At 46.8% G+C, this 68048-nt stretch overlaps 4 protein-coding genes across 8 annotated transcripts in view; 1 reads left to right on the forward strand and 3 right to left on the reverse strand.

The window, feature by feature from the left end:
- The window catches only part of Psmd3 (proteasome 26S subunit, non-ATPase 3), a 17735-nt gene extending 5595 nt beyond the window's left edge, over nt 1-12140 (reverse strand). Inside the window, exons 1-6 of the mRNA XM_076870618.1 lie at nt 11750-12140; nt 8331-8521; nt 5613-5750; nt 3437-3573; nt 2114-2304; nt 1870-1973 (exon numbers count right to left, since the gene is read on the reverse strand). Coding sequence (XP_076726733.1) covers nt 1870-1973; nt 2114-2304; nt 3437-3573; nt 5613-5750; nt 8331-8521; nt 11750-11969 — 981 coding nt within the window. The 5' untranslated portion in view covers nt 11970-12140. The remainder of the gene's footprint in view (nt 1-1869; nt 1974-2113; nt 2305-3436; nt 3574-5612; nt 5751-8330; nt 8522-11749) is intronic.
- A 3525-nt stretch (nt 12141-15665) lies between these two features.
- On the reverse strand, nt 15666-25242 carry LOC143410153 (gasdermin-A). Of its 2 annotated transcripts, XM_076870868.1 has the most exons (11): nt 25029-25242; nt 24655-24835; nt 21843-22008; nt 20891-20987; nt 20367-20414; nt 19976-20002; nt 19437-19457; nt 18665-18819; nt 17689-17803; nt 16429-16502; nt 15666-15908 (listed from the first exon to the last, which is right to left on the reverse strand). In XM_076870868.1, the coding sequence occupies exons 1-11, from the start codon at nt 25240-25242 to the stop codon at nt 15666-15668; spliced, it is 1341 nt and encodes a 446-aa protein (XP_076726983.1). The 2 variants fall into 2 exon arrangements, with proteins under 2 accessions (XP_076726983.1, XP_076726984.1); XM_076870869.1 differs by lacking the exons at nt 19437-19457; nt 19976-20002 and having other exon boundaries at nt 18665-18863; nt 20363-20414.
- A 14967-nt stretch (nt 25243-40209) lies between these two features.
- On the reverse strand, nt 40210-50151 carry Lrrc3c (leucine rich repeat containing 3C). 2 transcript variants are annotated; one of them, XM_076870872.1, is made up of 3 exons: nt 50097-50151; nt 41861-41900; nt 40210-41516 (listed from the first exon to the last, which is right to left on the reverse strand). In XM_076870872.1, the coding sequence occupies exon 3, from the start codon at nt 41477-41479 to the stop codon at nt 40715-40717; it is 765 nt and encodes a 254-aa protein (XP_076726987.1). In that variant the 5' UTR covers nt 41480-41516; nt 41861-41900; nt 50097-50151; the 3' UTR covers nt 40210-40714. The 2 variants fall into 2 exon arrangements, with proteins under 2 accessions (XP_076726987.1, XP_076726986.1); XM_076870871.1 differs by lacking the exon at nt 50097-50151 and adding an exon at nt 45282-45579.
- A 3939-nt stretch (nt 50152-54090) lies between these two features.
- On the forward strand, nt 54091-60746 carry Ormdl3 (ORMDL sphingolipid biosynthesis regulator 3). Of its 3 annotated transcripts, none has more exons than XM_076870399.2 (4): nt 54091-54216; nt 57776-57974; nt 58715-58866; nt 59241-60746. In XM_076870399.2, exons 2-4 carry the CDS (start codon nt 57801-57803, stop codon nt 59374-59376), a joined length of 462 nt encoding a protein of 153 aa, XP_076726514.1. In that variant the 5' UTR covers nt 54091-54216; nt 57776-57800; the 3' UTR covers nt 59377-60746. The 3 variants fall into 3 exon arrangements, with proteins under 3 accessions (XP_076726514.1, XP_076726516.1, XP_076966664.1); XM_076870401.2 differs by having other exon boundaries at nt 54110-54216; nt 57781-57974; XM_077110549.1 differs by lacking the exon at nt 54091-54216 and adding an exon at nt 54562-54718.
- The last annotated feature ends 7302 nt before the right edge of the window (nt 60747-68048 follow it).

A 68048-nucleotide genomic window follows, 5' to 3' on the forward strand; every position in this document is an offset into this window, starting at 1 on the left:
TTAAGACAGGATCTCACAAAGGTGCTTAGGGCCTCAAAAAGTTGCTGAGGCTGGCTTCAAACTTGTGATACTTCTGCCTCAGCCTTCCAAGTAGCTGGGATTATAGGTATGTGTCACCATGCTCAGTGAAGATAATAAATTTGGGTGTTTTCAGCAGGGGCGGTGGGGGGAGAGGTAAGGAGAGACATCAGGTTTTGAGAGAAGGCAGTTGTGTCAACAGATGCTAAATGGCCTTCCTCTATCCCTGAAGGACATGAGCCAGAGCCACGCACCTACTCATAGTGTGGTCCATGTACCAGCAGCACTGGCATCATCTGAGAGCCTATTAGAAATGCCCGCCTTCAATATGAACCCCAGGCACTTCCCATGCAGTAAACTGGGGTCTAGGGGTAAAGGGAAGGGCAGAGGGAAGCAGGCTCTCGCACAAACATACAGACATCCCCTTTCATCTTCCCAGGCTTTCTCACATTGGCCAAAGATCTCACTCTAGCTCTCTGCTCCTTCCTGCCACTTGGCTCCACCACAGGACAAATGGAAACTTTATGCCTAGTTTGAAAATATTGCTTTGCCCCAAAAAGCCTTTCCCCTGGCACCAGACATTCTGTGTGTTCCTTATTTGTATTTTGTTGTTGTTATGGTTTATTTTCAGTACTAGGAATGGACCCAGAGTCTTAAGCATGCTAGGTAAGTACTCTACCACTGCGCTACGTTTTATTTTTAAAATTTTTTTAATATTTTATTTTTTAGTTTTCCGCGGACACAACATCTTTGTTTGTATGTGGTGCTGAGGATCGAACTTGGGCCGCACGCATGCCAGGCGAGCGCGCTACTGCTTGAGCCACATCCCCAGCCCCTTATTTTTTATTTTAACACAGGGTTTCAGTGAGTTGCTAAGGCTGGCTCAAACCTGCAATCCTCCTGCCATAGTTTCACAAGCTGCTGGGATAACAGGCATGCACCCAGCTTCTTAAAAGACACTTTAGTGTGATTTAGGTTTTAAGTAATCTAATCATTTGCTCACATGCCAATGTGTCTGGAAAATCATTTCTTTCTATGAAAATTCTATCCATCTTCCAAAAATCAGTTCAAATTTAAACTTTTTGATCTCTTTAATTATTAGACCAAAAATAAATTTGTCTTTCTCTGCCTTTATGAAGAGATACAAAAGGAATCTCCATTATACTGACCCAATAATTAAACGTATCCACCCTGTTCTCTGTTGGGCACTGAGGGTGGTATATGTCCTGGCAGAAGGCAGAAGCAGAGGTCTTCAGCAGGGGAAAACAAAGTCCAAATCTGAGCTACTGCTTTCTGAGACCTTATTCAGGCCTGCAAGCCTGAATCAACATTCTTTATTTCTTCATTTTGAAGAAATAAAGAATGTTGATTCCTTAAGAATGCCATTTCCTGTCCATCACAATGCCTAATACCAAAGTCAAAGCTCAAAACTTCCTTGCCACAGCTCTTAAGTGGCCAAGGTTTATCTCCACCTGAGCCCATCAGCTTCAAGAAAATTTCTGGGTTCCCTGGCCACAGACAGCACTGATCTCAGATGTGCGCTGAAGGACCAGATAAAATAGAGCCTGGGGCTTATCAACACAATCCATGCCCACACCTAGAATAACTGACAGGAGTGCTTGGGAATCAAGAATATTCTAAAACCTATCTCCCGAGGAGAATATTCTGAACACAAGCTGCTGAAGGCATGTTTACTGTGCTTTGAAAAATAATAGCCATAAATAGACAGCTGAAGCAACCTCTGGGATGACAAAGATTAAGGAAGCCTTTCTTGGCACCCTGGACATCAAAGCAAATTGAAGTGGTATCAGATGAATTAGAGGTGAAGGAATGATGGCAACTGCTACTTACTGTCTGTTTAAAGCCGACAGCTGTGTGCTGAGGGGCCTTGCGAAGGGCATTGGTCATCGTTCTCCGGGCCTCTGAGTACTCCAGCTGAATGGCTTTGATTCGTCCTGGAGTGGAGGAAAGAAGAATGGTCATGAGAGTGGTGCCATCACCAGAGAGCACACGGACCAACCCTTAGAAAGTTTGCATTAAGTGAGCCTGAGACCTCTTCAGATTTGTCGTCAGGCCCCTCTACCCCTCTACTCACCTGTGTAGTAGAGGTACCTGGCCCACTCATTGTTGTTGGCCTGCTCAGGAAATACGGACTTGGACACCAGCTTTTCAGCCTGGTCATACAAGCTGTAGTGTAGGTAATTCCGCAGCAGGAGGTTCAGTAGGGTGGCCTGCCCATCTGCATCATGCCGGAGGGTGGCTGTCCGGAGTCGGGCATGCAAGAAGCTTCAAGAAAGAAAGGATGTCAAAGGCCTCAAGCCACAACTCTCTGAACTGTCTTTGACTCTGCATTCTCTCTTGATTCCTAAAATTGTGATACAAACTGCTTTTCTGGGTACTCACTGAATATTCAACTCTAGACTGGCAGCTGTGTGAAGTGCCATGCTAGCTGCACAAAAAGAATAAAACCCTGCTCTTAGGGAACCTCATGGAGAGACAATGCTCATGGCACTACGTAGCATGACAGATGGTGGTGGCAGTGGTATGGGCTGAGAAGAAATCAGAGTAAGTGCAATGGGGACTGCAGGAAGCAAGGATGTGATTGTGATTTCAAATAGCTTGATCACTGCGGAACTCACTGGGAAGGTTACAATTAAGTGGAGGCTTGAAGAAGGCAGGGAGGAAAGCCTTCTTGGCAGAGGGGAGAGCCAGTGCAAAGGCTGAGGAAGAGTACGCCTGGCCTGCTCAAGGAAGAGCAGGAGACTAATGGGGTTGAGGGTACCGAGTGTGCTGGGCAGAGCAGAAAGAGGTGAAGTCAAGGAGGTGGTAAGGGATAGGACATGTCAGCCTTATGAGCTAATGGGAGGATTTTGGTTTCTCTTTGAGAGAAATGGGGAGCCACTGTAGGTTTTGAGTAGAAGGGGAAAATATTTTCCAGTTTTTCCTTTCATTCCTAACCTACTTCTCAGTCCTCCCTTGATGTGGGGGTGAAAAAAAAGAGTCAGAGGACAGTTCCTTCCTTCCCCACCTTTTTGGTATTCAGAATTGAATTCAGGGGTGTTTACCACTGAGGTACAACCACAGCCCTTTTTATTTTTTGAGACAGGGTCTCACTAAGTTGCTGAGGGCCTCACTGAATTGCTGAGGCTAACATTAAACTTTCGATCCTTTTACCTCAGCCTCTTGAGTCGCTGGGACTACAGGCACATGCCATCACACCCCGTGGGAAGACAGTTCTTAACAGTCCAGTGTTATCTCCATTCCTTTGTCCAAGATCACCCCTCCATACTCAGGGCATATAAACTGTTGTTCCCACTACCTGCTGGGTACTTTATACCCACCAGCTCATTGCTCTCTGCATGCCCATAGTTCCATAGTGATGATGAAGGGCTGCCAAGGGGGACCTGGCCATCTGTACCTGCGTACCACATCCAGCTTGTCCAGGAACTCATAGACCCTGGCATGATAATAGTAACACTTTGCAGCTACAAGGTCCAAGGCCCGGCGGTTCTGAGTACTTATCTTCTGCATGAGGTCATCAGAGATTTTCTGTGCCTGAGGAAGAAGCCAAAAGAATCAAGTGGCAGTTCTTCAAAAGGTTAAACATGGAGCTATCATATGAGCCAGTTGATTCCTCTCTTAGAGAACTCGAAGCATGTCCACAGAACAGCCTGTACAGAAATGTTTATAACCATACTATTCATAATAACAAAGCGGAAACAACCCAATGTTCCTTGGTGACTGAAGAATGGATCAACAAAATGTGGTATATTCATATAATGGAATATTATTAAGTCGTATAAAGGAATGAAGAACTGATTGATGCACACTAGGTATGGATAAATCTATAAAACCTTATGCTAAGTGAAAGAAGCCAGATGCAAAGGCTTCTTTGCATATATTGTGATTCAGAGTAGGAAAATTTTCAATAGATACAGAAAGCAGATTAGTGGTTACTGGGGACTGGGGTGAGGGGAGGATGGGGAATACCTGCTAACAGGTATGGTGTTTCTGGGGTGAAAAAAGTATCCTGGAACTAGTGTTGACCACTGTGCAACCTTGTGAATATAATAAAAACCACTGAGCTGTACACATCAAAGGGGTGAATTTGATCTCAATAACAAACAAACAAAACAGGGATGAGGAAAGAAATATACAAAATAAGGAGTTGAAGAGTAACACCTTTCATTTCTTTTTTTTTTTAAACAAGGGGATCTACTATTTTTTTTAATATTTATTTATTTTTTAGTTTTCGGAGGACACAACATCTTTATTTGTATGTGGTGCTGAGGATCGAACCCGAGCCGCATGCTTGCCAGGCGAGCGCACTACTGCTTGAGCCACATTCCCAGCCCCCACCTTTCATTTCTTAAGCAGCCTTCTGTGAAAGTGGCTATGACTGAGGAGGAAGCTGGCCCTAGCTGGGGTGGTGGTGGTAGAAGTGTGGTACAGATTGAATGTTCTTTACTAGAAATGCTTGGGACCAGAAGTATCTTGGATTTAGGATTCTTTTAGATTTTGGAATATTTGCATATACATAATGAGATATCTTGGGGATGCAACCTAAATCTAAACATGGAATTTACTCATGTTTCATAGGCATCTTACACACCTAGGGTATTTTATACAGTACTTTTTGTGCATATCTGTTGACTAAGACCTGTCATATAAGGTCAGGGGTGGTATTTTCCTTTTATAGCACCATGTTGGTGCTCCAAAAATTTCAGATTTTGAAGCATCTGGATTAAGGATGCTTAACCTATATCCAAAATGGAGTTCTTTAGTCCCATAAAAACAGCTGGCATTTATTAAAATACTATGAAAGTTTACTTCGTGCAGAAGTGTTTAAAAACTTTTTAAACTGGGCTGGGGATGTGGCTCAAGTGGTAGCGCGCTCGCCTGGCATGCGTGCGGCCCGGGTTCGATCCTCAGCACCACATACAGACAAAATGTTGTGTCCGCCAAATACTAAAAAAATAAATATTAAAATTCTCTCTCTCTCCCTCTCTCTCATTCTCTCTCACTCTTTCTTTAAAAAAAAAAAAAAAAAAAAAAAAAAAAAAAAAACTTTTTAAACAAGTTTTTTTTTTTTTTTTGGTGGTGCTGGAGATTGAATCCAAGGACTTGTGCACGCTAGGCAAGCACTCTACCAACTGAGCTACATCCCCAGCCTCTAAGCATGTTATTTAAAGCAATACTAGTGACAATTTTGTAAAGTGCACAGTTATTCTCATTTTTACATATAGCTAGGAGAAATTAAATTTGCCTAAGATACAGTTAGGATTGGAACCCAGATCTTTGTCTTCAAGCCTCCTCTCTTCCCAAAAGAATCCATTATACTGGTATCAAACCAAAGACAGGGATAGAATGACCATGGCCAGCCCTTTCCCATGGTGCCCAGAAAGAAGTAGAAGGGGGATCTCCCTGGTTTTGAGGTCAAACACATACCCACTTGGAAAAGAGTGTGCAGGATGGTTCTTAAGGGGAAAAAAAAACAAAACAGTGATCATCTCCATTTCTTCACCTGGAACAATCTTCCCCACAAACCCCTCACACTGCTTGGGTTCACTACATTCTCCCAGTATCCTGGATACCTCTTTGTAGCGTTTGCTGTTCATCAGGAAGATGACCATGAGGAGTTGGAGATAGGCTTCCACTTCAGGCAGGAGAGGGGCTGATGCGGCTTTTCCTGTGCGGGGCCGGAACTGTAAATCAGCTTCTGTGTCCATGGGCTGGGAGAGGAGAAAGTTACCATGGAAGAGCTCAATCAGATCAATCAACTGAGAATTTATTGAGCACCTACAATGTGTTTCAATGTTTCCTGAATACCTTTTATGTTCCAAGATTTTGCTAGGCATTAGAGATTAAAAATAAAATAAAAAAGACAGTTTTTCCACTGCATGTGGTACACCTGTAATCCCAGCTCGGGAGGCTGAGGCAGGAGGATCGAGAGTTCAAAGCCAGCCTCAGCAATGGCAAGGTGCTAAGCAACTCAGTGAGACCCTGTCTCTAAATAAAATATAAAATAGGGCTAAGGATGTGGCTCAGTGGTTGAGTGCCCCCAAGTTCAATTCCCAGAACCAGGAAAAAAACAAAGACAGTTTTTCCTGAGGGAGCCAAGGAGGCTGGCTATATGATAAATACAAAAAAGAGGTAGAGGGGGCTGGGGTTGTGGCTCAGTGGTAAAGTGCTTGCCTAGCATTTGTCAGGCACTGGGTTCGATCCCCCTGGCACCACATAAAGATTAAAACCAAATAACATAAAGGTATTGTGTCCATCTACAAGTAAAAAAAAAAAAAAGCCTTCTGTTTTTTTAAAAAATAAAGGGGGTAGAGAAGTATCATAGGCTTCTTTTCTGAATACAATGGGACCATAAAGAACAATGTGAGGGGCTAGGGATGTGGCTCAAGCGGTAGCACACTCACCTGTCATGCACAGGGCGCTGGGTTCGATCCTCAGCACCACATAAAATAAAAGATGTTGTGTCCACCGAAAAATAAATATTAAAAAACTCTCTCTCTCTCTTTAAAAAAAAAAGAGAACAATGTGAGGAATCCTCAAAGAGACTCTAATCTAAGTAGAGATTAAAATACTATAGGGGCTGGGGATGTGGCTCAAGCAGTAGCGCGCTCACCTGGCATGCATGGGGTGCTGGGTTTGATCCTCAGCACCACATAAAAATAAAATAAAGATGCTGTGTCCACCGATAACTAAAAAATAAGATATTAAAAATTCTCTCTCCCTCTCTCTCTCTCCTTCTCTCTTAAAAAAAAAAAAAAATTCAAAATAAATAAATAAATAAAACACTACACCTGGAACCATTGTAAATCCTACCAGACAGGGCTTAATGAGTGATATAATTCTAAAGATGAACTCAAGAATAATGATATAAGCGGAGAATAATGAATCATGCCTGTAATCCCAACTACTCAGGAGGCTGAGGCAGGAGAATGCAAGATCAAAGCCAATCTGGGCAACTTAGGGAGACTGTCTCAAAAAAATAAAAAGGGCTGGGCAAGCAGTTCTAGGGAGCCTCTTATTAAAGGGCAGCATATACAATCACTTCTTTTGCCCTTATACAGTTAAGCAAAATTTATAGATTCAATACACTCATTTTCAGACATAACCATGAGATAAGGAAAAATACAGACAGATAAAGGATACTAGAAAGCGGAGAAAGAAAAAAACAAAAACAAAGCAAAAAACAAAAAACAAAAACCAAAAAAAACCAAAAACCAGTATTCAAAAAGAGTTGGGGTATAGCTCAGTGGTAGAGGGCCCCTGGGTTCAATCCCCAGTATGGCAAGGAGGGAAAAAGAGGCAAAATGAGACTAAGAAAAAGTTGTGGTTTTTTTTAGAGAGGGAACAAAGGAAATAAAGTTGACATATATATGTAATACTTATTTTTGATCTAGTCACTGACACTGGAAGACATAATGTGTTAAGTCAGCCCCAAAATTAATCACGTGGTGACTTTAGAGATGTGAAGGTTAAAACCATCTAAAGTGGGGGTGGGGAGGGTGTGCTTTCCTCCTTTCCCAGGTAATAAACTCTTCATTGTTCTGCCTCCAGGGATTTTCACATCTATAGACTGTTGAGTGCACAGGATTTTAGGGAGATGCCAGTGGCTGGAAAGTCTGAGAGGTTTGGGAAGGCTAAGATCTGGACTGTACCATGAATGAAGAGGGAATTCCATAAGTACAAAGGAGATGTCTCTCCTGCCATGGAGAACACAGCCACTCATAAACAGACCTCATCAGCATCCATGATATGCCAGGCTCTGTTTTAAGAGCTTTCTGTACTAGCTCCACCCTACCTCTAATCTGTTCATCACATCTAACAAATGAAGAAGATAAGGTACAGGGAGATTAAGTCACCATCCAAGTCCCATAGGTACTAAATAGTTTGGATTTCAATTCAAATATGAGTTTAACTGTTAGGGCTGTTTATTAAGGGCAGGTAGGACAACAGATACCCTTTGTACACTCTTTAAACTAAGGGAACATGTAATCTGTATTATTCATGCACCCTTTACACAGTGGCCCTCTACCACTGAGCTATACCTCAACTCTTTTTAAATACTGATTTTTTTTTTTTTGCTTTTTTTTTTTCCTAAATCAGGGATTCCCTGATTTAGAAGAATAACAGCATACAAGAGAAGGATAGATCCCTTGCTATTGGGCAAGTAAGTGTTAAATATGCTGCTCTGGTTTCACTCCTGATGCCACAAAAGGTTGTAAGAGAGGTCTTCAATTCTATCCTGGAGGTCTGAGGCCATGTCCATACCTTTTAAGCTCAACTGACCCACTCACCTCTTCTAGGAAGGATAGTAAGAAGTCTCGAGTGGCATTATTAGAGGTGAAGAAGCCATGCACAGCTTTATACAGAACATAGTGGTTGAGGCGGCGTGATGTGGAAGGTAGCATCCTCAGGGCCCGCAGGACAAATCTTGGCTCCTTGCCTGAAACAGCCTTCTCCAGCTGTTTCACATGCTCTTTGATGTCTGTAAAAGAGAAGAAAAAGATGTTACTTCCAACTCCTCTTATTCTATCACCACTCTGGGCAAGCAGTTCTAGGGAGCTTCTAGGGCAGAATATGCAATCACTTCTTTTGCCCTAATATGGTTAAGCAATATTTATAGATTTATACACTCTTTTTCAGAAACCAAGAGACAAGGAAAAGCCTTTTGAATAATTGTGTAAACAACAAAAAAAAATATTACCAGAAAATGTAACCAAAGATTCATATTTTTTTCCTATAAAAAGCTTGTATAGGGCTGGGGATGTGGCTCAAGTGGTAGCGCGCTCGCCTTGTATGCGTGCGGCCCGGGTTCGATCCTCAGCACCACGTACAAACAAAGATGTTGTGTTCGCCAAGTACTAAAAAATAAATATTAAAAAAATTCTCTCTCTCCCTCTTTCTTTAAAAAAAAAAAAGCTTGTATAAATAGTTTAGAGAAACTCTACTGCCATAATTCAAAATAAAAATGGTCATAAACCAGAAGAGGAAAGGCAATTAGCAAACAGTCACACAAAATATATTTGGCTAGTATTTGAATAATTGCAAATGTTAATATTACCAAATTAGCAATATTTAAAAAATGAAAACACATTGTAGCATAAAAAATATTTCCTGCTGGGCTGGGGTTGTGGCTTAGTGGAAGAGTGCTTGCCTAGCACATGTGAGGCACTGGGTTCAATCCTCAGCACCACATAAAAATAAAGATATTGTGTCCATATACAACTAAAAAAAAATATTTCTGCGAGTATAATGTAAATCAGCAGTTTTTCTAGACAGTATCAAAAACTTTACTTGGGCATGTAGATTCTGGGAACGTATACTTAAAAAAATAAAATTTTTTTTCCCCCCAATACTGGGGATCAGACGCAGGACCATGCTCATGTACCCAGCACAAGAAATAATTATAAGAATAGATTTAAAAACTTGGGCACATTGGGGCTGGGATTGTGGCTCAGTGGTAGCAAGCTTGCCTGGCATGCATAAGGCACTGGGTTCGATTCTCAGCACCACATATAAATAAAATAAAGGTCCATGAACAACTTTAAAATATTAAAAAAAAATAAAAAAATAAAAAAAAAAAATAAAAACTTGGGCACACAAGGCATGGTGATGCATACCCAGTGGCTTGGAAGGCTAAGGCAGGAGGATCTTAGTTCAAAGCCAGCCTCAGCAAATTAGCAAGACCCTGTCTCAAAATAGAAAAGGGCTGAGGATGTGGCTCAGTGGTTAAGCATTCCTGGGTTCAATTCCTGGTACCAAAACAAAACCAAAAACACCTGGACACAAAGAGGAACAATGTAAAGCTATTTATAAAAGAATGAAACTAAAAATACTTTTATTTTATTTCTTTGGGTCTGGGAATTGAACTTAAGGCCTTGTGCAGGCTAAGCAAGCACTTTACCACTAAGCTATACCTTCAAACCCTACAAATATTTCAGATGTGCAATGTGGCAGTTTTTAGTCACCTTTGAATATTCAGTAATTAGCACAGGGTATATGGAACACATTATTGATATACTAACATTTAATAGGTTCTATCCCTTTCACGTATACAAATGAGGAAACTAATTCTAGAGCTTGTACTCTTAACCAATATACTAGGTATTTGATATGTGTTTCTGGAATAAATTGAATGTTATCTTTATAGATGTTAAATGAAAAAAGAAAAAAGTAGAAAATTATTTGTACTTAGTTACATCTTGACCCAAATTGTATATCTCAATTATGGGAGACTAGATCAAAAATTCATAGGAAAAAAAAAGATAACTATGGTTGGATTTTTTTCCCCTATTAATTTAGACTTTTTATATTTCCCAAAATTGATGAACAAAAACTACTTTAAAACAAGAAAATCAAAGTGTTGCCAGGCACAGTGGTGCAGGACTGTAATCCCAGCAGCTTGGGAGGCTGAGGCAGGAGGATCTTGAGTTCAAAGCCAATCTCAGCAAAAGCCAGGTCCTTAGCAACTAAGTGAGATCCTGTCTCTAAGTAAAATACAAAATAGGGCTGGGGATGTGGCTCAATAGTCAAGTGTCCCTAGTTCAATCCCTGGTACTCCCTACCCTCCCCCAAAAAAAGAAAATGAAAGTGTTTATAACATATGTAGGGCTGGGGCTGTAGCTCAGTGGTAGAGTGCTTGCCTAACATGCACGAGGCACTAGGTTTGATCCTCAGCACCACATAAAAATAAACAAACAAAATAAAGGCATTCTGTCCATCTACAACTACAAAAAAAAAAAAAAAAAAAGGAAAAAAATAAACACATATCTATTATCCCATAGGTAATGCTGAATGGCACCTTTGCTACTAGCTATCGTTTTAGATAAAAGGACCTTCTACGATCTTGTTGCCCAACTTCAGAGCAGGAGCTGATGCAGTCAACACTATCAAATCCTCAAAAGCATCACCCAGGAGCATAGCTTTACTTATCTCAATGCTTTAAAGTAGTTTCTCATGCAGTTAAATAAGTAGTCTGGTCCCACTTGATCCAGAAGCCAGAAAATAGAATCAGGGTCACATGGGAAGTCTCTCTCTACCCACTCCAAATGTGCACAGGATGTTCTACATGGGAAATGCAAAACTGATGCTTAGAGGAAAAAGAGAATGGGAAACGGCACCCAGGAGGAAAGAAATGGGTCCTGGACAGAATGGTACTGGTATATAGTAGTTGAGGTCAAAGTGATAATTAGGAACTCAAAAACGCCAAAAGTTCAAATAAAGTTGAAAGTGTGTATGTGTTTAAACACTTAGGATATAAAAAGGGAGTAATGATCTGAAAGGAGAGGAGATCATTTGGGCACTTCAACTATAGACATAAGTAAACAATAAAATAGGTTTAAATGGCGCTGTTAGGGAAGTTTACTAAGGGCAGGTAGGACAACAGAAACCCTTTGTACACTCTTTAAACTAAGGAAACATGTTATCTGTATTATTCATGCACCTTTTACACAAGTTTACACATGCACACACAATGGATTCTAAAGAGGTAAGTCATGTGGCGGGGGTGCAAGAATCATTTGGATAGGATGTAAATGGAGTAGGTCAGAAGAGTGTCAGGGTAGTGGGGGCAGGCACTCCAGACCCCAGGCCCAATGACAGAACCCAAGGAATCGAGGGTGGTGGAGGCTGCGCTGGTGTTCCAGGGAGAATCCGCATCACTCGGGTCGCTGTCACCCTTGATTTGGTATTTCCCCGACCCGGGCTCCCGTACCCTCCAAGGTGACGGTGTCCAGTTCTCGCTGGGAGTGTTCAGCCGCTGCCGCCACCGTCTTGCCGTCGGCCTCTCCGGTTGACCCGCTACCCGTCGCTGCCTCTTCTTTCATCTCCACATCTTGGGGGGCCGGGGGCTGTGGTGGTTCTTGCTCCCCTCCACCGGGCGGCGGCTTCGCCTTGTCCGCGCCACGGCGCCGCGCCGAGCCCTCCTGTTTCATGGCGCTCGGAGTCGCGGCCTAGTCCGGGGACCGAGGCCGGGGCCTCGCGTGAATCCTGGTACCAGGGATCAGGAACAGAGCCGGGCCTGTACACAAGCGCGGGCTCGCGTTGGGCCGCACGATGACGGAGCAGCTGCAAACCCCTTCCCGGCGCTGGGTCTTCTGGGAAACGCCAGGCCCCGTGGGTTGATGGCCGAGTCAACTAAGGGGAAAGAAATCAACAGCCGAAGTGCAGGATGAAGGCGGATCTTGGAGGAAGGACGGGGAGGAGCCTGGATGAGTTTGTGGGGCTTTCTTTGAAGTGCTTAAATGTGTTGATTTTAACTTCTCCTCGAGTGCATTTCTGTGGGTGTCCACGAGAGGTCCCCTCAGACTCCAACCTGGACTACAACGGACTCTAAGAGTACCCCAACTAGAATGGAGTGGGTAGGGCCTATCCGAGCGTAGAGCGAGATGACGTCACAAGTTGCCGGGCGGGTTTTGCGTCCAGGCTCGAGGAATTTGCTGGGTCCCGAGTGCCCGCTGGGATCCGCCAGGCTCGTGCTCAACGGCCGCCCGGGGCATCCAGCGCGGGGCAAGAAAAGAAGGCTGCGGAGGAGGGCTAGGCTGTTGGGTTTTAAATAAACGGAATTGGGGAGTAGGAAGAAACCCATGGATCCGGACTTCCTTGTCAGATTGTAGTTTACTGCTTTCTCTGCAGCCTAGCCCGGCGGTGGCAGGCACACACGCCTATAATCCCAGGGACTCGGGAGCCTGAGGCAGGAGGATCTCATATCAAGTCCCACCTGGGCAATTTAGCGAGACCCTGTCCCAAAATTTAAAAACAGAGGGCTGGGGATGTAACTTCGTGGTAAAGTGCTCCTAGGTTCTATCAATCCCTAGTACACCTCCACCCTCCCCAACCCTCCCTCACCAAATCTCTGCAGCCTGGGAGTATGAATGGGGGAGAGTGTGTTTGCGTAGAATCACTGCAGTTTAATAAAAGATAGGGGTCCACTCTCTGTATGGACGAAGGTTAGCAGAAGGCATGGGTGGGGGTGTGGAAAACTGCTCAAGAATTTAGTACAGTAGCGGGGAGGGGTTGGGGAAAGGTGTCCGAAGTTAAGATAGTGGACAGTCTGCTCTGGCCTGCAGCAGATTGTAAGGGTGGAAAGTCCCCACTGGCAGAGGCTTTAGGGAACCTATTGAGGGGCCTTAAATTGGACCAGAAAGAAACCCTGCCCACTTAAACATTTCAAAGAACTCCCCCAGTGATTCTGTAGGGTAGGAGGATACTGGTTCCAGTTTCTTAAGATATAATACAGTAATTTCCTATCTTGGAACCTTGATTTCTTCCATAAATGGAAGTTCTGAGTTTTAGACCTCGGATGGATCCTTCACACAGTCTAGCCCTGTTGCAAGAACCTAGAGGCAGAGGATATGTTTTGACTATATTCTGGTTCGTATTCATATGAATACTTCTGGTTCGTATTCATATGAATATATGTGATATGTTTTTTTTTTTTTTTTTAAGAGAGAGAGAGAATATCTTTTTTTGTAGATGGACACATCCTTTATTTTTATGTAGTGCTGAGAATCGAACCCGGGTTCCGCCCGTGCTCTACCGCTGAGCCACAATCCTAGCCCTTATATGTGATATCTTAACATATCTTTTATATTCTTCCTTTCATACTATTGCTACAAATAATTGCCTGCATTAAACAGCCACTTTGCTAAATGAAAAAAGTGTGTGCTCCAGTTTTAAAGAACATGTTTTGACCAAGTCCTTCCTGTCCTCTCACCTCCCAGGGCTAGAGTTTGGATAACATTCTTTTGAATCATCACTGGAGTAAACACATTAAGTGTCTTCTTCACAACACCATATCTGTAGCTGAGGTGGATGAGAATGATAAAGGCAGAACACAGACTTGCTGTGTTGTTCATCCTTAAAATCCAAGTTACCCTTCTGGATAGTTAAGATATTAACTCACCTGTCTATTAAGTTTACTTCACAAGGGAAAAACAACCAAGTCAGCAGATAACAACCCAGGATGTCCATGAGCAATTAGTGAGGCTTTGGAAGATGCCCAGAAGTGGGAGGTGGCTTAACACAAAGCTTTTGGCAGTTGGTCATGAATTCTTGGTGAGTGAGGGAATTAGCCTGGGCAAGTGCTGGCTAAGAAGGGGGAGAGTTTGATTCCTAGGGTGGAAAGCCTTAGAGACATTATCCCTCCCATAAAACTACTTCAAAAGAGATTGGTGGAGCTGGGCGCAGTGGTACACACTTGTAATCCCAGCGACTCTGGAGGCTGATGCACGAGGATCACAAGTTCAAAGACAGCCTCAGCAAATTAGCAAGGTCCTAAGCAATTTAGCAAGATCCTGCCTCAAAAAAGCTGGAGATGTGGCTCAGTGGTTAAGCACCTCTGGGTTCAATTCCCAGCACCGTGGGTGGGAGTGGGAGTGAGGGTGGGAAGGATTGGTAGAAGATGTTCAAGCCCAGTTTTAGACTGAGAAGGATGTAAACACAGAAGTTTAATGAGAGTGCAATACACATATTAGCAGGTCAATAGGTCAAACCTATCCACACTGCTTTCTCCCACAATCACCCTGAATTGAAGATAGAAAGCTGAAAGAAGAAAATAATACAATTTTGGGGTGGGTGCTGGGGATTTTTTGGGTACTGGGGATTGACCCCTGGGGCATTTAACCACTAAGCAACATTCTCAGCCCTTTTTAAAAATTTATTTTGAAACAGGGTTTCACTGAGTTGCTTAGGGTCTCACTAAGTTGCTGAGGCTGGCCTTGAACCTGTGTTACTCCTATCTCATTCTCCTGAGTTGCTGGGATTACAGGTGTGCACCACCATGCCTGATGGAGATAACACAATTAAAAAAAAAAAAAAGTTTTGGGTCAATCTCATTTTTGGGTTCCATTTTTAAAGATTCATCTGCATTTTCTAATCAACAAACTTGAAAGTTTTCTTCTTGTGTGCTTGTACTATCTTTATTTTTTCCCACCCCTAATCCCTCAACCTGGGGCTAGAGGACTCCAAATGTTTTTATTTGAAGACAAGATGCCTTGATGATCTTGTCATTCTACATTCCACTTTCTATACCTTTATAAATGTTCTCTAAGCATTTTCCAACTGACCTGAGGACAGTAGAGTAGTATCTTGTACATATGATTCATAGGTAGTAGGTTAATCTTTATTTCTTTTTTTTTGGCATAAAGAATTTCCTTATGACAAATTGTTTTTTTTTTTTTTTATTTTTCTTGGAACTTTATGGTTGTACATAGCTGTTTGGTTCATCTCATGACAAATTCTTTAAAGAAAAACACCAAAAGACACATTATCCTAATTTCCTTTAATTTCTATAAGGCTTTTTTTTTTTTCTAAGCACAAGTAGGAGAAATTAGGATAGGAAATTAATTAATTAATTAATTATTTTAAGTTTTGCTGAAATGGCTAATAGTTTAAAGGTTGAGTGCTTCTATTTCTACAGGATTTAGGCATCAGCAGACTGGCTTAGTGGGTTATGGAGGTAGAGGGCACGGCGAGATACAGAGTGGGGCAGGTAGAACTTGGTTATCATGGGTGATCAACTAGGATTTTAGTCCTCTTTGTCCTGGTAGTTCTGAAATGCCTTTGGGTATTAAGGACACAGCACTGTGAGTCTGGGCAGGCATCGGGAGCAGGGGGCAGACCGAAGTCTCTTAGGAAGCCTTGGTCAGCAGGTGAAGGAGGGAGAGACCAGCATAAAGGGCACAAAGGTGGGGGAGGGCGTCTGGATCCCACGTGTATTGGGGGCCTGATCGCTGCACTTCCAGGCCACTCAGCCCCACTAGAGCTTCTGTGAGGGTCAGTTCCTCTTCACCAAGGGAGGAGAGCAACTCAGGTTGCAGGGGGAAAATGCCCTCTTTATCCTGCAGAAAATTCTGTTCCATCATGCTCTCCACCTGCAAGAACCAAACAAAATATCATGGAAAGGAAGATGTAGAAGAAGACTTTGTAAAAACCATAGGTTATATTCTCCTTATCATAACTCCTTATCTTACACATTACAGCTCCATGTTCGTCTTTTAACAGCCCTATACAATCAGCAGTACATTTATTTTGGCCCCATTTTACTGAGGAATAAATCAAGATAGACTCAGAGACATTAAAAGATTTGCTTACATCACTCGGAATAAGCAAAGCCAATTTTCTGTCTCTTCTCCCAAGAACAGGCTGATAAACCCAGAGTATGGCAGAAATTCGCCCTTCCCCTTGTTGTGAAATAACAAAAAGGAAGAAACATGGAAAGATAAGTGAGCATGAGCTCTTGGAATAAGGGAGAGGCCTTCCAGACTCTTCTGTCATCAGGCTAAATCTATACCTTTCCATTGGTTCTAGCTGCTTCCTCCTGAACTCTGCCTGACACTGTGTGTGTGTGTGTGTGTGTGTGTGTGTGTGTGTGTGTGTGTGTGTATTTCTCACCAGCTTAAGCTGCACTGGTAGGATCTTTTTCTCCATGGACTTTACCAAAAGCTTCTGTTGGGCTTCACTCAGCACTGGAGAAAAAAAAAAAAAAAAAAGCAGAGAAAGAGATGTATGTTGGTGCAGAGAGGATAGCAGACTCCAAATAGTATACTTCTGGAACTCAGGCACACATTGATTGATTAATTCATTCCTTCATTCATGGTTGAATGCCTGCACTATGCTAGGCTTCTCTGCCAGGTGTTATGTAAAGCCATACTCCCTTCACTCAAGGAAATTGCAGTCTTATAGAGAAGACAAAGAAACTGTAGTGGAATTACAGTTTGGGGTGTTAAGGGAGCCACGGCTGAGGGGTCTACTTTGGTTCTGGCTTTTGAAGGCAGCCTTCTTATGGGAATGAACACCTCAGCTTATACCTAAAGGACAAGAGAGTTTTTCTTCTTCCTTGTTTCCTCTCTTTCTTCGCCACCCATCACCTGACTCTAACCACCAGAGTTTTCTAAATGGGGGGATGTTTCATGTAGAGGGAAGGAGAGAATGTAGGGACAAGATTATAGGATGTTATTCTCAGAAATGAAAGCCAACAGATATCAGTACAGAAGTTTGTGAGCTTAGTTATGTGCAGAAGGTTTATATATGTAGTTGAAAAAAGTGGGCTTAATTCCCAAATCTATAAGAAAGACTATCTTCTCAGGTTATCCAAAGAGATCAAGTGAGCCAGATGTGGTGGCTTGGGAAGTTGAGGCAGGAGGATCGGGAGTTCAAAGTCAGACTCAGCAATTTAGCAAAGCCCTAAGCAACTCAGCGAGACCCTGTCTCTACATAAAATATAAAAATGGGCTGGGAATGTGGCTGAGTGATTAAGCATCCCTGGATTCAATCTCCGATACCAAAAATAATAATAACAACAAAATATACACATACACAAAAGAGAGATCAAATTAATCCTTAGGAATAGAACTACTTTTTAAAAATGCATATATAGAGCTGGGGATGTGGCTCAAGCGGTAGCGCGCTCGCCTGGCAGGCGTGCGGCCTGGGTTCGATCCTCAGCACCACATACAAACAAAGATGTTGTGTCCGCCGAGAACTAAAAAATAAATATTAAAATTCTCTCTCTCTCTTAAAAAAAAGAATCTACTCTTTAAAAAAAAATATATATATATATATAAACTACATAACTGTAGTATAATGTCCTGGTATTCACTCAGGTGATTCATTTCTATCACTGAAAAAGTGAAGACTTTATTTCCTACTTACCTGTTAGGGCTCCAAGGAAATAGAGAACAGCATCCATAGCCTCCTTTGATAGTACGATATCTTTTGGGAGTGCCTCCAGGGTTACTTTATGTCCCTTGTCTAGAGCCCCTTCAAGCTGTGGGAAAAGGTAGGTGACATTTAAGATTGCCCAAAGAAGCCTGGTGTGGTGATGCACGCCTGTAATCCTAGGGCCTTGGGAGGCTGAGGCGGGAAGATGGGAGGTCAAAGCCAGCCTCAGCAGCGAGGCCCTTAGGAACTCATTGAGACATTGTCTAAGTAAAAAAAAAAAAAAAAAAAAAAAAATATATATATATATATATATATATATATATATATATATTTAGTTTTAGGTGGACGTAATATATTTATTTTTTTGTGGTGCTGAGGATTGAACCCAGTGCCTCACGCATGCCAGGCGAGTGCACTACCACTTGAGTCACATCCCCAGCCCTAAGTAAAATATTAAAAAGGGGTGAGGATGTGGCTCGGTGGTTAAGTGCCCCTGGGTTCAATCTCCGGTACCAAAAAACAACAAAAAAGATTGAACAGGTGGCACCTGACACATGATAGTCCCTCAATACATGGCACTTCTCTCCCTTTTCCCAGTTTCTCTTTATGTAGTAACAAATCCTGTAAAGGATTAGACTCCTGTGTTCCTTGGTTACTGGATTCTGGACTCTGGAAAGGTTCTGGCTCCTTCCAGCAGAGGCACTTTTGGTCTACTGCCCACCTTCTGTCCATCAAAGGGAGTGTGTGTCTCAGGGAAACCTGTGTGGTTTGGCCTTTTTCAGGGGACAGAGAGGGCAGTGGTCACCTGGTAGCCTGGGGGCACTTGCCAGTCTCAGGGAAGTTATTTTCCTGGCCATTGGCCACTTTTTGCCTCTGTCAGGTATCCCCACCAAGAGCAGTGCCCCAAATGCCGGCCACCCCAACCTCTCCTTCTGCCCCACCTCCCATCCTCCTGCTGGGGACTTACCGCGAGCTCCAGGTCTTGGAGTTCTTTTTTCTTCCCTAGAAGTTTGCTAAGGGAGCTGAGCAGGGAACTCTGCCCCACTCGACTCAGCTTCTCCACTTCTTGGGTCTCTCTCTGAACCTCTTCTTTCAGTGTCCCAAAATCCTCATGTACTTCCCCTATGAGGACAGGAAACATACCGACCAGTCCTTCATCTGAGAGCCTCTCCTCCCTTTTAGAAAGTGTTCTCCCCTAGGCCCCTCCTCTCGCCCCACTCAGGGCTCCATCCCCTGCTTCCAGCTTGAGATGGCCTTTTTTTCTTTACCAAGGATCAGAGTTATGAAGTTATCCTCCAGCCCCAACAGAAGGGGTGGGGCAAGGGGGTGTCATCTAACCCAACAGTTAATTATCCTGAGACCCCAGGCCTCATCCTGTATCAGTAAGCAAATGACTTCCCATTCTCAGAGATGCCAGCTAAACGTTGAGAGGAAGGTCTAATCCCCCTTCTCAAGATTTAGAGACAAGGGAGAATGACTTTGGTGACCTCCTAAAGGCCAAGGCGGGGATGCTTCAGAGAGCAGTGGCTCTGTATCCAGGGAGAGCATGAACCAGAACCTGGCCCTCTCAGGGCCTGGCATCCAGGGAATACATTGATTCTGCACTGGAAAGAGTGGTTCCTTGGAAGTGGCTCCAAACCCTAGAACCTGACACTCAGCCCTTGCCTGGCCTTCCCTCTACCCTAATGCTTCTCCCTCCACCTTTGTGCCAAAATCTTGGAAGAAACAAAATTCCTTACCAACATCAGATGCCTGGATAACTGAAAAACATAAGAAAAACAAACAAAATAGATAAGAATGCAGACCTTCAGATTGGCAGCCATCCCCAGGGGATGAGACACTAATTGGAATGCGGTAACAGGTCCAGTCTGGCTCCTGGGAGATCCCAACTATCTTAAAGATACTCTTGCACCATTCCTGGGAATCAGGAATGGATCAGGAGAAGAGCTATCAGGAATGTGAAAAGAGGCATCCAGAGGGAATTGGCATCACTGTGACTCAGTTTTTGTCCCAGATCCTGGGTGGCAGAGTAACATATATGTTTGAAATAGGTTATAGCTTCCAAGGATTTTGGGGATAAAGGTCTGAGATATCAGACCACCTGGGCATCTTCCACTGCTTTTTCCTAAGCTAGCAGAATTTCTGCCATGTGTCAGGGACAATTGCTAATGAGACCTGCTCTGCCCTCTTCCCTGTCAGTCTCACGCAGGAGGGGAAAAGACTACTGTTTTTTAAACTAGAGTCAAGAAAGTTGCAGTGGAGTGATAGGTTCACTTACGTGCACATTTCCCCTCTCCTGGCTTTTCTGAAGAGAGAAACAAGGCACAGCGGTCAGCATAAAACTCATTTCTGCCTTTTTTGTCTAAAGCATCTGTCAAGGTAGCTTCATGGGGGATGATTATACAAACACATGGAGATCCTGTTAGCTCATCCACTCCCACAATTTGGCAACACACACTGACTCCAAGTCCTGTTTCTGCTTCTGATTGTGTCTCTGGTCTCTGTCCTTCTCTCTGTCCCTTGTGGGTACTATTATATACCTCTGTCTTTCCTAAAGTTGAGGATAGATATTCTGGGATGTGGGAGACAAAAGCAGGGGGCTCCCAGAGGGATTACAGAATCTGCTAGTAAAGGGCAGGGCAGGAGCTGTGGAGAGCCAGTTCACTTACCTTCTGGAGGGAAGGTTTGCATGCTGTCATTGCAGATGTGGGGAATATCTGCAAGGAGCAAGAGAAGAAGATCAGGAGGTCGCTTATCCTTCTTTCTCCAGCCTCAAGCCCAAGGGCCCCTTTCTCAGGGCTAGATCCTGTCCCTCAAATGGCTTATCTAATTCTCCACTCGACCTCTACTACAGGAAGTTCGAAGTTCTCTCCTAGATAGCACTGTTTCTACTTGGCATCCTAGTATTGGCATTGATCCTCCTTTGGTTTCTTGAGAGTGGAGGCTGATTTTGTTTAGTTTTATGTCCCTTGTCCCAGCCTCCACAATGCCTAGCACCCAGCAGATGCTCAGAACCCAGAAGCCCCTTCCCCCTTCCTCTGGAGCAGGCCCTGTGGCTCAGTCCCCAGCACTGGATGATACAATACACTCCTTCTGCCATTCCCTGACATGGCCACAAGAGGGGACCAGGATGCCTTGGTAATGATGCAAGTAATTGTCATCTTAGGGAAAAATCTTCCAGGACTCCACTCACCCCATTCATCTTTGCCATTGACCATCAGCTGTCTCACTCGAAAGGCTAGGACGCAGCCCTTGGGGATGGTTACAGCCTCCTTGTGGTTTACAGATCCCTAGGATTAGACAATGAGGATTTGTGAATCTGCAGAAATCCTAAGCATGAGACATTGGGAGTGGTGGTGGGGCAGGTGGAAAGCCAGGCCTGAGAGCTTTGGGGAGATAGCAAGTTGGGAACCATTTAGTGGTGTCCCAGATCATCTTTCTATCCAGTCTGAACTTGTGGAACGGGCTTTGAAGCCTTCCCACTCATTTCCAGTGCCCATCCAGGATTCTTCCTGGTTCAGATCCATGAAAGGAACTGGGCCAACCTGCTCCATCAAGTGCCTGTACACCACCCTGTCCCACCTCCAGGCCCCGATTCCTTTTTTCTCTTCTCCATCTGTCCCTTGCTTACCTCATTCAGAAGTCTTTCATGACTAATCTCTCCTCCTGTCCCCAAATGCCAAATCATCCCTTGAATATTTATACTTACTAGGTATAGGTATGTGAGCCTTGCTTATTTCCATTGAATTTCCCAAGACTGTAGTCTCTGGGCTTTAACTGATGCTTCTTGACTTTGAGCCTGAGAACTTTCTGTGAGCAAGGAGCTCTGTTTTTTAGCTTGGAAGTACTATGAGAGAAAACTCAGGAGCATGTTTCCCCTTCCCAATATTCCCTGTGGCATCTGGAACAGAGATCTGCTTACACTGGGCACCATCAACTGGAGAAGGGGGTTGTGTCTGGCCAACTAGGGTTTGGATCTTGAGGAGGTAGGAGAAGGGGTAAGTCAGTAAGTCTTCTTCAGTATCCTCAGTGGGTACCTGCCCAGCAAAGTTAATGAAACCTCTGGAAATGTAAGTGCGTGTGTGTGTATGTGTGTGTGTGTGTGTGTGTGTGTGTGTGTATGTGTGTGTGTGTTTGAACCAAACCTGTAGCCCCAGTGGGGCAAAGAACGGGAGGGAGAAGCAGCCCTCTGCCTTGCCGGCTCTCTCCAGAGTGACCTCCTGTACCGTCTCCACCACCTCCATCACCACATACAGATTCTCACCACGATCTCGCATCTCCTTCAGGAAAGGGTGATCTGCTGCCAGCTTCCTGTGGCAGAAGAAGGATAAGGGGACCATCCAGAGCTTCTCCCCACCTGGGCCATGCCCTTCTCTTTTCTACGGTCATTTGTGGGAACTGGACATTATGGTGACAGGGAAGGAGTGAGGACTCTGGGATCAGTCTGAGTTGGAAACCCAGATCAACCACAGCTTCTCTGAGGCTTAGGTGCCTCATCTATAAAAGGAGGATAAAGATGGTTCCCTCCAGTGTGGAGGTAAACCAGGTCATCATTTGGCACAGAACCTGGCCCAGAAAGGGCCGCATGGTTGCTTCCTTTCCCCTTCTCCTTCTGCCCCGCCATGATTCTCCTTCCTTGCCTTCTGCTTCATCTCTTCTGGATTCATCTCTTGCCATTAACATCAGTCTCTCCTCTCTTTTTGCTCCTTCTATTTACTTCCACATATAAACATGTCCCTGGTCCTAAAAATTCACTTCCTTTGATCCAGTTACTCTCTCAAATGACCATCCTATTTCTTTCCTTTACTTATTGGCAAATATCTCAAAAGACACAACTGTACCCACTTTTTAATTCCTTACTGCCCTGAATTCTAAATTCTCTATAACTTGGCTTCTATTTCCCCAACTTAGCTGAAATCACAATGACAAAAATCAATGTTCATCAAAATCAATGACACTGCACCTGCTGTCCAAGGCAACTCTGTCTTCTCTTGGTTTCTGAGCACACTGTACCATGCTGGTTCTGCCCCTGTCTTTCTGGCTCCTGCATCTTATCCATTCTGTCTGAATCCCCTTTTCCAGTTTATTTGGCTCCCTAAAATGCTATGTTCTCTGAGATCTTGTTCTCACTCCTCTGCTCTTGGTACTCCCTCCAACTTTCCCCCCAGTTTCTACAGTATTATTTTGCTGTTCAACACAAATGTGTCTTTACTTGAGGGCCCAAAGCACCTTCTCACTCCTGATCTCCAGGTCCTTGATTCCAACTACCTGTTAAATATTCTCAGCCAATGCCAAAGCAGAACCACAAATTTAAAATGTCTAAGAGAAACTCACAATCTTTCTCTACAGATCCACTTCTCACCTCTGTCTTCTTATCACCTGTAATGTCACCTATAATGTCTCATAATGTCATAATCTGGGTCAAAACACAAGGTCATCTTTGACAAAATCTTTGCCCTCACCCTGCAATCAGCTGCCAAGTCCATTCTATTGCCTTTATTATTATTATTATTATTATTAGTAGTAGTAGTAGTAGTAGTAGTGGAGATTGAATCCAGTGTCACTTAACCACTGAGTCATATCCCAGCCCTTTTTGTATTTTATTTTGACACAGGGTCTTGCTAAGTTGCTTAGGGCCTCGCTAAATTGCTGAGGCTGGTCTTGAACTTGTAATCTTCCTGTCTCACCCTCCCAAATTGCTAGGATTACAGGCGTGCTCCACTGCATCTGGCCATTCTATTGCCCTCTGCATAGAATAGGCTGTCCATCTATTCCTCTGTCTTCATTCCAGCTGCTCTTGCCCAGCTCTTGTCGTCATTTTACATCTCTGATGCATAGTAGAACAGTATCTTTCCTATTTCTCAAACCCCTCTCCCTCTTCCTCTATCCAACAACTTCCTCCATCTTGTCATGGGACACATCAGAGCCTACACGTCCACCTCCTTTCTTTGGCCCTGCTCCTCCATGAGCTGAGTCCACCCTACATCTTCTTCTTATTTCACGGGTGCCTCTTTTGCACATGCCAGTTGGACTGTTCTTATTGGTTTTGAGAGGTCTCACGTGTGTGTCTTCTCCCAGCCCTGTGTGTATAATTTCTTTTCATCTTTCAAGCCCTAGATCATGGGCCACCACATCTGTGGGGTCTTACCTTCTTTCCCTGATGAGAAGTTCCTATGGCCTTCCACAAGGTTCATTCCCCTGGCACTGACCACTCTTGTCTTGGATTTTAGTAATTGTGGCATCTTAGTTTTCACTTTCCTAGGTCACAGAGTTCTTGGACAAAGATGCTCGAGGGGTACGCAAGCCCATAACAGGATGCTTTTCATTCAACCAGAGTCGTGCAAATGTTTACTGAGTAACTTCTGAACACTCCAGCCCTTCCAGCTGGACTCCCCAGTCCTTACCTCTTCTTTTAACCACTACTTAACTACTTGAAAGTCAGTTCCCCCATCAAGCCAAACATGCATGGAGCCTAGCATCAATGTGGCATCTGCCACACCCCTTGTGCTGTTGGGACAGCATTCCCGAGGGTGTGCTTGGTGTGTGTATGGGGCCAGGCAGAAAGCGTCACTTATGGGAGCAGACCACTGGGCTCATGCTTCAGGAGGGAGCAGTTCAAGATCCCGCCCCTCCCCATTTTAGGGCATTTAATAGTTCTAAAGTTGGAAGGAACCTTAGGAATGATCATCTAACTCCATCATTCAGAAAACTGAAGTTTTGAGAGAAATGACTTTTCCAAGGTCTCATGAACGTGGATGCATTCATCCCCAGGTGTGTGTGACACTGGGGGTAGTGAAGGACAGAAAGGAGTGCTTAGGAAATGGCCTGAATACACTCCCTGTGGTGATCACATTGGCGTAGGTCAGGGTGAGGGTCTCACTCTTTCACTCTTGGCCCAATGCACCCTTTCCATGCCCCACCCCACCCTGTTAGCCCCTCAGCCCTTTCCATTCTCACCTCTCCTCGTGCAAGGACTCCAGGGCTTTGGGAGCCACACTGAGTGTCTGGACCTCCAGCGTGCTGTTCCTGGAGAGCCCGGCAGTCCCCCTCACCTTCACCGTCTTTGGTACATCCACCTCTCCCTCCACTCGGGCATCCAGCATATTCTTAAAGCCAAAGTTCCCAGAGTCTGTTGGATCTGCAGGAAGGGTAGAAGGGTCTGGGGTGAGAGGCATTCTCTGTCACCTATTTAGTTCCTAATGAATATGTCAAGGAGATGACTCCTAACCAAAGCAGGTCAGAGAGGAGCTTGCCAGTCCTCCTCGTGGGGCAGGTGCCTGACTCCTACCCGGCAGCACCCCTCAGAATCCAGGCCCACGGCTGAGGCTCACCTGAGGGTGAGTTGCCTGGCTCAAGCACATCCAGAAGGGTGTAGTCGGTGCGGACGTAGCGGGCCCCCCAGAACAGTGTGCTCTTCCTCTTCCTCAACACCAGGCAGAAGGGGTGAAAGCGCTTGAAATCAATGAGGCTGTCCAGGGGCGTTAAGTCCCCTCGAGGGTTTAGCTGTCTGGCCAAGGCCCGGGTGACGTTTTCAAACATGGTCATTGTTCCTGTGGGGAGAGAGATGAGACTGTCCAGATGGCTGCCAAGGACCTGGTAAGGTCCCTGCAGTGGGGAGCCACCCTGCTCTGGGGCAGGGGGAGCTCTTAAAGATGCCTGGATTCTCAAATGTTAGACCTGGAAAGAACCCAGGAAGTTTCCATGTTACGGTGAGGAGACCCAGGTTCCAGAGCTTACATGGCGGGCTAGGGAAGCCACAACCAAAGGGCTCTTTTCTCAGTCTACATTCTTTTTTTTTTCATAGTCACAGAGCCTGGATGGAGCATTTCATTAGCTGTAGAAGTGAAGCTTTCTCTCACACCCGGGAGCAGCCATTGCCAGGGAAGCAGTCACCACTGGAGTCAAGGTGCCGGAAGGCAGAGCTGGGCACTGCACTAGCTGCCCTTTGTTGATGGGGGTTCACGTCCCATCATGGTGGCTGCCCCACCGCTCCAGGCATGTTGATGTTCTTTGCTTTTGTTCTCTCTGCTTTTCGTATCCTCTTCCCAATCTAAAGCATTCCTATTCATTTTTTAAAGACTCAATTTAGGTCACTCCCTGGTGACACCTCCCCTCACTCCTTCAGGCATCTGGTGACTTCACAGCCAAGTGCTGTGTACATCTCCTGAAACACCTGCCACTTCATGTTGTTATGATCTCTTCACCTGACTCACCTACTCTACTGCGACTTCCCCGACAGCTGGCAATGGGTCTTAGTCACCTCTGTAGCATCAGTACCAAGGCAGTGCCTGGCACAGAGTTGGAGCTTGGCAAATGAGTGCAGAAAAGAAAAAAGAAAGAAAGAATGAATGAATGAATGAAAGCAGCCCTGGGAGACTCATGCTGGGGTAAGAGAGCCTCGGAGAATGTGGGGCCTATGAGAGCCCGAAGTTCACCATCTTAGGTCTCTGTCTTTGATGTTCAAGTCCAGGTGCTCTGCTGGGCAGCTGGAGGCACACCCAGATTATCCCTGTGGGTGGACGAGAACCTACCAGCTGGCCTGGAAGTGCCTCGCTTTCTTGTGGTACCTCACAGAGTCAGGGAAGTGGAGGCACAGTCACAGATGTGTGGGGCCATTCTTCCTGCTCCAATGTGCTTTGTCACCCCTTACTCCTGGGAGGGCCATGATGGGCTAGGACAACCTCTTGGGGATAACTGAGGGCACATGGGACTCCTCACCAGAGAGGCACTCACTGGGCCACCTCCCCTTCCTTCCCCAAGATCTATCAGGATACCTACCCGACTGCCCTTCTGGTCCCACTCAGCTCCCTAGATCACCAAACTGTCCCCTGCCTCCTCTCCCGTCATCAAATTCTTACCAGGGAATGATGCTCTGGGTCCTTCAGGAAACCTGGTGTGGAGTGAGGGCCCAGGGCTTGCTCTGCCTGTAGGTTGAGAGGATGACTGTCCTTTGCCCGGAGAGGCTGCTTTATGCCTCTGTGGAGACAGGGATATAGGCTTCAAGGGACCCCGCCTGCCCCGGTGACCCCACCCCCTCCCGCTCCACTTCCGGGAGAACAGCATCAACCTGTTCCAGGTGCGCCTTGCCCCAGGCCCCCAGGCTCTGGCATCCAAAGGGCTGAGGGGGTGGATAGGGTGCTGCCAGGAAGGTGTTAGCATAGGTGGGGGCAACCGGGCCAGGAGCTAGGTGGCAGGTGAAGGTTAGTTTGTGGCCATCTTTGGGAGATACAGAGAGGCAGAGGGAGTGGGGGTGTGTGTACATACACACGTGTGTGCGTATGTGTGTATGAATGAGGAGGGTCGGCATCTTTGTTTTGATGTGAACGTGGTCTATCAGGAAGCATCTGGGATTCGTGGTAGGCCTTACAGGTGCGATAAGGGGATAAGATTCCAGGAGAGATGATTCCAGGAGAGATCAGAGCTGCTGAGAAGTTGTTCTTCACCGTCCTGTGTGTCAGCCTGCCCATCCCCACCTCAGTGCGTTTGTTTTAGCCCCATATACATATCTCTGGTACCGCTAGATACATAAGTCTAGGCAGAGACGGAGCTAGGCCAGGAGGTTTTCTGGGATAAAGTATTCTGTGTCTCAGCTGCTCGTGGAACACTGAAGGCACACATGTCTGTCAACAGAGGCAGAGGCATAGCAGCAATATTACTGGAAAAGCCCAAGATGCCTGTTGAGGGGGGTCAGGAGTCTCACTGTAGGTCACTCAGGTCCTGCTTCTGTCTTCTGTCTGTGCCTGGAAGGAATTTTAAAGGAGACCTGACACCCATGCCTAGCTCTGTAAATGACAAGTTAAGGGATTTACCCGCAAGGCCTGTAGCATGGGGCTCTGTGGTCTCATTTGTGTGCACACGGGTCCTGAACACCCTTGAGCTGTTGCGTTCACCATGAGGCATTCCTCAGCAGTGCTCATGGAAAAAGTAATGCAAATGAACGAGAAGGACGTGAAGAGTACGGTGATCTTTTCTGGAGGTTTCCTTGAAGAGCTGCTGGTGAATGGGAAGATGAGACCACCCAGACTCAGTAAAACTCCCTAAACATTTCACTACTCTACTTTTGTCTTCAAGGTCTCATTCAGTGTGACAGATGCTCCCATATGACTCCTCCCTATGTTTTAAAACAAAACAAAACAAAATGAAAACCACCTTGCCTTTGCCTCTCTGGTCCCCACTCCTTACCATACTGCTTGCTTCCCTTCCCATCCACCCCTGCCCTCTTTGTGTATCTATCAAACACTTCCTCCTTCAACACCTCTAACCGTTGCATAGGCCATCCAATGTCCCTCCTCCTTAGAAGAGGCAAAGTTGGGGAGGTGAGTGTGTGGGAAGTTTGTCATTAGTCTTTTGGTCCCTGTCACAAGTGTGCATGTATGTAGAAATGTGTTGTATGTTGTCCTGAGTGTGCTCTGTCATGAACACATAGATGAAACACATTTGTGTCTTGCTATGATGTCAGAATTTATTGAATAACAATAAATTCACAGGCTAAACCACTTTGATCAGCAGCAGTTTACTGAATACCTGTGGATCATCTGGTAGTCCTAAATCAGGCAATCACAGATTTTTAAATTTTAATCTTAATGTTTAACATCTATAACACTCTCAAGTCACAAAATCTACTTTATATGTGTGTGTGAGTGTGTATGGGTTACTGAAAGGTTAAGAAATGGTTAAGGCACTTACAGGGGTTTGGAGGGCTGAACTCAGAGTAAAGACAGAGTATCTGAATGTAATGTCCCTGTAGATGGTCAGCCAAAGAAATTATTCAGGGCTCAGAGTTGTTAAAACACAGAAACTTATTTTAGGCCAAGGTTCAGAGGGACAGCATTTTCACAGTGTCACCTTGGAACATCAGTTTGAGACGTCAGAATGGAGTGGGACTTGTGTGATCATCTGGGCCAGGAGAAACTGAATGCTGCTAAAACCCAAGGACAGAGACTTGGAGGTTTGTCACTGTGATGATTTTCCTGGAGAAAGCTGGTGACGAGTGACCAGAGGATGAGGTCAAGGTGCCACTGTGTCTACTCTTGGGGTGGTTCTCCTTTTATGGGTCTTGGATGAGGTGGTTGTTTCTTTTAGTCGTCTGGTATCTCTGATATGAGCGTGATACACCTATGCATCCACATGCTTTTGATTAATTCGATAAGTTCACAGGTGGTCATTCTTATTAGCATGACTAGTTTAATTATCTATTTATGCCTTATGGTTGTGTCAGGCAGATAGTGGTTGTTTATTTGTATAAACAAGATATAGAGACATTACACCTCAGCACTTAAACTCAAAATGGAGTAGCTTATGGTGAACTACTGCTTTACAAAATGGAGTTACAAAGTTTTAGGAACAGCCTGAAAACTGCTGTTCTATACATCATGGATTAACTCAGAGCAGAGCGTAGCTTGCTTTCCACATATGTTATATACTTTCCATCTGTCTCTCTATTAACCTGGTTCTTTCTGGATTTCTGTCTCTTTGAATCACTGCATGGATAAGACACTTGCAATCCAGCATAAAGCCCTGGGGCTGTGCAGTCTTCTGTCCTGTAATCAGCCCTAGGGAAGGAAGCACCATTCTCTGCCTTCTTGCCAACCCACTTTTGCTTCTGCCAGACTTTTGCGATTTTCTTCCTAACGCCTATCTCCTTCCAGGGGCTGAAAGTCAAGATCTAGCTCATTTTCTAAAGATTTGGAGAACACTGGTTTAGGAAAGTCATGTGTGTTTCTGCTCTGAGGACTCAAAAAATCCACCTAGCTGACTTTTTCTCCTCTGGCCCACAAGAGATATGCTCCTTTCATATCTCTTGCCTTCCTTTGTCCACTCTGATCTTTCCAACCTGTCCTCATTCTCCTTGTCCCACCTCCACCCCCACTCCACCCCATTGCACCATTCCACGAAACTGCCTGGTGATGTTCTAAGCATAGGGTTTACAAGATTCAAGGAAGAGAGAAGATATAAAGGCTTGTGAGGTCAGACAAAAGTCCGTGGGATGTTCCTTTCTCCCTTCCTTCTCTCTCTCTCTCCCCCTCCCTCCCTCCCTCCCTGTTTCCCTCCCTCCCTCCCTGTCTCCCTCCACTAGTCATTAAACCCAGGGCCTCAAGCAGACTAAGCAACTGCTCTACCACTGATCTGTACTCCCAGGGCTTAGAGTTTAAATTGCACTGTAAGAGATTTAAATTTGATAAGTCTCGGGCAACATCCTAGGTTCAATCTATTAAAAAAATTAAATTAAAAAAATGACGAGTCTGTAAGAACTCTTCAGGTCAATTAAAAGTGACTAATGCTGAAACTGGCCCATGCAGGGTGGGGAGTTGTGCATGGTGCTGAGGCAAGTGGCCGGCTTTGCTTTGCTCTTCATTTCCCTCTGGTGGCCAATCAAGGTAAGTGATAGGAGGAGGACCAAGTTTATGATTTGTGTGGGGTTGCGCAAAATTTGTGCGGGACTCTGAAAGAGAATAATTGCCTTAATGTAGGCAGGAAGCCCCAGCCACCTGCTCTTTGGAAATATTTTTTTAAAATATTTTTTTTAGTTGTAGATGGACACAATACCTTTATTTTTATGTGGTGTTGAGGATCAAACCCGGTGCCTCACACGTGCAAGGTGCGTGCTCTACCACTGAGCCACAACCCCAGCCCCTCTTTGGAAATCTTAATGTCTCTCTGGCCCAGAATGTGCTCTACAGACACACATTGGGACAGGGCCTTATTTCCTTACTCATTTTTTCTTTTTATTGTGGTTGATTTTTCCTTATAGAAAGGGCCAAAAAGGGAAAGAGAGAAGGTTAGATGGTGATAGATAGATGGAAGCCACTGACTGACACAGGCAAGTATGGGAATAAGCTGAAATTCTGTGGATTATGGGCTGAGGAGAATCAGGAATACACTTGTAGGATAGGGGAACCCCTTGTATAAAATGGGATGCCTGGAGAGTTTATAGCAGTGACCCCCTCTTACATATATATTTCCTGATCTTCTCTGAGAAAAATGAGGTGGAAAAGCTGGACACGAAGATGGGTTAGAATGGGGATGTGGCCGTCTGGTGAAGAGGTAGGAAGAATGCTCGCAGGGTGTTGTGTTTTATATCTCATATGGGAGGCTGGAACTTTTGGTGTGCAGATCACAGATTGTGAGCTATATTTCCACAAATGTTCCAATCTGAACAGAGCAAAACTCCCACACTGTTTTCTTTGTTCTTCTTTTTGCAGCACTGGGGATCAAGCATGGGCTTTGTGCAAGCATGCTATCACTGAGCTGCAAACCCAGCCCCTCACATCCTTTCCTTATCCCCTAAAAATGTTGAGGTTTCTTCCTGAATTACTAAATCAGCTTTGGGGCTCAAGACACCCCCAAACTCCTAGTTGAGTAGATATTAATGTTCAGCTTGATGTGCACCAAGTTCAGTGTCAAACTTCAAGGTGTCAGCCCTGTCTCCACTCCCCACTGCCAATTCCCTTGCCCATTGGGCTCATTCAGCCAAGGATCACAATGTCAGTGGCAGCCTGAACCCATATAAGTTTCCTCTGTCAACTGATCATCCAGCACCCCAACTCTTCCTGAGACCCTGCTGATGGATGTGGCAGGAGTAGGAGTCTGAGCTCTCGTCTATCTTGTAGCCCTCTTGATGGATGTCATCTCCTGACCCTTGCTAAAAAAAAGACTGGGTCCTAGATGGAACCTTCATTTCTAAGGGAAGTTTGGAGTCAAAGCTCCTTTTTTTTTTTTTTTTTCACCAGTTCCTCTAGGCCTGTCCCAAGCCTCATTTATTCTATATTTCTTAGCCAGAGTTGGGGATCTTTTTTTTTTTTTTTTTTTTTTTTTTTTAAGAGAGAGAGAGAGAGAGAGAGAGAGAGAGAATTTTTTAATATTTATTTATTTTTTTTAGTTTTCGGCGGACACATCTTTCTTTGTATGTGGTGCTGAGGATCGAACCCAGTGCGGTGCATGCCAGGCGAGCGCGCTACCGCTTGAGCCACATCCCCAGCCCCCAGAATTGGGGATCTTTAGTGGAAAAAATATCTGGAGAGCTAGGAATTGTTGGCCAGCACCTAAAATATGGAGAGGATGGCATACAGAGCACAAAACAGTGATAGGCTTTTGACTCCCAGGTGTAGAGGAATCTGTCCCCTTGTATGACAAGGCCACAAAGTTCCATCAGGGCCTAGTCACCAACTCCTCTCTCCAGAAGCCCCTGAGCAGCTTACAGAGAAGACAGAAGGGAACTGTCTCCCTTTGGAAGAAATATTGGTCTAGGATGGGCTTCATCTTCACCCTAGAGAAAAACATCACAAGATACTTTGCATTGGGAGAGCTACCAACTTCAGAGAAAGTCTGCAATGACATTTTAAATTTCAGCCTCTATGGGCTGAGGATGTGGCTCGGGCAGTAGCGCGCTCGCCTGGCGTGCGTGCGGCCCGGGTTCGATCCTCAGCACCAAATACAAACAAAAGATGTTGTGTCCGCCGAAAACTAAAAAATAAATAAATATTAAAATTCAAAAAAAAAAAATTAAAAAAAAAAATTTCAGCCTCTATCCCCATGCTTGCCACTCCTCCCCTCCCCTTGTCTCTAACCTGTTCGTGCTAGAGTTGAGCAGAAATGGGCAAGGATTAAGAACTGGGATACCTACGTTCTGTAGAGAGCTCTACTAGGAGCCTGAAGTGTGACCCTCATGAAAGTCTCTCATGCTCTTAGGGCCTGAGAGCGCTCAATTGTGAGTGAGGGAATGGAGCTGGATGAGATCAAACTCAATTTTGTCCTAGTTGCCACCCCCAGGTTCACCCTGCAACCCCAGATGTCACACCAGCTTGTCTGTTGGAGAATGGTCTCTTTCTCCACAGACATGGCCAATAACTGCTGGTGTGAGGGACCAGGTGCATGCCATCTCCCTCCAGGAGGCAGGGGATAGTAAGGTGGTTTGGGGAGCTGGGCCCTATGAGCATGTATGTAAATGACAGTAGGCAGCTGATTCACCCTTTCCCCTCCAGCACAGGACAATAGGAGATTCCTGGAAAGATGTCTTGTCAAAAAGAGGGGGTGAGGAGGAGGACAGACAGGTGGTTTCACCTTTCCCCTGGAGAAGAGGACAATAACCCTATTGCACCCTGTCACTTGGTACCAGGGCCGGCTTCATAGGCTTGCAACTTAAGCAGTGGCACAGGTTCATGCTTGCTTTAATGCTCTGCTGCTGCCATCTTGAATATTTTTTGGGGAGAGCGGGCACTGGGAATTGAACTTGGGACATTTTACCACTGAGCTACATCCCCACATTTTTTTTTTTTTTTTAAGTGTCGCTAAGTTGCTTAGGGTCTCACCAAGTTGCTAAGGCTGGCCTTGAACTTGTGATCCTCCTGCTTTAGCCTCCAGAGTTACTTGGATTAAAGGCCTGTGTCACTGGGCCCAGCTTGAATAATAATTTTTTTTTAATATTTATTTTTTAGTTGTAGTTGGACACAAAACCTTTATTTTATTTATTTATTTTGATGTGGTGCTTAGGATGGAACCCAAGGCCTCGCAATTGCTAGGCAAGTGCTCTACCACTGAGCCACAACCCCATCTCATTGAATAATAATTCTCAATTGTTGTTTAATAATGGGCTCTGCATTTTCATTTTGTACTGGGACCCGTACCTTATGTGATAGATTCGTGCTTGGTACCATCCTATCTAATGGTAAGCCAGTACATCAGAGACTGCCTTCACTGGACTTTCACCAGGCAATGCCCCAGCAGGTGAACGATGTTCCCTGTCAGCATGGAGTTGAGTTTGCTACAAGTCTCTTGCAGCCGTTTAAGACTGTTTCTGCTTCCCTCTCCCAGAACCACTGTCTCGTTAACATCCAGGGCCTGATCACCTGGCAAAGAGATGGGGTGTGATGAGTTATGTCAGATAGTCCCCCAGTTAGACACAGGGAGCTTCCTGAGAAAGGGAAGTGGGCATTCCTTCAGGCTAAGGGCCCAGTATTTCCCTCAGGATAAAGAAGGTTTCTCTCTGGCTGGGGCTGGAGCTCAGTTGTAGAGCGCTTGCCTAGCATGTGCAAGGCACTGGGTTCGATTCTTAGCACTACATATAAATAAAATAAAGGTCCATCAACAATTAAAAAATATTAAAAAAAAAAAAAAAGAAAGAAAAAGAAAGGCTTCTCTGGAGGAAGCATGTACTGAGATAATCCAGGTGAGCAAGGCCGGCCACGCCCCATTCAGTCCACCACTGCCCCCGCCCCGCCGGTAGCCCCGCCCCTGGACGATCAGCCCCACCCCCAGCTATGGTAAGCCCCGCCTTGCACCCCTGGTAGCCCTGATGTCACCACCCTGCTCCACTTTCCGACAGTTTCACCACGCAGGCCTGGCAGCGGGCGTACAGTTCGGCCCAGGCGACGCAGCGCCGACCCGAGGCTCTTAAGCCCCGCCCCTAGCTTCTTAAGCCACGCCTCCCGCCTCCTTAGTCCTGCCTCCACCACCTACCCCCGCCCCGCCACCCCCAGCCTTCTTAGGCCCCGCCTGGCGCTCGCGTTGTCTTGCTAGCACTGTCGAGCCCCACCTCCAGTCTTTTTATGCCCCGCCTAGTGCTCCTCTAGTCCTGCCTTCCCCGCTCAGCCCCGCCCCTCAGAAGCCTTAAGCCCCGCCTCCTGTCTTCGAGCTCTTCAATCACCACCTGGCTCCGCCCCCGGCTACAGTCAACACCCAGGCTCTGCAGTCTGCAGCCCGCCTACTCTACTCAGTCCCTTTGCTCACTGCGCTTGCCAGCTCCTGCAGCCGGTTGCCGGGCGCAGCAGTAAGCCCTTCCCGACCCTGGCGGTCGGCGCAGAGGTCTATCCTTTTCGCACAACAGCTAGTCCTCGACTTCAGCCTGCAGAGCTTGAAAGACTGAGCATTGGATACATGATAGTGGTGACTCGGACTCTATCCGTCTTCCACACACCTCAATATGTCTTCACCCAGCAGGTCCTTCGCTCCCAGGCACGGAGATCCGTTTGCGGGGCTTAAGCTTCCTTTCTCAGACACCCCTGGCCAGAGCAGGGTCTGGCGAGGGGTGCAGAGCTCAACTGCTTACAAGGTTTTCAGATGGGCATTGAGGATTCTGTAGAGGGAGAGGGACACACCCTGTCACCTGGAGTAACTGCCACGGATAGATTGACAGACAGAAGCACAAGCTCTGAGAGTCGCGGGAAAGAAGCACACTCCTGCACCTCAGTGCAGCCTGGGTGGGTTTAGCTTCAACTTTCCTAGAGCATGGTGGTAGAGGCTGAGGGGAGGGTATGGGGAGGACAGGATGCATCAAAAAGAGCCCAAGAAACCTCTGACTAGGATTCCGGTCATCACTACTCCCTGCCATTCTGAGGGACCCTCTGCATCTCACCCACCATCACCTCAAGGTCTTGAGAAAGGACTCTGATTTTCAGATCCTGACTTGACAGGTGTCTTAGGCTTAGGAAGGGGATCTTTGTGTCCTTCTAACATCCTAAGTCTTGGTCTATTCTTCCCCAGCCCCATCACATTATCACATTATGACACGGGGGAGGGGCACTGGCAATCACTGACACTTTCTTGCCCTTCCAGGCCACCTCCACTCCGGATGGGATCTCCTGGGATAGGGGAGAAGAGAATGGAAGCTGCACACCTTAGGCAGCCACAGAGAAGGGGCTGTGGAGTAGGGGGTGAGAGGGGCCTAGGACGGGGAGGGAGAGCCTGGTTTGGGAGACAGAACCCAAAATGGAATGGAAGGCCACAAGCTTCCTTATTCTAGTACCTTGTTCTCTCCAGTGATTGCAGCTGGCGAGGAAAGGCCAAGGGGGCTCCCAAGATAGATTGATGATGGTGAAACAGCCCAGGAGGAAGACAGCAGCCAACCAAAAGGACAGGAAGAGGAAAGTAAAGATGGAAGAGAGCACCCTGGGGGAGCAGGGGAGAACTCTGCTGGCAGCAGAGCTGCAAGCAGTGAGTGCCAACCGGGAGTCTGGAAACGCAGAATGGTCCAGCATGACTCACAGACTCCTCAAGCAGCAGCTTGTGACCTTGGCTAAGGAGCTGAACTTTTCCAAGTATAGTTTCCTAAACCCTCTGAAATAAGGGTTGCAAAGCAACTTAACCTTCCTCACAGGGTGCATATGAAATGATAGATGGAAAAGCCCTTAGAAAAGAAAAGTGCCACTATGGAGAAATGCAGGGGAGGATGGGGGGTGTGAGGGAAGGAGTGGGGAAAACGCACAGGTGGCGTGGGCAGAGAAACACCTTGGAGATCCCAACCTGAGTCCCATAGCAGCAGGGACAGTTCAGGGGCTCCCCTTCCAGCCTTGCCCCTTTCTTCAACCTGGCCTCCTTCAAGCATTCCCACAGTCTCTTGAGCTTCCTGTGGTAGGCGGCAAAAGGCTGGACTAAGAGATCTGGAGTGGGTAGTAGGACCTCTTCCCATCTCAGCTGCACCCCAGGTCACACCCTTCTCTCCCTACATCTTCCTCATCACATTGCCTTGGAGAGGGCATGGGTGTGCTCCAGAGGATCAGGGGCTTTGGGGGTTCCAGTCTTGATTCTTTCTGACATCCTGCGCATCCTTGGCTGCAGAACCCTCACCCCAGGGAGCTGGCTTACTCTCACCCATCTCCCTTCATAGCTAATGAGGCTTTATAAGCACTTATTCAGCCTTGAGTCTGGGGTTTCTTGGTTTCCTGAAGTTCAGGATTGATTTCACTCTCCCTCAGACAGGGGTGGGTAAGTGGGTGGGGGGAAGGTCTCTGAAGGTGGGGTGGGCTGCATGCTTTGTCAGCATAGGGCATAAAGAAGCTGGCAGTGGAAGGCTGGGAGGGCCTTCTCTTCTCCTCCCAGCCCTGTCCACTGCCCACTGGCTCCAGGATGCTACTTGTCCATGCTTGTTCCGAGCTGCCTCATTCTTGCCTCACAGCAGGGCTTGGGCAGCTGGCTGAGTTCTCTTGGCACTCTGGTGGCTTTGTTCTGGGATTCAGTATACCTCCCTTTGGGAGAGGTTGGTCTTGACGGAGCGCACTGTCTTCCTCTCTACCAGGCAGAAGGGTCAGAAGTGAACAACATCAATGAGGCCATTCAGGCTCACCGGGGCCCAATGTTCTCTCAGATTCCTGTCAGAGATGAGGATGGGGGTAAAGCCAGTGATGCCGCTCCTTCTTGCCTGCCCAAGCCAGAGGCCAAGAGTTAAGGGAGGGGCCCTGGGGTTTAGTAACTGTTGTTCCAGGCAAGCGCCTCTCTACCCAGTGGTAGGCTGAGCTGAAGTTATAGTTTCTGGCATCATCTTCTTTCCAAGTTTTGACTCATGGTTCCCAACTGGCTGGGTGAAGGGTTCTCTCCTGGGGAAGGGAGCCAACTCCGTCACAACCTCCCTAGCCCCCCATCTTTGTTCCCCTTATACTCCCTCTGCCATTCCTGCTGCTCTAGCTCTAGAGAAGGCAAGGAGTTGGAACTGGAGGGGAGCCAGGGGGGAACTGGTGGAACATTTATCCAGGGTTCTGGATGCCCTGGCTCTAAGATCCCTCCTGAGCTGGGCTACAGGCAAAGCCCCCTTCCCTGAATCCTTTCCTACCCTGACAGTAGGGGTTAGGTGTCAGGGTAGGGGGAGCCCAAGCTGGCTTTCTGCAGACATAAAGATGCAGTCTCAGTGCTCAGAATGAGAGTCAAATCAAATGTGGCTCCAGGAATGGGCACCATTAACAGAGACTCGGGGTATGTTTCCTACCTCCCTACCTATGCAACCTCTATTTTCTAGAACCCAGGGAGCCAAGCCCTAATCTGATTGGGTGAGCAGAGTGGGACATTCTGTGAGAGTGGCAGGGGAGGGACTGATGGTGCTTTTGCTAGGGAGGGGGCCAGGATTCCAGGGCCCAGGCCAAGGTGTAGCCAGGATGGCTAGTCAAACTGGAGCCTGAAAATTCCCTTACCTCATAATGGAAGGAACTCATTATCCCTGAGCATCCCTGGACACAGGGAGGCCCAGGTTGGCTGAGAAAAGATGATGGGGGTGGATCCCAGGTTTTTCTGGGATGAATCAAGCTGGGGCTTTCTAAATGAAGTCAGGAGTTCAGACTTGGAGTGGCTGTGATGGGGAGGGTCTCAGTGATCTAGAGGGGAGGGATAGAAAGGTAGGGGAGGGTTAGCACAGTGGCATATGCCTGTAATCCCAGTTACTTGGGAGACTGAGGAAAGAAGATTGATTTTTTTTTTATTAGAGCTTTATGGATATACATAGTAGTAGGGTTCATCCCAACAAACTCATACATACAAGGACAAAATATATTTTATTAAGGAGGATTCACCGTTTTTGTTCTTTCTTTCTCAGCTTCTAAACCTTTGATTCTCTTTCTCCACTTCTTTCAGAAAAAAAAAAAAGAAAAAGAAAAAACTTTAACCTTTTTTTCATCTCTGGCTATGGCCCATCTGTACCCTACCTCCCATAATTCTTCACACTTTCATTTCCATCATATTTTTCAAAGTCTAATGTTCCTCATTTCCTAATTTCCCTTTTATGTTTGGTTCACTCCCATTTGGATTGTGACTCCACCATTCTGGTGAATTTCCACTGGCTAAGATCACCAACGGTTTCCTAAGTTTTCTCTGACTTCACTTCTTAGTTCTTTTTTTTTTTTTCCCAAAAATCAAATATATTTCTTTTTTTTACAGACAATAAATAATTAGATAATGAAAGAAAAAAGTGCTGGGTTGGGGATGTGGCTCAAGCGGTAGCGCGCTCGCCTGGGTTCGATCCTCAGCACCACCTACAAACAAAGATGTTGTGTCCACCGAAAACTAAAAAATAAATATTAAAAATTCTCTCTCTCTCTCTCTCTTAAAAAAAGCATTTAAAAAAAAGAAAGAAAAAGTGCTATTTGCAATAGCTTAAAATGAATACAAAATAAATTTAGAGGAATTAAACAAAATGGGTGAAGGATTTGTAGAGGATGGAAATTTTGAGGCCAGCCTGGGCAACTTAGCAAAACCTTGTCTGGAAATAAAATTGAAAAAGTCTGGGAATGTAGCTCATTCTGGGTTTAATCCCATGAACCAAAAATAAACAAACAAATAAAACACAGATAGGGAAGGGCAAGAAAGGAGACAGAGAAGGCAGGATGGGGCGGTGGGATCAGGGGAGGTGATGGATTTCTCTTTGCCACTCTTTGAGTGACTACCCACTGCCCCAGTGTCTGGGGAACCCTATTCAGTGATTCCTATCTTTACTTCCTATTTGGGTTTGCATGAGCTTCCCAAAATAGCTTTTTTCCATGGAGTCCCCATGGGTGGGTAATCCTGAATGGAGGATTATCCAACTGGAGACAGTGTGTCGACCCTCTTGGGTTTCTTAAGAGGTCAATGTGGTATTAGTGATATATCATATGCTCCCTCCTTTTCCCAACTTGGTTGCTCCCCTGACTCCTGCATCCTACCAAGGAGTTCTTTTATTAAGTTTGCACACACCTGGTTTTTCTCTGCATTCTGCTCACACTCTGAGAGAAAAGATAGATTGCCAAGAGGGTAACAGTTCCCCTGACCCCTTCTTGGTCCTAGGGAGGCTGGTTGGGCCAGCAAGTTGGAGACTGCTCATTGATAACTAGTGTCTGGGCACTGCCCTCTCTCCCTCCTCCCTGCTGGTCCTCCCTGGAGGCTCCCTCTCATCCTCCACTCTTCCCGTTCCATCATCCTTCATTCATATGCCTTGGCTTCCCTAACAGTTGGACTCTGGTATCAGGAGCTGGGAGGCAGGAGGGGAGAGAGGAAGTTGGCATTCAGCCCAATCAGAGCACCCCCATCACAGGGGAGGTAAAGGGGGTGGAGAAAAGCTCAACACCCCTCCAATTCTCATTCCTTACTGCTAGTTCACACATTTCTTAAAAAAAAAAAAAATGAACAATAAGGAGCCAGGCACAGTGGCGTGTGTTGTAATTACAGCTGTTCAGGAGGCTGAGGCAGGAGGATTGCAAATTAGAGACCAGCCTGGGCAACTTAATGAGGCCCTGTCTCAAAATAAAAAAATATATAAAGGGATGGGGATGTAGCTTAGTGGTAGAGTGCTCCTGTGTTCAATTCCCAGTTCCACACACACACACAAAAAAAATAAGTATAAAAATAGACAAACAAATCAAATACAATAAGATTTGGGGCATTCATAAAAGGACTTTATTGCCCAGTGATGTTCTGGGATCTCCTCTTTGCCCCCAGCTCTGCAGTCACCCACCCCCGCCTAGAGGAGACCACCTTTCCCCCAAGGGAAAGGTCTCAGGGAACACATCAGTGTATAAATATAGAGGAAAGAGCAGAAAGATGGGAGTCTTTGGGAAAGGAAGTAGGGGACCCTGAGCCAAGGGGTCCCCAATAGAGGGCACAGGGAAAGGAGACCAGGAACAAGAGAGGCAAGAAGAAAGAGGGAGTTTTTCAGTAGAGGCAGAGGGAGAAGAGAGGAGGAGCCCACAGGAGCCTCAAGCAGGTGGTATGTACCCTGTCTTTCTGTCCTTACTTCCAGTTTAGTCCATGGTCCCCTCACTCCTCTTTGAACCCTCTCTCCCAGCCCCAGGTAGGGGTTGCTGCTGCCTGGATACTCCAGTTGTTTCGCATCTTCCTTGCCTTTGTACGGGAACTTGCACCAAGGCCCATCCCTCTCTTTTGCCCCAACTCCTCCTCATTCCCTAAGAATCAGTTCACACATCTCTATAGTGACACCTCTGAGGTGACCCAGAGCCAGGCCCAGGCTCCCACTTTCATGGTCCCACTGCTGCTGCCTGCACCTATCCTTGAGTTAGCATAGACCACCTGGGGTCATGCTCTGTTCTGTCAGCCCCAACCCCAAACATAGACCTGGGAGCTTTGCGTTCTAGGAGTCTAGCACAATCCAGGCACAGAGGAGGCATGTAAAAATTCAGGTACCAAGTATAGTGTTGGTACGGGGAGAGAGAGAGAGAGAGAGAGAGAGAGATATCAGGTATTCAGGGGAGACAGGAAAGAGGTTGGGGTAAGGGTGGAGCAGAAAGGAAGAGGGAGAGCATAGGACTGAGATTGTGGGTGCTTCTGCTTATCAGACCACCGTGCTGAGGGTGGAGGAGTCCTCAGAGCGTACTTGCAGCACAGGGACTCTTTTGAGAGGCCGCCGGGTCTCATCCCGGTTCTGCCACACGTAGTGGATCAGATAAGCCACCACCAGTGTCAGCCAGCCCCCCATGGTGACCAGCAGGGCCACGTCAGTGCTCCTCCGAGCCCCACCCTGCCCTGTCCCACACAGCTCTTCTTCCCCAGCCAGCAGCAGGAACTCCTGCCCTACAAGGTCTGGTCGGGCTCCTGGGCCGCACACGATGCCTGTCCCAGTGCCTGGGGCCAGCCTCACCTGCCTGAGCACTTCCTGGAGGGCACAGTCACAGCGCCATGGGTTGGCAGACAGGTTCACTTGGATCTGCAGCCCCACAAAGGCCTCCACAGGCACCGAGGCCAACTGGTTGGCAGAGAGGTCGAGGTGGCGTAGAGTGCCTGCCAGACCCTGGAAAGCAGCCCCTGAGAGGTGGGCAAGGACATTATGGGACAGATCCAGCTCTTCCAGGATGGACAGGTGCTGGAAGGCACCAGCTGGCAGTGATGCCAGCTGGTTGGCATCCAGGAAGAGCTTGCGGGTGTCATTGGGGATGCCCGTGGGCACAGCACTCAAGCCTGCCTGGCTGCAGCGGAATGTCCTCTCACCAGCTTCCTCTGCCACGTAGCAGCCCTGGGGAGGTGACCGGGTGCTGGGCACAGGACCCCCTGTGCCTATCACCAGTAGGAGGGGCAGGAGGCGAACAGCTGGTGGGAGCATGGCCACAGATTGGCATAGTCCTGGAGTGGAGTAGGATCTGGGGAAGAGAAGATCACATGAAGGAAGAGCAAAGAAAATTCCATTCCCACTGCCAGCTCTTTCTTCCTGATGTCCCTCTGTGGAGTGTCTTTGGATTGGGGCCATTTGGAAGCTCTCTCAGCCTGGGTGACTTTCTTACTTTCTTCTTGGGTTCTCTCTTGATCTAGGACATCTCAATAGGGCTCTTTGGATAGAGACTTAGGATTTGTTGATTCTGGAAGGGTTAATCTATGAGGTCTTTTGGTCCAAGGCCCTGTTGGTATGAGTCTGGGGGTTTCTAAGTTTCTTCTTCTGCCTGGGTATTGATTTCCTTGTTGGAATAACGACTTTTCTCCTACCTACCTGGGTGACAGCTAGGTGAGCCCGGCAGGTGTCAGAACATCTGGTTGGCATTCATGTGAAGGAGACAAGGAGGATAGGTTAATGATAGGACTTCAGAGCATGCAGCTAGACTTGATTTGACTAGGTAAGCTAAGCTCGATGACTACTCTGGCCTTACCTTCTATGCCCATCAAACCCTTTTCCAGAAGCATCCACCCCTCTACTCAGCTCTGTTTGTCCTCCCTCCGCCTCTCCCTCCTCCTCCCTGCCTCTCACCCATGTTGGCGGCAAAGTCCTTCCCTGTGCTGTCCTTTTCCCTGCTGCTGGGCTTGGAGACCCGCTCCCTCCTTCAGAAGACCTGTTTGCTCATAGCAGCTGGAAGCTGGGGCCTGGGGCCCAAGTGTATTGGGTTTCCTTGCATGTGACTCTGAGCCACAGGTGTCGGATACCTGAGCCATGACCTGGCCAGGTGATGCCAAGGGAGAGCAGATCCTGGACCTTGATGAACTCAGCTGTGGGAGACCAGGTCCCAAGTCCACTCCCTGCCTTGGGTTCCCCCTCCCGAGTCCTTATCATTGCCATCTCCCATTAATACTCTCCCAGGCAGTGCTAAGGTTATCTCCCAGAACCTTGACTTGAGCCTGGCCAGACAGAAGGACTGCTTGCTTGGCAGTCTCGGAAGTGGGAGGGCCCCATCTTACATCCATTGCCTCCAGCAACCTGTATCCTCCAACTCCATTCCTGCCACTGCTCTTCTCTACTCTCCAAACCTTGTGGACATTCTTCCACAGTCTTTCATGGTAAGCAAACCTCCCTATACCTCTTCAGAGGACCTAAACTGGCTTCTCACATTGCTAACCCTCTTGCCTGACAGGGGGCGCTGTGATTAATTTTTTTTTTTCTTGGCTGGGTTGATGGTCTGGTCCCTCTAGGTGTTGGAAGGAATTTTTTTTTTGGGGGGGGGTGGTACTGGGAATTGAATCCAGGGCTTCCCTAAGTTGTCCAGCCTGGCCTCCAACTTGAAATGCTCCTGCCTCAGCCTCCAGAGTATCTGGGATTACAGGCAGAAACCACAATGTCAGCTGGAAAGGATTATTATTATTATTATTATTATTATTTGGTACCCAGGATTGAACTCAGGGGTACTAAACCACTGAACCACATCCCCAGCCCTATTTCTCACTGAGTTGCTTAGCGCCTTGCTCTTGCTGAGGCTGGCTTTGAACTTGACATCCTCCTACCTCCACCTGCTGAGCTGCTGGGATTACAGGTGTGTGCCACTGCGGCTGGAAGGGGTTCTTAAAGCTGCCTGAAGTCTGATCAAGTGGCCCAGGAGGTTTCCTGCTAACTTTATGTTCTGGATTGTAACAGAATCAAGTTTTCTCCATGTGTTGGGGCCCTGGCCTCCCAGGTTGGCACTTTGGGAAGGAAGGATTCAAAGCCAGAAGACATGTTTTGTGTGTGCGCTGGGCACAGTATCTCCAAGTCCTCATGTCTGCCTTTGCAAATGAGGATACTGCTGTAGGGTGAGAGGATCCACCAGGTGAATTGGACATGAGGGAGCTCTGTGAAGCACTGTGCAGATGCTAATTGTTACAATCACTGTTTTCCAGAACACACTATGGTCTGCCTTCATGATTTTAGCACCCGGACAAGTTTCCCACTCCACCTCATCTCTTGTGTTCTGCAGGAGCAGGAGTGACAGGGGCTCATGGAGATGAATATGTTTGTGAATGGCCCATCAAATCCCTTAGCTCATGGTGGTTTTTCCTTCTGTAATTCCCATGACCTTCAAGTTTAACTACATCGACTCTCTTGGCCACTCCACAGCCTCACTTTGTGTGGTACCATTCTACCCTCTCCATCTCCAGTTTGCTGCTGGATTTGGAGCCTCATGGAGCTTAAAGGAAGGGACCATATGGTTGAACCCTCTTAGGTTGCCGATAGGTAAAGTGAGACCCAGAATGTGACCAGAGTCTCACAGTAAGTCAGTGGCCTTATATCTTGACCATAGTTAAGATTCCTGATTCATTTTCCAATCACTTCCCATTCCACTGGCACCTTCTTACCTCTATGCTGCACTTGCTAATACCCTGTGTCTTTGTCTTTTGGTCCCTGATGATACCTGCAGGAACCTTGACTCTCCCAGTAGGTCTGAAAGGTGGAAGAGAACCGTAGTGTGGGGTGTCACAAAGACTAGAAAGGGGGAGTCTTGCACAAAGGAAGATGAAGTCAGACACTGCGCAGACCTTTGAAGAGGAAAACTTGGTTGGATTTTGTTAAGAGATTATGGGTGACCAGGATCATACACTGTGCAAAATGAAAATATGGGGCCATTTGTTCAAAAACTTAAGTATTTCAAGAGAGTGTCAGCAGAGTGTGGGGCCTTCTGAGCACAGGACAGGGCCTCCTGCCACTTCAAAGCTTGCCTGCTCATGAATGAAGTTAGCCCTGTGGGTTAGCTTTTGTTTTTCTGTATGTGTTTTTTAATTTTACCATACACCTGTTTTACATATTGAGATCAAATTGCATAAACACCAGTTTGTTTTGCCATTTAAAAATTTTAACACTATACTTTTAGCATTTCCATGTTGTTAAAAACTTTTTATAAGCCTCACTTTTGTGCTTCATCTTTCTAACAGATAGTATATTAATATGCTAATATTTTGAATACTGTTTCACATGAATTATATTGCTAATGTAAATGTTTTACATTTTAAATCACCCAACTAAAAAAAAAAAAATATATATATATATATATATATCTCAAAGGCTGGGTTTGGTGGTGCATGCCTAAATCCCAGCAGGAGGCTGAAGCCAGAGAATGACAAGTTCAAAGCCAGCCTTAGCAACTTATTGAGACCCTATCTCAAAACAAAAACCCCAAAAGGGATGGGGATGTGGTTCAGTGGTTAAGTACCTCTGGGTTCAATCCCTGGTACCTCGCCCCCCAAATATATCAAAGAATATAAAATGAATGACTTACATTATTGTTGTTTTTACTCATATGAGAATGTAAAGGTAAAAAAATAAAAAAGAAGCTGTAATTCAGGTATTTTCAGATTAAGAGACTTTTCCATTTATCTTCAGCAGTCCCAAAACCATTTGAAATGTCATTAGAAGTTAACATAATAAAACTAATAATTTAGTTTTATTCTGATGAGTTCTCAGTAGAAAGCCTGAAAAGTCAAGAATTACCTGAAAAGTAATAGCTGTTTTGTGTGTGGAATGACTTGCATTCCAGAGTAGTACTTTATTTTGTATATTTTATCAGGGCATTATTAGGCATTCAGCAATCCGCTCGACTCTGCCTGGTTCATTTCTCCAAGTGGAATGGCAGACCCATAAAGAAACAGTTATTTTTTAATGATTTCTACTTATCAAGGCATGAGGAGTGTCCAGCTTCCCCTGAGTTCTGTGGCTGTTTGTGGGTAGGACCTACCATTCCACCTATTTCAGGCTAGGATTTTCTTTCATTGGGGAATCTCCTGCATGAACTTGGTCTTGTTCCATTGTCAGGAGTATCCCCTCTTCTCTGGACACAACATGGTTTCAGAGGTTCAGTCCATTATCAATCCACTCCACTGCTTTGGCTCTCAGGTGAGGCAGAACATCATGGCAGAAAGGTATGACAGAGGAAAGCTTCTTAATATGGATCAGTATTCCAAGAATTAGAAACAACTTCTCTGCTTCAATGCTTCTTCCATGCTGGTCTGAGCTCTCTTCATCTTTGACCTGGTCTTCTCTGGGCTCAGGGTGAGGCAGAACATTATGCGTGAATGGTGTAGTGGAGGAAAGCAACACAAGACATGGAAACCAGGAAGGAGAGAGAGAGAGAGAGAGAGAGAGAGAGAGAGAGAGAGAGAGAGAGAGAGAGAGAGAGATACCCTGTGGGTTAACTTGGAATGAACAGTTTCAGAAGCAGGATGGGGTCAGAATCAGATGGTAGAATACCACATTATGTCACCTCTGGGGATCTACTTATCCCTGACTCATTGTTATGGAATCAATGGAGGCATCTCTCAGCATCTCTCAGGCTCACATTCATCTAAGGAATCAGATACAAATACATTTTCTACATTTGGGCAGGAGAAGCAAACATTTTCTCTGTAAGGTTTCTTGTTAGTTAAGCTGGGCACACTGCCACTGAATACTTGGGTGTCCATTTTGGGATTGTGGCTAAATGTGGAATAGGAAGCTGTGAAACCCTTCCCCTCCTGTTGCTTTCTCATACTGAGCAGAGGGGTTAGCTAAGGCATAACAGTAGACCCTGGTCATTGATGGAGAGTTATCTCCTTCTCAGACTAAGACAGCTGCCAGGCAAGAGTGGGACTGGGCTACCCAGCACAGCAGCTGGGGGAGAGACAGGCAAACTATGCACATGGAAGGGGCTACCTGGGGCTGTGGTTATGGTTCATTAAAGGAGGCTGAGTGCAGGGCTCAAAAAAAAAGGGGAGATCTGAAGGGAGGCAGGACCCATGGTTATCATGGTACACACTGAAGGCTGGGGCTTGGCAGAAATTTTTCTCTGACATTCATTCTTTTGTTCACTCATTCAGTGAGGAGTTCTTGAGAGCCCTGTGTTCCAAGTACTGTGCTAGTTGAAGAAGATACAGATGTGTTCTCAAGGTGCTGGTCTGTAGTAGAGGTTCTTGAAACTCATTCTGCATCTTAGAATCAGTTAAGCAGAGGATTCATCTGGGATTCATCTGTAATTAAAATTACAATGTGGGGGATCTGGGGTTGTGGCTCAGTGTAGAGAACTCGCCTAGCACGTGTGAGGCGAGGCGCTGGGTTTGATTCTCAGCACCACATAAAAATAAATAAAATAAAGGTATTATATCCAACTACAACTAAAAAAATATTTAAAAAATTTACAATCTCCGTGAATGGTCTGAGCACTAGTCTGCCCAGGTATTCCTAAGTTGAGAACTGTTGGTCTAGAAGAGATGTAGACATGCCAATGCATGTCTCTATGCATTGACACATGGCCAGAACTGCTGTGCATACAAGGAGCTTTGAAGAACACAGAGAGAAGTAATGCGGCAGAACCTGCTGGATGCCCACGTGGTATCCATTATTTACCTTCTTCTGTGGTAACACACATGATTGGGGAGGAGCTAAGTACTCAATCCCTGATGATTAAAACTGATTGGTCCTTCAGATATCAGGGATCCTGTTACAGCTCACTTTTCTAACTTCCTTTGACAACTGGAGGTGACCCAGTTCTGGTCAATCACATCTAAGTTGGAGTTTGGCTGAAAGGATCTCTGGGACAGTCTTTGACTTGCTCATAAGAGAGGATAGGACTAGACCCTGCTCTTCTCCCTACTTTAACAAGGAGGGTCAATTCTAGTCATCTCATGATCATAAGGCAATAAAGCAGGAAGGAAGAATCAAGATCATCACTGAAATGATGGCCAGGACATCACTCAAATAACACCAGCTACGGCCTACCTTTCAATTCATTATGTGAGAAAGGTAAGTTTCTACTTCAATTTGGCTGCACATTAGAAGTCTTTGAAAATGATGCCTGGGGGCTGGGGCTGGGGCTCAGCAGTAGAGCACTTGCCCAGCATGAGTGAGGCACTGGGTTTGATCCTCAGCACCACATAAAAAATAAATAAAATAAAGGTATAAAAAAATTCACACACAAAAAATGATGCCAGGGTCCACCACAAGGATGCATCTGAGGTCTGGCATGTGTCTGATGATGGGGGTTTTAAGCAGTTCTTCAGGTAATTCATTAGATTTAACCTAGGGGAAGAATCATTGCTTCTTTTGGGTTTTTCTCACTGGTACACTAGTTTTCCTAGGGGATCATGCAAAGCTTCACTAAGGAGTGACCTTTGAGCTGGACTTCAAGGCTGGGTTCATCAGGTGGGGAAGCCAGAAACAGCTTAATTTCCAGACTGTAGAGCGGGTGGAGCAACTGGTGGCAAAGGCTAAAGAAGTAGAAATGGACCAGATATTTGTGGGCTTGTATACCAAGTAAGAATTGAGACATTGGCAGCGCTAATGGATGGAAGAGGTTTTGAATTAGATTTGATATTTGGATCACTTTGCTGGTTGTGTGCAGGACATGTTGGTGGAAGGAAGACCAGACATAATAACAGTCCAGGTGGGAGATGATAAGGGCCTGAGTGGAAGCCATGGTAAGGGAGGAACCATTAGCATGGCATTCTATGCCTTGCTATGGCCTGTGGAGTATATGGGAACACCCTTGGGGAGGCCAAGACCACCTGACATTTATGCTACTGGGCACATCCTTCTTCAGTCCCCTGGGGCCTTCAGTTCTCTGGACCTCACAGACTCTTGAGATCCCTTCTAGCCTGATGCTCAGTGTGTTCACCATGGTAGGGAGAGGAGAGGCTGAGGCAGGGCAGGGCTCTAGCTCCCAAGTTCAGGGCCAGGAAAGTAATCCTCTCAGTCTTCTGTCCCATTGATGTTGGAGACCTTCAGGTCCAGTCTGCATGGAAGGAGTAATTGAAAGGAAAGAAGGAGGGTAGTTACTTTCCCTCTCATGACCCATCTAATGCCAGACTACTGGGCCATTTCAGGGGGATGGGCAGAAAGGTCTTTGCTATTCTTATTCCTTGCATAAAAGGACAAAGTGTAGACATCTCAAGCTCCCACCCTTCAATGTACTTTCTCATTTGCTCAACACACATCTGAACACCAGGGTCTCTTAGGCATTGGGATGCAGAGATAATTAAATATCCCCCATACAATAGGAATGGATTAGTATGTGTACAAATACAGCCACTAGCCTCACCTAGGGGTGAGGTCTAGCTGAGGTCTGCAAGTGTCCCAGGAGCTCAGAGGATGGAGCAGTGGGCTCTGCCTGAACCTTGGAGAGGGTAACAGCTGAGCTAGGCTTTGAGGAATGAATAGGGGGTTACTAGATGGAAAGACCAAGAGGAAAACATTACAGGTTGAGGCAACAGACAGAAAGAGCAAGGTAAGTAGCTCCGAGTGGTTGCAATCTGGGGTGTACATTCAGAAATGCACTTCAGCTAATATTTGCTAAGATCTGCTCAGTGCAGGAAATGCAAATGTGAGGAAGACCCAGAAGGAGCAGCTATTGCAGGAAGCTGGCTGTAACAGAGTTTATACACATAAAGCTCTTTATCCTGTGCCTGGAACACAGCAAACACTGAATAATGTTTGTTATAATTATGTCTGTAGGATGAGCTGGCTTCCATCAGGGGAAGAAGGTGGTCTGCATTTCCAGATGGGTGAGACCTGCTAGCAGTAGAAACTCAATTGGAAGAGTGCAAGAGGGTCTTGTCTTAAATCTACTGACTTTATATCCATTGTACTTTTTTTTTTTTAACAAGTGTGAGCCACTGCACCCAGCATTCCACTGTACTTTTGCTCTGTAATAGTTTCCATTTTCTTTTTTTTATTGCAATATTGGGATTGTAATACCCAGGACCTTACACATCCTAGTCAAGTGCTCTACCACTGAACAACATCCCCAGCCCTTTTTATTTTGAGACATGGTCTCAGTAAGTTGCTAAGGTTGTCCTCAAACTTGTCATCCTCCTGCCTCAGCCTCCCTAGCAGCTGGGATTACAGGCTTGCTCCACCAAGCCAGGCATAGTTCCAGTTTTAGAAACTATTTTATTCAATTCTCCATATCACAGAATATGCAGATTGAAGGGTTCCTGCAGTACCTCCCCACACTTTGTTCCCAGAGAGGGGAGGTTCTGGTTCCCAAGTGTTGGCTCAGCCCTTTTCCTCTGAAGCCCCAAATGGCCAACCACAGGGCTGGGTTAGGGAGTCAGGATGGAGTACCCCCTGGAGACACGACCTGTGCCCACTGCACCTCTTCTGGCTTCTCCCCTGCTTAGTAGTCCTCAGGAGGGTCACTTGATTCTCCTGGTTCTCTTTGGCATCCATCCCCACATCCTCCATAAGCTTGGGGTGCCCCTTCCCCCAAACAAAACAACACAACTGTCATTGGAACCAACAGCCTTGCCTTCCTTGCTCTGGGTAGACCTCAACACCTCCCCTGTAGGAAGCAGTGGAGAGGAGGTCGAGGACAGGAGGTGGTAGGAGGGGAGGGGTGGTATTCTCTTCCCCAGGACTTAGGGCAAGGCACTCCTCTTCTTGATGCCCTGCCTCCTGGCTTCTGCCACTGCCCTCTTTCAGAGAATTTGCTCCCTGTTTATCTTGCTGCCTGCCTGCAAGGGCTATCTCTGCCCACTGGGGGCTGTCTGGCCACCCCCACCGGGAAAGCTGGGTAACCTACCTCAGCACACTAAGCAGCTCCCAGAGGGCAGGGAGAGCCTGTAACCGCAGCTGACTCTGTTTTAAAAACACATTTCATAAAACATTTAAAAGTAATATCACATTACACAAAGTCCGAAACTAGAGAATGAAAAAGATCGCCTTGAATCCCTAATACAAGGTCTGTTTTCATTTTGTTGCATTTCCATAGCCTAGTAGAGGCTCCCAAATCATTCAAATGTGGAATGAATTGTTAAAAGGCAACACAATTGGAGCATTTAAGTATGTGCCAGGAATTGTTCTAAGCATTTCATATTTATTGATCCATTTAATCTTTACAACATGAGGCATGTATTATGATTGTCATCATCTCCATTTATAAAGGAAGTAACTGAAGCCCAGTCAGGTTTTGTAAGTTGCCTAAGGCAACACAGTATTAACTAGAGGAGCTGGGAATTGAACCTGGTGCCAGGATCTTACCAGCTCTAGTTTTAATTATTGTTTTTATTTTTTTTTTAGATTATGGTTTTTACTTTTATTTATAACTTTATGTTATGTTATGTTATTTATTTATTTAAAAAATATTTATTTTATAGTTGGACACAATACCTTTATTTCACTCAATTATTTTTTACGTGATGCTGAGGATCGAACCCAGGGTCCCACGCATGCGAGACAAGCACTCTACCGCTGAGCCACATCCCCAGCCCCTTTATTTATTTTTTATGTGGTGCTGAGGATCAAACTCAGTGCCTCACATGTGCTAGGCAAGTGCTCTACCACTGAGCCACAACCCCAGTCCTAATTTTGCTTATCTTGATCATCAATGTATATGCATGTGTAGAAAATCTTTTTTATTATCTTTTTAAAAATAAAAAAAATACAGAAAATAATATAAGGAACCTCATGTACTTATCACCTAGTTTCAATAATTATCACCTTATGATCTGTTTATTTATTTCCCTGGTCCAGATTATTCTAGAGCCCATTCAGTTATTGTATCATTTCAACTACAAATAATTTACTATATATCTCTAAAAGACAAGGTGAATTTTTAAATTTAAAAACACCTTTCTGCAGGACCATATCATGCCCTAAAATGTATAATTTATCATCAAATACCTAGTCAGCATTCAAATTCCCTTGATATTTAAATAAAATCTTTTTTTTTAAGGTTTTTTTGTTTGTTTGAACCAGGATCCAAATAAGGCTTTTGGTTTATATACCATTTAATTTATTTTAATCTATAAGCCCCCCCTTTAAACTTCCTATCTTATTTTAGAGAGTTTCCCTTTGCTGATTGCAGCCATGGGAAATGTTTATGATATTCTGTATCATTATTTTTTGTTTGGGGGGGGGAGTACCCGGGATTGAACTCAGGGGCACTCAACCACTGAGCCACATCCCCAGCCCTATTTTGTATTTTATTTAGAGACCGGGTCTCACTGAGTTGCTTAGTGTCTTGCTTTTGCTGATGCTGGCTTTGAATTCGCCATCCTCCTTCCTCAGCCTCCCCAGCTGCTAGAATTACAGATGTTTGCCACAGTGCCTGACCCTTATCTTTTCATATAACCTAGCAAACAATTTCTCATTTATGTTATGTTATATAACATATACTATGTTTTCACAATCATATACTAAATGGCTTCATATCCATATAGTTGGATATACCATGACTTTTTTTTTTTGCAGTGCTGGAGATCAAACCCACAGCTTGCACTTCCAGGCGAGCACTCTACCATTTAGCTACATCCCCAGCCTGACCATAACCTTTTCCTGGGTACTTAGGCTGCTTCCAGTCTCCCACTACTATAAATGTTTCTGGAATGGACATCTTCACACATTGCATCTTTTCCTGTACATGCAATGGCTTCCTTAGAATGTGCTACCAGAAGTGTGAACAATTTTTTCTTTCCAAGGCATGAACAATTTTTCAGCTTCTTGGCACATAGTGCCAATTGTTTGTCCAAGGGTTTGTGTGTTCCCTGGCACCATATAATAGTGCTGTCACTCATTCTTGAATGATGGTCAGGATGTTTGGTGAAGACACAGTAATTATAAGGGCAAAGAGTTAGAGGAGAAAGATGATGACAGGACTCTGGCTAAATAAAGCATAAAGTGATCCACAATATACCACAAAACCAGAGTGAGTCAGAATTCTGTTCATTCCCATTGTGAAAAAAAACCCTTGATAACAGGAGTTATTAATAGGCTATGACATGTGCAGTGATCTTTCCGTTGACTCTGCATTAGTCAGAGCCTTGTTGGAGATGGGGACTCTGTATGGTCATTGAACTTCACAGGGATATGAAGAAACTAGCAAAGATCCACAGTTGGATGGACTTGATGGAGGATGGAAGAAACCCAGAAAAAAGTCAGAAAAGTCAAGCAGGCTCACTTTGGACAGAATAGAGATATTGTTGTTGCCTCAAGGGCAGGCAAATTTCTGTGAGGACAACTGTCTATAGCGGGATGAATATTAAGGAAAGAGCCTCCACCAACCGGGAGGCACTTCCGGGGACACAAGACAGTTTTTCACCATCTGGGCTGATTATTTAGATCCTGGGATGAGTACTCTTGGGGCCATTGACCCTGGAAATATTTGAGGAGCTGCCAGTTCTGCAGCTAGATGCCAGCTTAGGTGCCTCTGGTGGTCCCACTCCAGTTTTGTTACAGTTGCTTCCTAGCAGCCCCCTGAGAAGGTGTTGGTGATCTGAAGAAAATGCTCCCCAGCTTTCCTGGGCCAGCCCTCTTCTTGTCCCCACACATTCAGTTCAGGGTGCATGTCTAGCCAGCCAGGTTGGCATGCCATGACATCATCTGATCCTGCTCTTCCAGCCCTGCTGAGCCCTGTGGACTTAGAGAGGAGCTGGGTGGGGGAGTGGAAATTACCCAGACAAGGCCCTCTTGTTGCATGGAGAGTGGGAGTGACCCAGGAGACCTTAAGAACCTTTTAGTTCAACTTCCTACAATATGATAGGTGTTTTACATACATTCTTTTGAATTCACACAACAACCTTGGAGGTAGGGTTTCATGAATGTGGAAGTAGAGGTGAAGACAAATTAAGTAATTGCCCAGGATCACACTGCCGATAAAGGAATGCCTACACCATGTCTACCTGGCTGTAAAATCTGAGCCTTTGCCTTGACAGCATGCAGACATGAAAATTGCAGACCACAGCTTCCCACCCAAAGCCACACAGGCTGACCCAAGACAGTAATTCAGGCTCCTAACTATTCATCAAAGAATCTTTCTATGACACGTGGCTTATTCTGATGCCTGAAGTGACCCAGGATGCAGCAGGGCTCAGGCCAGCCTGGATCAAATGTCACTTGTCAAGTAGGCAGGATTTGGACAGGCTCTGTTCTCTGCCCTACAGACCCTTAACCCAGGCAACAAATACAGCAGGGCAAAGGGCCGAGCTACTCAGTTTCTGGAGGGGCCCTTCTGGGGCCGGAGTACAAGCAGTGAGGTGTAGTGGTAAAACCGCTTCACGTGGGTCAGTCTTTCCCAACGGAGTTCTACTGCAAGTTACTTAAAGCTCTGGGTTTTCTCGTTAGAAAAACTGGGGTAGGGAGCAGGACGTGACGGCGTACTACTGCAATCCCAGTTATCCGGGAGCCTGAGGCTGGAGGACCGAAAGTTCGAAACCAGCCTGGGTAACTTGGGGAGCCTCTGTCTCAAAATAAATAAATAAATAAAAATAATAAGGGCTGGGGTGTAGCTCAGTGGTAGAGCGCCCCTGAATTAAATTTCCAGTATTGTAAAAACAAAACAAAGCAAAATAAAAACGAGACAAGAGTAAATCACGCTTGAAGGGCGCAGGCGCAAAAGCTGGGGTCTTTACGCGCCGAACTAATACCATCTGATTTCACTCTAGCGTCGCCGCAAAACGTTCGGCGGTGCGACCCTAGAGTGGCTGGAGCGGGAATGGGAACGGGAGCTGGAGAAAAACTACGATTCCCAGGAGGCACCGGGAGGCCGGCGCGCGGCGGTGACGTCGCGGGGACCGGCGCGAGGCGCTGATTCGGCCGGGGCTGCCAGCGGGGTGCTGCCGCCGCTGTTTGTTACAGCTGCTAAAGCAGCTGCGGCCCCTGTTCCCGGGCACCCCTCCCGGGCCCTCGACCTCCCGCTCCGCACGGTGAGTTCGGACCGGTAGCTTCGGGTGGCGGAATCCGAAGGCCAGGGGCTAGAGGAGGGGCGACAGAGAAGTTGGGGGCTGTTGGAGGAGCGCCGCGGACTGGAGATCGGGGTAGAGTGGTTGGGGGTGGAGGGGGCTGCATCACACGAGGAGGTGCCCGAGGAGGAAAGTAGGAGTAGGAGGCCTGGGGTAGGACTTCGGGGAGGAGTGTTTCGGCTGGGGTGGGGGGCGGGGAGAGGCTGGACTTCGGGGATAAAGGTTTTGGCTTGGTGAACGCATGCAGATGGGGGGTGGGGCCCCGGACCCTGCTAGGCTCCGAGTGTCAGGTCCCTAGCTGGAAAGCAAAGCGGGAGGCCCTCGTGCCAGAAGTCCCACTCCGAAAACCCCAACAATAGTGAGGACTCCGCCTCCTCGCTCCTCCCTGCCCCCGGGTTGGAGAGGGTTCCCTTTCTTTCCACTCCCACCAACCCCTCGAGTCTGGGAGGCTGGACCAGAGCGAGAGGTGAGCCACTTTGGTCCTGCAAGTTGTGGGTGGGTGGAGTGGTAGTGTCATGTGGTGTGCTGCCACGGACTTTCCTTTGGGGTCTTCAGGGTACAGGCCTGGATGTTTGGGCTCATCATCCACAAGGCAGGAGGCTTGCTGTTTAAAGGGTTGCTTTTACCTGGGGGAGGAAATGGGAAACACTTACCTAGTGGCTGCCCTGGAGCGCACTCTGGCCTTGACGTGAGTGTCTGACAGACTGGTTGGGCCGGGACGTTCCTGTGTGGAGCCAAGGGGGAGGGGAAAAGAACTACCAGCAAAAAAGTGGTTAACAGAACAGAGTTGCTGCAGGCTCTGGTTTGAGGCAGGTTATGAAACCACATCAGGGGCTGGTGATGGCAGCCACCTGCCAGCTATGGCAGCAGAACTTTAGAGCCTCAGCTGCTGGGGACCTGTCTGCCGTTGTCAACCTCTTCTCCCTATTTTTCCACTTCTGGGAGAAGGATCAGTTGATTACTAATGGATGTGACATGTACCCGCAGACACCAAAGTCCCAAGAGTGCATTCTGGCTGCCAGATTTTTTCTTAAGTTTATGAATTGCTAATGTCTATTTTTTGGGAGAAGGGGGTGGTAGTCTGATAGGGTTTCCTGCTCTCAGGTCACCTAGTGTTCAGGCTTAAGAAAGAAGCTTCCCAAGGTGTTATCTAGGACCTAGATCAAGGTTCCTCCCAGACTCATTGGGCTTTGTTGGATGCACTGTTAGACAGAAGAGGGAGTAGAGTCTTATGATTTGGGATCCAGCAAGGTTTTTCTCACTTCTGGACAAAATGCTAGGGAGGGCTAGAAGTCTTTCTACACCTACAGCCCTGGAGGTCTGATTTATGAAGGAAGGGCCAACAGTTTCTGGAGAGCTTTTTCCCTCTCCATAGTGGTAAGTCCTTCAGAGGCCTCACTTCTTAGACACAGCCTCTGTCCCAGGTGGAGGCTTTTGCGTAGTAGGTATCCCAAGGGCTATGTTAGGGTAACTGAAGTCCCAAGGCTCTGGGAAGGTAAACAACGGATTTTCTAGTTCCTTGGGTTTCTGTTAGGCTCAATTAACCAGCTTAATGGGCTGGGCCAATGGGCCCCAGGAGCATCACTTCCACCAGTGTGTACCCCAACATTTACCCTGAAGTAAACCCTATCAGGCCTGTAGCCTGAAATAAACCCTGTCAGACCACCACCTCCTTCCCCCAAAAAATAGACATTAGCAATTCATAAACTAAGAAAAAATCTGGCAGCCAGAACGCACTCTTGGGACTTTGGTGTCTGCGGATACATGTCATTTCCATTAGTAATTAACTGATCCTTCTCCCAGAGTGGAGAAATAGGGAGAAAAGGTTGACAGTGTTTACTTGTTGGGAAACTGTGTTTGTAAGCTTTGAAAGCTTTGAGTTTTAAGAAGAGGAAACTTGCTCTCATTGTTCTGTAAGTAAGGAACTAACCCATGAGGATATTGGGTCTTGTGCAGGCTTGGCTAGGATCCTGCCAGGAGATGTAGTTTCTGAGTTTGAGGGGGTTGGCCCAATGGGGTGATAGAGGTGGTCTTCTGGGCACTTCTAGAATATCTCCATCTGGGACTCCTTTTTGTATTACCAGGAAATTTGGGGCTGCTACCATGATGATGACTTTGGGGTCTTTAGCAGGCAAGACCCTACTTTAGATAAGGAGGTGAGCAGTACACAGGTGACTTCTGTTCCCACCTTCTGCTAGTCATAGGACCCTCAGGGGTCTGGGGACAACCAGGCTCTGGACAAGTGGCAGATCTTCCCCCTCCTGCCTTCTTTTCTCCCCTCTGCCCACTCTAGATAGGAATCACTATTTCCTGGGCATCAAGGACAGACTTCTGGTTCCTCCTCTTGCAGGGCTTCTAACACTGGGACTGGGCAGGGGAAAGGACAGTGTTAATACCTGGAAACAGGTGCTGAGAACAGAGGTTGGAGGGAGGTTGGAGGTTGAGGTGAGGACGGCTGGGGCAGAGAAGGAAAAAGGCAGGAGGGAGGTCGCTGGTATGATTTCCTGTCCTTGGGAGGTTGGCTTCCAGCTGCCTGTGGGAACTATAGATGGCCATGCTCTGTATCCTTCCTTCCCTCTCTTTCTCCTCTGTTAGTCTTCCTGGGCCAAAGTTTGGATCTAGGATCGAAGAATTAGGGTGGATAGGAACAGTGACCCCAAAATACTTCATCCACTACTGCTTGTGCCCACAGGGCTTTCCTTCTTTTACTCCTGTAGGAAGGGCTTAGAATAGGAGAGGTCTACTGAGGCCCTCAGTGAGACAGAACCAGCAGGAATCATGCTGAGGGAGAATTTTGGTGGGGTAAAGGGCCCTGGAGATTTGACACCAGAATGGCTGGCATCCCAAGGGTTAGCCTGTGTGTCTGCCAAATAGATAAAATGTCTGGGTGTATAGTTTTGTGTCACTAAAAAGGACCCTTCCAGATCTGAGCAAATGTTGTCTCTCAATGCTATTTTCTCCTCCCACCCTCTTTCTCCTTCAGTCCTCCTGGGTAAACTTTGGGGAGATCTCTGATTGGAAAATTAGGGGTGGGTGGGAATAGTGACCTCAAAGTACTTCACCCACAGGCCTCACCTTCTTTTACTCCTGTGGAAAGAGTAGGAGAGGTCTCCTCAGGCCCTCAGTTGAGACAGAGCCAGCAGGAATTATATATACTGAGGGAGAATTCTAGGGGGCAGGCCTCTTCTCTCCCCCTAGTAGGAAGGGGACCCTCATGGAAGTGCAATAGCAGGGGATGGGCATTGATTTCTCTGCTCTGGACCTGAATATCTTTTGCTGATCTGTCCCCAGGCACTTATAGGGCACTGTCCTGATGGGATGATGCATAGGACAGCCCAGTTTTAATCCCACCCCAGCAGCAGGAAATGACTAGAGCCAAGTGCACATAAACTTTTTTCCAGCCTCCATTCTTGTGAACCAAAGCAGTGAGACTATATGGAGTTCTCAGGGAAGGAAGATCCAGAGGGTGTGAGGGGGCAGAGGAAGTGGTGTGACCTGTCTCACCTGTGCTGCTTGTTTGCAGAGCAGCAGCGGAGAGGGGTGTCAGGATGAATGTGGGCACAGCACACAGCGAAGTGAACCCCAATACGCGGGTGATGAACAGCCGTGGCATCTGGCTCTCCTACGTGCTCGCCATTGGGCTTCTTCATGTTGTGCTGCTGAGCATCCCCTTCGTGAGTGTCCCTGTCGTCTGGACCCTCACCAACCTCATCCACAACATGGTGAGAACCTGCATCTGACCATATGTGCTGCTCTTTGATGGGGCTGAGGAATAGAAGGAATCTGCCAAACGTGGGCCGGGTAGCAGGGTGATGACCTGACAACAGCTGTTGCCAGCGCCTAGGCCTACCTTTTACCTTTCCATCCCACTCCTCCTCCTGGGTTTCAGCTCTGTACACACCTATAAGAAGAATCTAATCTGCAGAGTTGTCTATATCTCCTGGATGGGTGGCTTGTGGATTTGGAAGATGGCTACTGAGAACTGAACCAAGGCTTTGAAGTATCCCCAGCACCCAGGAATCCTAGTGCCTAGCCTGGAGCAGAAAGGCTCCTTCCCCAAGTTAGGGTCTCATGCCACCCCTCACTCCGGTCCTCCTTTGCCCTTTAGCAGTCATTGCCTCTTACTCCTTTGATGGACTGGCAGGAGTTCAGTCCCCCTCAGCTTGCCCCTCCTTTCTGGCTCGTGGAGGCTCCACCTGGGCCAGAAGGTAGCATCTTTATGCCTTTTCTGCAGCTAACTTCTCTTCCTTTCAGTCTCTTCATGCCAGGCCTGCCCTCTCCCCCTGGAATCCTCTTGTTCTGCCAGTCTCCCAGCTGCTCCATCTTGGCCTCCAGCCCATATCCCCCTGCCCAACAGGGGGAGGCTGCAGATCACCTGGAACTACTTCTGTGACTGGGTCGAGGAGCTAAGCTGGGGGCCCTTTGGCCTTTTGTATCCTCTAACGAAGGCACCCCTCTCCAGGGCATGTACATCTTCCTGCACACAGTGAAAGGGACACCCTTCGAGACCCCAGACCAGGGCAAAGCGAGGTTGCTGACCCACTGGGAGCAGATGGACTACGGGGTCCAGTTCACGGCTTCTCGGAAGTTCTTGACCATCACGCCCATTGTGCTGTGAGTGCCTTCACTAGTGAGGACACCAGCAGGCAGGACAAGGCCTGGGGGAGCCTGGGGCCAGCCAGACCTAAACCCCTCCCCAACTCTGGCCCTTGATGTAGGAATAAACAGAAGGGAAGGCGAAAGATCCCTGGGTCTTACACTGCACTCAGGCCTGGGCCTCCCTGGCCCTCTTTTCTCAGTTGGAAAGACATTGGCCCACAGGTCTGGGTGCAGGAGGGGGCTGAGTTGATAGGGGCCGCAGTAGCCCGGGAGATCTTGCCATTCCACTTCTGGTGTGGAGACACCTCCTATAACTCCTTAGTGGTCGGAATTCTGAGGGAGGAGGTGACCTCCATTCTTTCATCTGTCTCCCTAACCTTTCCCTCCAGGTACTTCCTAACCAGCTTCTACACCAAGTACGACCAGATCCATTTCATCCTCAACACTGTGTCTCTGATGAGCGTTCTCATCCCTAAGCTGCCCCAGCTCCATGGAGTCCGCATTTTTGGCATCAATAAGTACTAAGGGTGCAGCCCCTTCCCCAGCCTGGGGTGGCAGGGGAGGGGTGGAAGGCGTTTGCTGTGATGCTGAAGACAAGGAGCCTCTGGACACTGCCGGAGATGGGGATCACGCCTCTGGGCCTAGTTCCCCCTTGCTTCCCCAGTAGCCGACTTGGAGTAGCTTGTAGTGGGTTGGGGTGGGCCCCTGGGCTCTAACCCATTCTGATTTTTTGATTCTTTCCTTTTGCCTTTTGAATAGACTCCATGGGGTGGTCATGGAAGGGCTGGGCTCCCGGGCTGAACATGGACCTAGATCTCCGGGGTTGGGACAGGAGGCAAGGGAGAAATCCCTGCTTGCTTGTTTACCCTCAGGCAGCCAAAGCACTTTAACCCCTGTGAGGGAGCAGAGGAAGGTACGGCTTCTGGATTGTTTCGTTTTGGTTCTTCAGGCTATAGGACGACAGTGTATTTTTGTATCTATGGAAGCAAGTGTGTGACAGTACCTCACCCCTCTGGGTAGAGAGCTGTCTGATCCTAGTCCCAGGCTTTTGGAGGCTGCCCCACACCCTACTCTGGGTGCTGGATGGGAGCGGGGAGGGTGAGGGGAGGTGGCGGTGGGGCATACATGGCCTGGTTCCGGAGGCAAAGGGCCAGGGCTTTGCCATCTGGTCCCAGTGGAGGTTGGGGAGAGGGCAGTGGTGGGTAAGGGTGGGGTAGTGATCCGAGTCTTAGAAGAACGGACCTCAGCAGTAGTGGAGGTGTGTTGTAAAAGGGGAGTGGGCAGAAGCTAGTCCCACCTCCTCCTCACCCACAGAATGATCTTGGGGAGAGGTTAGGGAAGTGTCTGTGGGTTTGAAACTCCTGAACTGGCATGAGGGGCGGACTTGGGTGGAAGAGGCTATGTCATTGTGAGCACAGGTACAGTTTGACACTGTCCTCTGGACAGTGGGGCCCTTCCATAGTCCCTCACCTTGTGACCTCCCTGTTCAGACTGGTGCCATGCAGGGCCTTTTGAGGGACGGTACACGTGGGGCTCTGAAACCACCTCCACTTGGTGGTGGGCTGAAGGGTCAGGCAGGGTGGTGGCTGCAGCCACTGTCTCAATCCAAGGAGGGAGACAGGTGGGGCTGGCTAGAGAGGAGGAGCCTTCTCCCCTCCCCAGTCCTACTGGGAGCATGTTACATTGAAAAGGTGTGAGTGCCTGAGCCCTCTGCTGGGGGGCCTGAGGGAGGAGGAGAGTTGACTTATCCTGTTTTCTGCCTCCTATCCCATCCTCACCCCACGTATCACAGGGAACTTTCACCTTAAATCTTTCTAAGCAAAGTGTGAATAGGATTTTTACTCCCTTTGTACAGTATTCTGAGAAACGCAAATAAAGGACAATATGTTCCTGTTTCCTCTGTGTCTGGCCTCTGTTTCCTGGAGGGCCCTGGGGGAGGGGGCAGCAGCTCCTGCTGACACAGTGGTGGGGACTCTGAGACTGCTGGTTTTTCTTAGGCCCCATTAGGCCATGCACCTCTGACTTCATAGGCAGGGGCCCTTCAGTGACCAGGGAGAGGGTCAGTCCAGGCATGGTTTTACAACTGGAGTGGTGGGCGTGAGAGGGACAGCCCTTCCCTCTGAAATTCCCCATCCCTCTCCACTCTTCCAAGGTCTTTCCTAGTCTCTGAGCATAAGTGGGAAGGGAAGAGGTAACCCCAGGACTTCTTGAGGCTCGCCTCAAGAAGGAGGAGTCCTTATCTCCTGGGAACATGGCTTTTCAGGGTGTCTGTGCCGCATTATCTCCTACTCTCAGGACAGGTGCAAAGTCCCAGACAGGAGGGAGGACCTCCCCCCAGCAGCCTGGCTCTTCCAGTCTTGGTCCTGCTTCATGACATCCTTGAAGTGGGGGTCTGGAAGAGTGCAGGGTTTTTGCCCAAGGCCAGACACAGTCCCACTCCCCAAGTGGGGCCACACAGCAGTGGGAGGAGAAATGCAGCCACTGGGCCCAGTCCTGGGAATGGGACTGCCTGGGTAGCTTCCATGGCTGGAAAGAGTTCAGTTGGGGCAAGGTTCAGGGAACATCAACAGTGACCTCTGTTCCAATCCCAGTGCTGTCACTTGCTGTGTGGCCTCCTCCAAGTATTTCTCTAAGCTTCAATTTTCTTCCTCTGCTGTATAGTGCTTCTTAATCATATGGCTTCTGTTGTGAGCCATATGATTAATTGTCACCATTTTCTTTAAGTGTTCTTTCAGAAATGAGGGGTGCAGAGACCAGAATTCAGCCTGGACTCACATAGGTGGTTATAGCTGAGGGAAGACACAGGGGCGGGGGAGAAGGAAGTCGATGAAGAAGAGTAGGTGGCATCCAGATAAGGAGGACCTGCATCTCCCTGAGAGGGTTCTCGGGATATGTGGTAGGTGGGGAGGCTGAGTTCTTACAGGCCCAGCCTGTTCTTTGCAGGTGTTGACTGCTGTTCTTTGGGGTCTTCATTGCTGCCCACCATAGTGTAGCATTTGGATATGCTGGTTCCTAGGTCACTGTCATGTCCCTGACAGCCATGCATTGCTTGCTGACACTTGGTTAATATCCACCCATATGCCATTTCTCTATTCTTTTTCGGTGGTGCTGGGGATTGAACCCACGGCCTTGTGCATGCAAGGCAAGCATTCTACCAATTGAGCAATATCCCCAGCCCTCCATTTTTCTATTCTAACTCACTGGATAGCAGCACAGCTCAGGCTGTCTTGTTCTATACCATTCTCTGGCTCAAACTCACCTGGGATATCTATCAGGATCTCCCATCTATTCCTTGGGTCCGAAAGAAATGAAGAGGTTTTGGTTTAATTTGTCTCCAACGCAGCTATGGCTTATGAGGCTTATCTAAAGGCCCAGGAGGTGGGGCATGTAGCCCTACCCATTCTTCCCAGAAGTGCTCCACCTGGAGAACTTTGAAATATTTTATATCTTCCTGAAACTCTGAGGCCAGGAATTATGTAGAGATCCCACAGGGAATTCTGATAATTTCTATTTTTGGTGAGCAGCTGAGGACAAGAGAGAAGGTTGGTAGCCTTTGAGTTAGGCCTGTGGTCCTGGTCACTCTTTCCAAACACCTAGAAGAATTTCCAGGTTGGGAGTAAGTTGAGAGTTGGCTTCCACAATGGGGGCTGGGGCAGAAAAGGAGCAGGTGAGTAGGTGCCTGGGTCAAGCAGCAGGGACTGAGGGGAAGGTGGCCAGAAGTAGGATGGGAAGCAGATCTAGGGAAGCTTTGTTTCCTTCTGAGGCCAACTTAATCACCACCCCATTGGCAAATGGTTGCTAAGGAGTACCCATCCCAACTGCCTTGTAGAATACAGCAAGGGAAGGAGACCAGGAATCAGAGCCAGGGGAAGAAACAGCCAGCTGGGGCTGGTCATGTGAAGTCTAAATGCTTTGCCCCTTATCTCTTCCTGGTTCCTCTATCATATTGGTGACAGTTTGGCTGGGGGATGAAGGGGCTTTCTTTTCCAGTCTTCATGCCCCTTGGAACAGGGGGTAACTCTGCTATGAGAGATGCAAAAAATGGGTCTCACTTTGCTTGTTTGGGGTAATCCCTACTCCATCCTTCCTCCAAATGGGTTCCACGGGGACAGAGGAGAATCTGGGATCTGGGTTTTTGCTCTTATTTATCATGCCTTAGTTTTAAAAACGGGGAAGGTAAACCATTCCAGGTCCTACTTGTCTGGAAACTTTGGTTCTTCCTTGATTCCAATCTGCCGAAAGTAGAAGATTTAAATACCTAAACCGTACCCTCCTCCCACAAACTGAAATTAGCTTCCTTAAGCCAGTCGGTCCAGGCACAATGCTTAGTGTATTTGAGGATGTCACAGAAATGTGACTGGATGGGGTGGATGCTGGAGAGGAAATGATTGCTATCAGAAGCATCCTCGATGCTGGCAGATTCCACTGCTTCTGTCTGATGGGGGAGAAGAGGAACCCCTGGGGATGGCACTACTACAGAACAGTCATATTGCAGTACAGACTGCAGGAGGGCGAAGCATCATGTGACAGCTGGAGCTGGGTTCCCAGGTCAGTAGGAGGTGGACGAGGCAGAGAATCTTGACTGCCCTACTCCATTCTATTCTCAATTCCCTACTGCCATCAGCCAAGCCAACCAACTGATTTGTATCTCACGTCTGCGCACCCCAATTTAAGAAACACACCAAAGAACTGCATGGGGGAGGGGAGAAGGGGAAGCAGAGATTTCTTTTAAATTAGCTGAGCTCTCCTCATGCTTTTTGTTTTGTTTTGGTATTGGTTTGGAACCCAGGTACACTTTACCACTGAATTACATCCCATCTCTTTTTATTTTGAGACAGGGTCTTGCTTCAAGGAGCCTATTTGGTGCTGTCTCTTTCTCTGGCGATGGCTCACATTCTCCCTTGAATATCTCTGCTCTCCTAAATAAATCTTTGTGTCTCTCAAAACAAAAAAACCAAACAACAAAGAACCAAAATGAAAAAACAAAAAAAGAAAAGCCTATCTGTTTGCCTATAAAATTCAGGGGCAGAGGTGAAACCAAACTGAAAAACATCCTTGCAATGATGAATTCATTTTCGGCAACTTGGCCTGTTCTCTTTTCAAAATATATTTGTATTTCAGCTCTATGGTGCTGTTGGTATGGTTAAAGTGTGCACATTTTTTTTTTTTGTTATTGATTTTTACTAACTAAAATCCTTACTTGAGATTATTTTAGTTTTTACTTAATGTCCTTTTTCTATTTTAGGACCTCATATTACATTTAGTTGTCATGTTGTTTTTTGGCCTCTCTCTCTCATTTGGTGCTATGGATTGAACTCAGGAGCACTTTACCCCTGAAATACATACATCCTTAGTCTTCAATTTTTTTTTTAATATTTAATTTTGAGACAAGAAGGATCTTTCTCAGTTGCTTAGGCCCTTGATAAGTTGCCAAGGCTGGCTTTTAACTTGTCATCATCCTGCCTCAGCTGGTCACTGGGATTACAGGTGTGCACCTTTGTGCCCAGCACTTTGACTCCTCTTAATTCTGACAGTTTCTCAGATTTCCCTGTTTTTGATGACCTTCACAGTTTTGAGTAGTACCGGTTGGATGTATTATAGGATGTCCCTTTATTGGAATTTTTCTCATATTTTCTTCATGTTCAACTGTAGGTATGGATTTGGAGGAGGAAGACCATGGTAAAGTACTGTTCTTATTACATTATATTGGAGGTATCTAGTATTAACATGTCTTATCACTTTGATATTGACCTTGATTCCCTGGCTGAAGAAGTATTCGTTAAGTGTTTTACTTTAAATTTACTCTTCCCTTCTCCACTTCTCCATAATGTACTCTTTGGGCATATAAAATTTTATTATTTTTCTCTCTGACAAAGTACATGCAAATTTTTATATCACTCAAGAAACAAATGGGCCCTGAGATATTACTGTGTCATATGTGTAGGGTTGATTTCAGGTACGGTTCCTGTCTGTTTCCACCAGTTCCAAATGCATTTTTTTTCTGGAAATCCAGCCCTGTTCTCCAAACCCATCAGCTGGGGCTCTCCTTCCTCTGCAGTTTTATACTTAGGAAGCCTGAGAGAATGGCCCTTGGCTCCTTCACTAACCCTGACAGGGCTGCTGACTCAGCATCAGTGCGGTGATTAGCCCTGATCAGTTGGGGCAGAACCCATGCAGGTGGGCAACATTCCAGAGTTGCCTCACTTTCCATCTGCATGGTTCATACAAATGCCTGGGACTTAATTCTGCTTAATTTTTATTTTCCAATTGGCAAGGGCTCCTACTTTTTTAGCTTTATTTTTCCTTGTCTCATTTCAGCCTCTCAAACAGATAAGACTAGCTCCCTGGACTGTGTGCCCAGCACTTTGTTAAAGGCTACCTGCATTATTTAATTTCCCTAAGCGAAGGAAGTACATATTGTTATTATTCAGCTATAGATGAGGAAGCAAATTTGAGAAGGTCAGGTAATTTACTCGAGGTCATTTGGTAAGAAGGTGGGCCAAGGGCTGGGGATGTGGCTTAAGCGGTAGCGCGCTCGCCTGGCATGCGTGCGGCCCGGGTTCGATCCTCAGCACCACATACAAACAAAGAGGTTGTGCCCGCCGATAACTAAAAAAATAAATATTGAAATTCTCTACCTCTCTCTCTTTAAAAAAAAAAAAGAAGAAGAAGAAGGTGGGCCAAACCTAGCACTGTGTGAAGGTGTTCCAGAGAAAGGTTTGGGGTCAGCTTTAATGAGGCCTTTGCCCTTATCTTTCCAGGTCCAAAGGTTGAATTAGCTGGCACAGTAACACTCCTGTTATCCCAGCAGCTCCAGAGGCCGAGACTGGAGGATCACGAGTTCAAAGCCAGCCTCAGTGAAAGTGAGACACTAAGCAACTCACTGAGATCCTGTCTCTAAATAAAATACAAAATGGGGCTGGGGATGTGGCTCAGTGGCTGAGTCCCCTGGGTTTAACCCCTGGTACAAAAAAGAAGTTGAGTTACAAATAGTGGACAACAAGGACTTGAAGTTGATGGTGAAATTATCCAAAGGAGAAATAATTGCTGGTGGCTTCTGTGGGGGAAAGATGGTGAAGAAGTATATACCAAGATGGTGAAGAAGTGTATACACCAGAAATTTCTGGAATTTCTTGAGAACGAATGAGGCTGGAGTTGGTCAGCAGTGAGAAGGGAAAAGGGCAGAAGCCCATCCTAGGCACCAAGGGCATCCATGCACCACCCTGGCTGGTGCAGCCTCTCACACCCCATCCTGGCACGCATCAACCCACTCCTCACTCAAACCCACTTCCTCTTCTCTGCTCATTTCTCCAGGAGTAACCTCTACACAGCCTTCTGGTATCCCCCATTCCCGCCCATCCCTGCTACCCTCAGGGGTGATAAATTCCTCTGCCGGTATTAAGAGGCCACTCCTTGCTCTTTTGTACTGAGTGGCAGAGCCAGCATTTTATGCTTGATTTGCTCTTTTGAGCAAGCCCATGGTTCCATGTCCTCCTTCCTCATTGCACTGGAAGCAACTCATGACAAGGGACTGACTTTACTCACCTCTTGGTGTTTACCCCCAGCACACAGCAGGTGCTCAACAAAAGAGCTGAAGTAAAGCATATAGTAAAATTGAAACACCACTTGCAGAACATTTCTTGCACAGAAAGTGCCACCACCCCACCCACAGCTGGCACCAATCAAATGCCCTGGAGGTTCTGCTAGCTGGAGGGCATGTGCTTCCTGACTTAAGGGGACATCACCAGCTTCACCCTCAGCAACAGTTCTGCTGCTGGGGGTGTTGGACTTTTCTTACTCAGCTGGAATTGCTAGTGGTGGAGGAGGTGTTCAGGGGAAGGAGCCCACAGTTCTCCAGGATAGCTCTCCCTGAGAAGGTGTCTTTCCCTTTTTTAGGGACCTCAGTGAGGTTTCATTGGTCCCTTGAATTCCCCCTGCTTACCATAACAATGCTGGGGGAAGGCTCCAGGGTTTTTCTAAGGGAGCTCAGTTTTTTTTTCTGGGATGCGTGTTTTTTTCTGGGGTGAGGGTATATGATCTTTATACATGGGGACACTAGATAGGCAGGGGAAGATCATCAGAGGCAGCGATGCATGGCTTTCTTTGGTTGCAAATAACAGAAGGTCCATCAAGCTATTTTAAGTCAACGTGAATTTCCTTATGAAATCAGAGATGCCTCAGGAGCCCAAGGGCAGGCAGTATAGCCAGGTGGGCTCCAGGGACCAATGTAAGGAGCTGGAACCCCTTCTCAGAGAAGGGGGCACCTACTTGCCAGACGCCCAGATCAGTGTCATGGGAAAAGCCATGCGCTTTGGACTCACACAGACCTGGGTTTGAATCCCAGCTCTACACTTACTGCTGTGTGACCCTGAACCATCCACAACCCATCACTAAGCCTCAATTTCTTCATATGAAAAATGATGTGATTCTGCCCAAAACCATAAGTGTATGGCGAGGGTTAAATGTGCTTCCTCTGGAATATCTCACTGTTGATGATGATGTGCAGAAGCTACTGTCAACACTAGTGAGTTCTCTTCCCACTTTGTATCCCCACTCCCCACCCACAGTGGGTAAAGCCAGCTATGATGGGTGCTGTGTTCCAGTTTTCTAACTTTAGATAGGAAGTAGCTGATGGATGGGGAGGGGTGTCAGTGGGAGGTGGGGCCTGAGATTCTGAACTCTCACCCCTCACCCCCACTCTGTCTCCAGGAAGCTGAAGGAGAAACTACCCCTCTCATTCCAAAAAAATTAACAGAAAAGAAGACCTGTTCCTGACAGAAACTCTAGAGACTGAAGAGGAGGAAAACCTTCAAAGGAGAGCAGCAATATAATATTTGAAGCCTGACCTGGAAATTATTTTTCAGCTATGAAAACAAGGTTAGGATCCTGGGAGAGGGGGTGAGAGAACCAGCCATGGCCCACCCACTGCAGCTCAAGGGGATGCTGGCTCTTAGCTCTTGCTTCAGACCTCCCTGAGCTATTCCGGCTGCTCTTTGGCCTTCTTGCCCCAAGCCAGCGGTCAAGTTCCCTCCCCTCACTAGGGATGGCCTCTTTTCATTTTCCACAGTGTTCATTGTCTTTCTTCCTTTCCAGGAGGTAGGAGGGCAAGAGCCACAGTGCCCAGAACAAAGCATTTGTTGAATGAACAGAGGGAATAGCATAAGTTTGGTGTCAAACACAGGTTCAACTTCAGCTCT

The sequence above is a fragment of the Callospermophilus lateralis genome, chromosome 11 (assembly GCF_048772815.1).
Source record: "Callospermophilus lateralis isolate mCalLat2 chromosome 11, mCalLat2.hap1, whole genome shotgun sequence".
In the NCBI taxonomy this organism is placed as follows: Eukaryota; Metazoa; Chordata; class Mammalia; order Rodentia; family Sciuridae; genus Callospermophilus; species Callospermophilus lateralis.

Excerpts from the sequence above, each read along its gene's own strand:
- Lrrc3c (XM_076870872.1), bottom strand. The coding sequence starts at position 41,479 with ATGCTCCCACCAGCTGTTCGCCTCCTGCCCCTCCTACTGGTGATAGGC.
- LOC143410153 (XM_076870868.1), bottom strand. The coding sequence starts at position 25,242 with ATGACCATGTTTGAAAACGTCACCCGGGCCTTGGCCAGACAGCTAAAC. Across the intron at positions 22,009-24,654 it reads GAGTCCTTGCACGAGGAGAG|GAAGCTGGCAGCAGATCACC; the intron begins GTGAGAATGGAA and ends CTTCTGCCACAG. Across the intron at positions 17,804-18,664 it reads TCCAAGACCTGGAGCTCGCG|CTTGAAGGGGCTCTAGACAA; the intron begins GTAAGTCCCCAG and ends CTTTTCCCACAG.
- Ormdl3 (XM_076870399.2), top strand. The coding sequence starts at position 57,801 with ATGAATGTGGGCACAGCACACAGCGAAGTGAACCCCAATACGCGGGTG. Across the intron at positions 57,975-58,714 it reads CCAACCTCATCCACAACATG|GGCATGTACATCTTCCTGCA; the intron begins GTGAGAACCTGC and ends ACCCCTCTCCAG. Across the intron at positions 58,867-59,240 it reads ACCATCACGCCCATTGTGCT|GTACTTCCTAACCAGCTTCT; the intron begins GTGAGTGCCTTC and ends CTTTCCCTCCAG.